At 40.9% G+C, this 71,796-nt stretch overlaps 1 protein-coding gene across 1 annotated transcript; it reads right to left on the reverse strand.

The window, feature by feature from the left end:
* Positions 1 to 10,960: 10,960 nt before the first annotated feature.
* Positions 10,961 to 41,437, reverse strand: LOC132405260 (uncharacterized). Its single transcript, XM_059989942.1, has 8 exons — positions 41,351 to 41,437; positions 27,204 to 27,513; positions 25,670 to 25,939; positions 22,190 to 22,528; positions 21,816 to 22,076; positions 19,104 to 19,207; positions 12,383 to 12,463; positions 10,961 to 12,140 (listed from the first exon to the last, which is right to left on the reverse strand). Exons 1-8 carry the CDS (start codon positions 41,435 to 41,437, stop codon positions 12,126 to 12,128), a joined length of 1,467 nt encoding a protein of 488 aa, XP_059845925.1. The 3' UTR covers positions 10,961 to 12,125.
* Positions 41,438 to 71,796: the final 30,359 nt, after the last annotated feature.

Here is a 71,796-nt window from a genome sequence, read left to right on the forward strand (position 1 = left end):
GTGTCATCTTGGCGAGGGTATTGGACCAGTGTAAATGTAAGCTAGTGATGTTACTTTCTTTCAGATGAATCCTGATAAGGGTTCTCTGGGAAATGTAGGAAGAAATGTGGCAAATGTTCAGGGGATATTTGTGTGGGGTTCTGCATAGGTACATTCCAATGTGGCAGGGAAAGGATGGTAGGGTACAGGAACCACTGTGTACAAAGGCTGTTGTAAACCTAGTCAAGAAGTAAAGAAGAGCATATAAAAGGTTCAATAAACAAGGCAATGATTGAGATCTATAAGATTGTAAGGCTCGCAGGAAGAAGCTTAAGAATGACATTAGGAGTCTCAAGATGGCGCTTATGAAGTGAAGCAGTTTTAGGCTTTGTTCCAATCCTTTTACTTTCTTTAACCTACAAACACCCCCTAATTGATCTTTTTATACCTATTCTAAAGGGGTTTAAACGTTTGAAATTTTCTGTTTGAATCATTTTCAACTCGCTGAAATGTCTAGACCAAAGGAATCGAAACAGACGAAAGACATTAACTTTAGAAGCAATTGCGAATCTTATGGACGACAGACTTGAAAAACTGGAGAGTAAATGAACCGCAAAGCTTTCTACGTTCGATGAAATGTTTAAAGACATTTGACACAAAACTTCAAGCACTTACACTGGATTCACAAAAACAACAAGCAAGTATTTTAGTTCTTGAAGAAGCCGCTCGCCAGAGAGATCGTATAATCGAAACTTTGCAACAACAGCAAGCTTCGACTTCTCAACAGATGGATCGTTATAAATCTAAAATCACTGATCTTGAAAACCGCTCTCGAAGACAAAATCTCCAGTTAATTGAGATTCGGGAAAAAATTGAGAACTGCGATGTCACTGGGTTTTTTTCCCAAATTTTTAATGGATCTCTTTGTCTCAGAAGTACTGGATTCCCCTCTAATAATCGACCGTGCACATCGCATTTCTCGTTTTCATTCAGATTCAAGTTTGAAACCACGACAGGTAATTCTCCGGATCCATTATCCTAATACCAAGGAGCGTTTGATTCGGGCTGCCCGGAAAAAGGGTATGATCAGCTTTCAAGATTTTAAATTCCGTATTCTGGAAGACTACATTCGCGAAGTTGTAAGGGCAAGAATGGCTTTTAAATCGGTTATGTCGGAAATTCATCAGGAAGGCTACAAGCAAGCGCTGTTATTTCCAGCACATTTGAGAGTTACTCTCAAAGATGGAACTTATCGGCTGTTCAAATCTCCAGCGGATGCTCAAAGATTCCTTGAAGAATGACATTTTATTGTTTCTACGGGTTGACTAATGTAATAATTAGTTTATAGATTTGGATCTTTTATAAAATGATGTTTTTTTACGTGATGGCTTACACGTATTTCTTATACACGGTAAAAGTCCGTTTTTGGTTTATTCTGAGTTTGGTTTTTTCATATTATTAAACTGTTAGTTTTGAAAGTAATTCATTAAGGTTTTCTTTTAAGTTCGTATACACTTTTTTAAATTTTTAACATTTAAATATTAAGATTTTTTAAAAATAAAATGCCGTTTCTTCTTCCCGAAAAACCTTAGTGCTTGGAAAGTCACATCCGTTTTGATGTGTCTGAATAAGTTTAAGGACTTTCTTTTAAAACACTAATACAATATTATCTATTTGTGGGATTTATTGTTTTAATTTTTTCAATCCTTTTGTTTTACATATATATAATACTAACTTTATATTTTATTTTTTGTTATACCAACCCTTTCTTATAATATGGGTGGTTTGTATCTTTTATTAACCTTTTTTTCTTTGAGTTGCCGTCTTGAGTCACGGGGGTAATTTTAGTGTTAGATTGCTTGCTTGCCTCTTTTTGGCATTTTTTCCTGGGGTTTTGAGGGTGGAGGGAGGGGGATTTTTTTCTTTTCTTTTTGCTTGCTTTTTATTAGTTTTACTTCATGGGCAAATATGAAACTACAAAAATGGTTGCAGTGTCAGGACTTCTGGTTCCTCCTTGAACTTACTTCCCTCTTCCGGATTCATGAGTTCATCTTTTTTTTTACCTTATGTGTTAATTGTAATAAATATTATCAATATGGATAAGATTACTAATTTTGTTTCTTGGAATATTAATGGTTTAAATCATCCGATCAAATGGAAAAAAATATTCACAGTATTCCATAGAATGATTGCTAATGTTATCTTTGTACAAGAGACTCATGTAAGGAAGGTGGATAGTCAACACTTATTTATGTTTTATATATCACTTGAATATCACTCGAATTCTCAAGCCAAAGTTGAGGCGTTTCCATTTTTATAGTTTCTTCAACCTCCTTTATACACCATGAAACAATTTCAGACCCACAAGGTAGATTTTTGCTTATTACTGATCTACTTTTTAATCAAAAAGTTGTTTTAGTTAATGTTTATACTCCAAACACTGATTGTCCTGAATTTTTTAAGTGTCTATTTACATCCCTTCCCAATTTGAATCAGTACAGGCTGATAATGGGTGGGGATTTTAACTGTTGTTTAAACCCTTCAATGGATAGATCTAAGCCCACCCAAGCTCTTCTGAATAAATCGGCCTCTCTTATTAATTTCTTTATGGTTGATTCAGCAATTTTCGAAATTTGGTGTTTTTTACACCCCAATGACAAAGAGTTTTCATACTTTTCTCATGTTTATCATAATTATTCAAGAATTGATTACTTTTTCATTGATCACCGTTTACTTACAGATGTCATCAATTGTAAATATGACTCTATTACCATTTCTGACCATGCACCTTTCAAGTTATCTGTTAAGATAATGGATTCATCTATTAATGCTAAATCTTGGAGGTTCAACTCTATTTTATTGCAGGACTTAGACTTTGTTAATTTTATTAAACAACAAATTGATTTGTTTTTCTCAACAAGTTCTACAGCAGAGATCTCTAGTGGAATTTTATGGGAAACTTTAAAGCATTTATTCGTGGACAGATTATTTCATACTCTGCTGGAGTTAGGAAACAACCTAATTCTAAAATATTAACAATGGTTGATAAAATCAAAGCAATTGATAAGATTTATTCAGTGACCCCCAGCAAAGAACTTTATAAAGAAGGAGGTGAACTTCAAATGGAGCATAGTTTGTTATTATCCTCTTCGACTGAAAATCAGTTAATTAAATCTAGAACCCAGTTTCATGTACATGGAGATAAGTCTGGCAAATTATTGGCTAATCAATTGAAAACTGCTTCGGTTAAACAACAGATTACTAGGATTCGTAAACAAGATGGCACTCTGGTGATCGGCCATAAAGAGATAAATAAAGCCTTTCAAGATTTTTATAATTCCTTATATCAATCAGAATTTGTTGAGGATTCTTCTATAATAGGTGATTTTTTAAGGAAATTGAATATTCCAAAATTAACAGTAGAGGATAGTGTATTCCTAGATACACCTATTACAGAAACTGAAATAAAAAAGGCTATTTTTTCAATGAATTCTGGTAAAGCTTTTGGTCCAGATGATTATATTGCAGAAATTTTTAAATCCTTTTCCTCTATACTTTCTCCTTGGCTTTGTAAAATTTTCAAAGATGCATTAATTATAGGCAAATTGCCACAATCTTTTTATGCAGCCTCTATTTTTTTAATTCTTTAAAAAGATAAAGACCCTATTGAATATGCATCCTATCGGCCTATATCCTTGCTGAATACGGATTTTAAGATTTTTAGTAAAATTTTGGCTACTAGATTAGAAAATATATTACCTCGAATTATTTCTGAATATCAGACTGGATTTATTAAAAACTGCTATTCATCTTTTAACTTTAGAAAATTAGTTAATATTATTTATACTCCTTCACCTAAAATACCAGAATGTGTCATTTCCTTAGATGCTGAAAAAGCATTTGATAGAGTTGAATGGCCATATTTATTTAATACATTTCAGCATTTTAATTTTAGTTCAAAATTTATTTCATGGATTAAATTAATATACTATAAATCTTTTTTTTAGTTATTCCATGATACAAGGCAAGGCTGTCCTTTAAGTCCTTTACTATTTGACATTGCTTTGGAACCTTTGGCTATTGCCATTCGTGAATCACCTAATATTTTGTGTATTACTAATGGGGAGGGGACGTATAACTTATCATTAAATGGTGATGATTTGTTACTATACATATGCGACCCTGAGAGATCTATTCCTGCTATTTCGTCCTTGCTTGCTCAGTTTAGTAACTTTTCTGGTTATAAATTGAATTTTAATAAGAGTGAATTATTTCCATTAAATATGCAAGTTCCAATTTATAAACATTTACCATTTAAAGTTGTTACAGATTATTTTACTTATTTGGGTATTAAAGTTACTAAAAAACATAAAGATTTATTTAAAGCTAATTTTTTACCTTTAATTGACCAATTTAAGCAACTTGCTACCAGGTGGTCTCCATTATCTTGGTCATTGTTTGGTCGAGTTAATACTATTAAGATGATGGTATTACCCAAATACTTATATTTATTTCAAGCATTACCAATTTTTATTCCTAAATCTTTTTTTGATATTATTGACTCCAAAATATCTTCTTATCTGTGGCAGAATAAAAATCCTAGACCAGGCAAAAAATATTTACAGAAGCCTAAGAAGGAGGGCGATTTGGCTTTGCCAAACTTGAGATGTTACTATTGGGCAGTTAATATACGATATTTAATATTTTGGACACAAGAATCGACTATGGCAGCTTGCCGACAATGTGTAAATTTGGAATGTAAATCTGTACAAGACTTTTCATTGTTTTCAATTTTAGGATCTTCACTTGCTTTGTCTTTATCTAAATTGAATAAACAAATAACTAATCCTATAGTCAAATATACATTGCAAATTTGGTTTCAAATCCATCAATTTTTTGATGTGAATAAGTTCATTTTATCATGCCCTATAATATCTAACTTTTTTTTTGGCCCTCTTTTATGGATCAAGCCTTTCTTTTATGGAAAACAAAAGATATAACATGTTTTCGTGATTTGTTTCTGAATGATAGCTTTATGTCCTTTGAACAGCTATCTAATAAATATAATTTACCTAAAACTTATTTTTTTATATATTTGCAAGTTAGAAATTTTTTGTATAATGAGTTACAGTCTTTTCCGAAACTATGTCCATTGGACATTACGGAAAGAATTTTAGCTCTGAATCCTTGTCAAAAGGGTTTATTAGCTGTCATTTATAATATGATCATGAAAATACAGCCAGAAGTATCAGAAAAAATTAAGAAGGAATGGGAAAAAGAACTTCATTGTCTTATATCCACTGAGCAGTGGGAGAAAATTTTACTATTAGTCAATTTGTCTTCTATTTGTGCTAAACATGCCCTAATACAATTTAAGGTTGTATATAGAGCTCATTTGTCTAAGCATAAACTTGCTCGATTTTATTCTTATGTTAATCCAAACTGTGACAGATGTCATTCTGATGTTGCTTCATTGACCCATATGTTTTGGTCTTGTCCTTGTTTTCAAAATTATTGGAAAGATATTTTCAGTATTATTTCAATAGTTCTGAATATCAATTTGCAACCGTATCCTATTACTGCAATTTTTGGTTTACCAATGGTGGATAATAGTTGTTTATCCTCCTCATCTTGACGAATGATTGCATTTGTTACATTAATGGCTAGAAGATCTATTTTATTGAATTGGAAAGAATTTAATCCTCCATCTATATTTCAGTGGTTTTCTCAAACTATCTCTTGTTTGAGCTTAGAAAAAATTACAAGTGTTGTTTTTGATCCTTCAGTTAAATTTGAAGAAACTTGGAGACCATTTATTCAACATTTTCATATGAGTTAAATTGTCTTTTCCTACACCTCACTTTTATTATCCTTAATTATTTGGATGGAGGTTCGGAGTTATTGGCACTGCTGTATATATCTGATATTATGCAATGGCCCATGTTGGTTAGTGTTTTTTTTTTCTTCTTTTTTTTTGGTTTTTTTTAAATTTCTTTTGTTCATAAATACTATGAGTTTGGGAGGATATATATATATATATATATATATATAGATTATTATATAGTTGAATGCCTACTTAAACTATTAACTATGTACTCTCAAACTCTTTGTATTCATGTTTTATTTATGCTTGCTTAAAAATTAATAAAAAGATTTAAAAAGAAAGAATGACATTAGGAAAGCCAGAAGGGTACAATGAGAAGGACTTGGTGAATAGGATTAAGGAGAACACCAAGGCATTCTACAAGTATGTGAAGAGCAAGAGTATCAGATGTGAGAGAATAGAACTAATTAAGTGTGACAGTGGAAAATTGTGTATGGAACCAGAGGAGATGGCAGAGTACTTAATGAATACTTTGCTTCAGTATTCACTATAGAAAAGGATCTTGGCAATTGTAGGAATGATTTACAAAGGATTGACAAGCTTAAGCATGTAGCGATTACGGAAATGTCATGGTCCGATCCGTGAAATCCATGTTCCGGTTCACGGTCTGGTCCATGTTCCTTATTCCTGGTTTTCTGGGTTTCCCAATTTTCTGTTGAGGCAGCTGACTGTCGTTGGCCTGGCTTCATAAATAGCTTCAGGGTTCAGCCTCTGGCTGCTAGATTGTTCCTGTTCTAACAATTTGTTTGTATCCTTCCTTCACCTTCCTCCTGGAGCTTTTCCTCTGTCTGGAGTCTTGCCTTATCCCGCCTTGGCCTGGAGCCTTACCTTGCCTCTCCTCACCTCTGCCTGGAGCGTTGCCTCGCCTCGCCTTGCCTTGCCTCGCCTCGGCCTGGAGCCTTGCCTCGCCTCGCCTCGCCTTGCCTCTGCCTGGAGCTTTGCTTCACCTCACCTTGCCTTGCCTCGCCTTGCCTGTGTCTGGAGCCTTGCCTTGCCTCGCCCTGTTGGTACTGTCTATCTGTGTCCACATCTTCGCTAGGAAGGTCCAGCTGATTGCAGCTTCGTAGCGTTGGGAACTGTTCATGTCCACGCCTTCACTAGGTTGGTCTGGCTGTCTTGCCGCTTCCTAGCATTGGGAACTGTCTTGTCGTGTTTGGTGTTCTGTTTAATGAGTCCCAGCCTTACATCCTGTATCCAAGGAGGGGTCCTGGCTCTGTGTTCTGTATTATGAATCCCAGCCCTATGTCCTGTACCCAAGGAGGGAGGGGTCCCGGCTCGGTGTTCCATGTCCCTGTCTCTCCATAGGCTCTGGGCTCTCAACAATTCCATGTGCCTCGCCCAGCACAGGAGTACCTTGTCCAGCCCAGTGCTGGGATTCCCTTGTCCTGTGCTGTGGTTCCCATGTCCCATCCAGGATTCTCATGTCCAGCCCTGTACCTCTCCTCATCCTGTAGCAACGTCTTGTCCTCGCCGGGTTCTGGAGTCCAAGCCCGAGTCAAGACCCAGGTTCTGGGTCCTTGTCCAGTCTCTGGCTTGGAGTCCAAGCCCAGGCTCCTAGTCCCCAGTTCCATATCCTGGTTCCCTATCCTAGTCAGGTCCTAGCCCAGGCCTGGAGTCCTTGTCTTGTCAGGGCCGGTGTCATGTCTTACGTCTTTTCTTCCTCTCTTCCCCTGCTTCTTTCGCATGCCTAGTCCTGTTCCTGGTAGCTCAATGTCTGTGTTTTGCATTTGGGTCCACTACTAGCGCCCCCTTATGACAGGAAGAGGATGTGCTGGAGCTTTTGGAAAGCATCAAGTTGGTTAAGTCACCGAGACCAGATTAGATGTATCCCAGCTACTGTTCAGGGAGGAGATTTCTGAGCCTCTGGTGATTATCTTTGCATCATCAATGGGGGCAGGAGAGGTTCCGGAGGATTGAAGGGTTGTGGATGTTGTTCCCTCTTTCAAGAAAGGAAGTAGAGATAGCCCAGGAAATTTTAGACCAGTGAGTCTTACGTCAGTGGTTGGTACGTAGATGGAGAAGATCCTGAGAGACAGGATTTATGAACATTTGGAGGGGCATAATATGATTAGGAATAGTCAGCATGGCTTTGTTAAAGGCAGGTCGTGCCTTAAAAGAATGATTGAATTTTTTGAGGATGTGACTAAACACATTGATGAAGGTAGAGCAGGAGATGTAGTGCATGTGGATTTCAGCAAGACATTTGATAAGGTACTCCATGCAGGGCTTATTGAGAAAGTAAGGAGGCATGAGATCCAAGGGGATATTGCTTTGTGGAGCCAGAACTGGCTTGCCCACAGAAGGCAAAGTGGTTGTTGATGGGTCAAATTCTGCATGGAGGTCGATGACCAGTGGTGTACCTCTGTGATCTGTTCTGGGACCCCTACTCTTTGTGACTTTTATAAATGACCGGGATGCAGAAGTGGAGGGATGGATTAGTAAATTTGCTGATGACATAAAGGTTAGAAGTTTGTGGATAATGTGGAGGGATGTCAGAAGTTACAGCAAGACATTGATGGGGTGCAACACTGTGCGGAGAAGTGGCAGATGGAGTTCAACACAGATAAGTGTGAAGTGGTTCATTTTGGTAGGTCAAATATGATGGCAGAATATAGTATTAATGGTGAGACTCTTGGCAGTGTGGAGGATCAGAGGGATCTTGGGGTCCAAGTCCATTGGACACTCAAAGCAGCTGCACATGTTGACTCTGTGGTTAAGAAGACATACGGCACTTTGACCTTCATCAATCGTGGGACTGAGTTTATGAGCCGAGAGGTAATGTTGTAGCTATATAAAACCCTGGTCAGAAGCTACTTAGAGTATTGTGTCAGTTCTGGCTGCCTCACTATAGGAAGGATGTGGAAACCATAGAAAGGGTGCAGAGGAGATTTACAAGAATGTTGCCTTGATTGGGGAGCATGCCTTATGAGAATAGGTTGAGAATAGCCTTTTCTCCTTGGAGGGACAGAGGATGAGACGTATAGAGGTGTACAAGATGATGAGAGGCATTGAACGTGTAGATAGTCAGAGGCTTTTTCCCAGGGCTGAAATGGCTAGCATAAAAGGGCATATTTTTAAGATGCTTGGAAGCATGTATAGAGGAGATATCAAGTTTTTTTTATGGAGAGTGGTGAGTGCGTGGAATGGGCTGCTGGTGACAGTAGTGGAGGCAGATACATAGGGTCTTTTCAGAAACTCAGAATCAGAATCCTTTATTATCGCCAAGTATGAGGACACATACAGGGAATTTGATGCTGGTCTCCCTGAGCTCTCTCTGTACAGAATTAAAAGCAAACAAAAAAAAACTCCCGGATAGGTACATGGAGGTTAGAAAAATAGAGGGCTATGGGCAACCTGAGACAATTTCTTTGTTAGGGACATGTTCAACACAGCTTTATGGGCAGAAAGGTCTGAATGGTGCTGTAGATTTTCAATATTTCTAAGTAGGCTTCAGAACATACTACTCCCCAAATGGTCAAAATGAAACCAAATAACGAGGTCTAAAATATTCTGCCCTGTTAGAATATATTAATCACTAGTGTCTTGAGCTGCCTGCAGTTCACTGCAACAGGTATCATAGAGAATGTAGACGAGCTCATGGCATGGATCAACACCTGGAATTATAACATTGTCACCATTAGGTGAGACTTGGTTGCAAGAGGGGCAAGACTGGCAGCTCAATATTCCAGAGTTCCATATATCTAGAAGTGACAGAGCTGGAGGAATTAAAAGAAGAGGCGTGTCGCTTTTAGTCAGTGAGAGTGTCACAGCAGTGCTTCATCAGGACAGACTAGAGAACCTGACTAGTGAGACATTGAGTGGAACTGAGAATTTAAAAAGGTACCACCGTTAATTGGGCAATATTACAGACCACTCGGGATTCTAAGGGACTTAGAAAAAAAAAATTCTGAAGAGATCAGAGACTATTGTAAGAAACATATGGTCATTTCAGTAGGTGATTTTAACTTTCCACATATTGACTGGGAATTCCATACTGTAAAAGGACTAGATGGGATAAGGTTTGTCAAATGTGTTCAGGAAAGTTGCCTTCATCAGAGCATAAAAGTCCCAATGAGTGTGGGTGAGATACCGGATCTGCTGTGAGGGAATCGGGTAGGGCAGGAGGTGACAGATGTTTGTGTTGGGCAACACCTTGATTTCAGGGAGCACGATACCATTAGTTTCAAAGTAAATCTGCTTAAAGGTAGGCCTGGTCTATGGGTTGAGGTTGTAAATTGTGGAAGGGCCAATTTTCATGATGTCAGACATTATCTGGTAAGTGTGGATTGGAACAGACTGCTTTCTGGCAAAGGTGTACTTGGAAGAGGGAGGCCTTCAGAAACAAAATTTTGAGGGTACAAAGCTTGTATGTGTTTTGTAAAAAGGTAAAGATAACAAATATAGGGAACCTTGGTTTTCAAGAGATATTGTGGCCCTGGTTAAGAGAGGAAGAAGGTGTACAGTAAGTGCAGGCAATCAGCAACAAGTTAGGTGCTCATGCAGTACTAGAAATGCAACAGAAAACTTAACAAAGAAACCAGGAAGGCTTAAAGAAAGCATAAGGTTCCTGTAGCAGACAAGCTGCAGGAGAATCAGAAGGGATTCTACAGATTCATCAAGAGCAAAATATTTGCAAGGGATGAAATTGGTTCTCTGGAATCCATGTGTGCTGCCAAAACAGATGGGGGTGGTCTTAAATGAATTCTTTGCATCTCCAGTGTGTCTACAAAAATAAGGCAAAGGTGCATCAACTCTCTTGACCCTGTGCAGGTTACCGAGGAGGAGAAGTTTGCTACCCTGAGGTAGTCTCCCAATCTTCATCAGGTCTCAACGATCTACAGGAGGCCAGTCTTGCAAACTGTGTGACTCTCACATCCTACCTATGTACATACCACCACATTTTGTCATCAATGTTTCACACATGAAATAAAATTCAAAGCAGAAACTTTTATGACAACAGATTATTGTAAGTTTTATTTTTAATTGCAGCCAAATTACAATGTAAGCTGTTTCTAGATTCAAAATGACATACTACTCAAGCAACAGAGAATTCAGTCTATGTTCAGAGTCTAATCATTATTGTTGTGATAGCTGTGTTGTACTGGCACTTGCCCTCTGATAGGAAATGGATTCTGGGTGGTGAGAATGGACACGGTGAGCTTCTGTGTTCTACAATCATATGAGTCTAATTCACAAACTACAGACTTATTATTTCATAAACCTTCCAAAGTCTTTCAGATTAGAGTTATTCATGACAGATAGTGCCATTAATTGTTACATTAGAGACATTGTCTATGTTGAAGAAACATATGATCTATTTTTTTAATTAGATGTAGGGCACAGTAAAAGGCAATATTGGCACAACTACACCATGTGACCAATTAACATATTAGCCCTTATGTCATTGGTTTATGGGAGGAAACCAGAGCAAACAGAGGAAACCCACGCAGTCACAGGGAGAACGTGCGTACTCCTTACAGACAGTAGCAGTATTGAAGCTGGTTTGCTGGCACTATAATGATGTTACAATTACCAAAATGCTGTGAGGTTACATTGAGTTATGGCTATAAAAGCTGAAGAAATATAATGTGAATGATAATAGAATGGGTAAATGGAAGTTGCAACTAGATCTTGGTGTCTTTGTACATCAAATACAGAAAGCAATACTTTATTCATGAGCAGTAAGCTATTAACAAGGCAAACAGTATATTGTTGGCACTGATTACAAGAATATTTAAATATTCAAGCAAGAATGCTTTGCTGCAGCTGTGCAGTAATTGATGAAATGCTATACAGAGATTTGTTTGCAAATTTCATCTCTTGACAAAGTTCTCACTGTGAACGAAGTGCGGCAAATTTTGTCTAAAATGATGCTGTGCTCTCCAGTCTGCCTGTGTTTGAGCTGCTTACAAAGGTACCTTCTCGAGTTTGGAAATTTATACAGTTGCCTGGAAAGAATATTCTTGCCAAGCACAGTTACCAGTACTGAGGTGAAAATTGCTTGCAATATTTTCTTTGGGGAATTAAGTTTCCATGCTGCATGCAATAAATCGAGAGTAAAATCAGAAGTCAAGTTCCAAAGTTTCCAGGCTGTATCAATCTGGATTCTTGAACCTGTGCATCTCTCTGGGGAATGTACATGATGGGCCGAGTAGACCCCTGCGGGCTGCAATGTTCATTCATGTATCTCAGATCAGTATCAGATTTCGAGGCCTGAAATGTGGCATCTTCCTGTGAAGCATCTGTTGCTCTTCCTCTCACTTCATCTGAATTCTGTCTGCGATGAATCAGACATGAAACATGAAATATGCACTGAAAATGATTGATATAAATCAATTAAAGAGAAGTGTAAGTTTACAGGATAAGGAACAGATCTCCACATGATCCAAACATCATTGGTGCAACATTAATCTGATACTGCCAACAATTAAAGACTGTAACGAATGGACCCATTTAACACTAAACCAACTCAACTTCCTGAGAGAAAATAGTGTGAAGATCTCCTTTGATTATACTTACCAACTTATAACTCTGATGTGACATTCCTCTCCTTCTGTGGCCTCTCACTTGTCCTCTTCTGTTACATCCCTGAGGCATGATCTGCTGGGATAGATTTTTATTTTTTAACTGATAGACTGTACATTCATGTCTTCCGTAAATTGTACTCTGTGGTTCATCACACATCTGTCCCCTGATAAGACCTGACCATGTTCATAGTACTAAGCGATAAAACAGATATGCTCTATTGGAAAATGTTCGGTGTTCAATGTTTCAAAGATTTAAAGATTCAAAGTGCATTTATTATTAAAGAATGTATGCAATATATAACCCTGAGATTTGTCTTCCCACAGACAGTCACAAAACATAGAAAATAATGGAACCCCTTCAAAGAAAAACATCAAACCACCCACCATCCCTGCCCCCAATGTACCCTGATGGTTGAGGGTTAGTAAATGCAGTTGAAGATGTTGGTGAGCCCTGTCACACTTGTACCTTCTACCTGATGGCAGTAGCGAGCCGAGAGCTTGACATGGGTGGTGGGAATCCCTGACGATGCATACTCACATTCCTACTTCAGCATTTCATTTAGATGTGCTCAATGGCTGGCAGCACTTTACCGTGATATACTGGGCCAAACGTGCTACTTTTTGGAGGATTTCCTGTTCAAAAGCTCTGGTGTTTCCATACCAGGCTGTGATGCAGCCACTAAATATACTCTTAAATACACATCTATAGAAGAGTGTCAAAGTTTTTGATGTCATGCTGAATCTCCACAAACTACTCAAGAAGTAGAGATGCTGCCGTATGTTCTTCACAATTGCATTTACGTGCTGGACCCAGGACATCTCCTCTGAAATAGTAACACTGAGGAATCCAACACTGATGACCCTATCCACATCTGATCCTTGGAAGAGTACTGTCTCATGGAGCATTGGTTTCTCTCTTCTGAAATCTATAATCAGTAACTTGGTCTTGTTGACATTAAGTTAGGGGGTGTTGTTGTGACACCACACAGGAAGATTTTCAATACACCTCCTTTATGCTGAAACACCCCACTACAATAATGACACCAGCAAACTTGAATATGGTATTGGAGCTTTGCTTAGCCACACTTTCAAATTGTAAAGTGTTACGAATGATGAACAACTCTGATGGGCAGAAGGGTGCAGTGTCGCCAATGCCCCCCCCCCCTCCATGGAGAATTGCAAATCGCTACTATTTCGATGCTGTTATCAAGGAAGTAAGAGAGACAAAAGGGACTCTGCCAGGGCAGTTGTTATTAATAACAGCTCATGAAAGTTAATGAGAGAGAGGCACAGCTAAGGTGGAATGTCTCCTCCTAACAAAACAGAACGGAACCATTGATTACTGTTATTGTCTTTTGGAGAAGGATTGTGTACTTGGAACTGTTCTATTCATTGAAACCCCTCAGGGGGCAACCAGAAAAGGCTGGTTTGATGGGTTACATCACCCTAACCTGATTGACACCTGAGACCCCGTGAGTGGGGATAAAAATAAGGTCTGGGGTAACACCCCTCAGACGCACCAAGAGAAACGCTAGTGACCATCAGAACCCCCATGAGACAGGGTGGGAGACTGGATTCCAAACGAAGGGTTGGTAAATTTTAACTCAGAGTTTTGTAGCAAGACAGGTGGGGGCGTGTGTGTGTGTGTCCACCCTTGCCTGGGTGAGGAGTCCACCATGGAAGAATGGTCTAGCTAAAGGACAAAGGGGTCATACATGAATGGTCACAACAACAACGCATCGATGGATCAAAATCGTAAAGGAAATTTGGCAAGATAATAGCTGTTATTGTTCACACATTTTCTCTCTCTCTCTCTCTCTCGCCAGCAATTGAAACACAGCGCCCAACAACTACCGCAGTCTGCATGAACTGAACTGAACTTCATATGTCCATCTGACAATTCATTATCCCCTAGACAATGATAGAGCTTGTTTTGTTAGTGATTATTATTATACCCTCACATTTAGGGTTAGTATTGCTAACATATATTCTCTGTATATTTGCATTGATCCTATTTTGTATATTTTTGCTAATAAATATTGTTGAAAATAGTATCACCAGACTCCAACGGACACTTCTATCTTTGTTGGTAAGACACCCAGTTACGGGGTTCGTAACAAAAGCAAGTAGAGCAGGGGATTATGCACACAGACTTGTGGTGCAACTGTGTTGATGCAGATCATGGAGAAGTTGTTGCCAATTTGAACTGATTGGGTTCTGCATGTGAGAAAATCCAGAATCCAATTGCACAAGGAGGTATTGATGCCAAGGTCTTGGAGCTTATTGATTAGCTTTCAGGGGATGATAGTTTTTCAAATGCTGAACTGTCGTCGATAAACGGAATCCTAATGTATGCATCTTTGCTGTCCAGCTGTTCTAGGATTGAGTGAAGAGCCAATGAGATGGCATCTGCTGTGGACTTCTTGCTCCGGTCAGCAAAATGGAGTGGATGCAAGTTGCCTGTCAGGCAGGAGCTGATATGTTTCATCACCAACCTCTCAAAACACAAAACAAAAACAGAACGTGTTAATCAACCCCCAAAGCCCTACCCTCCACACAAAAAATCTAACGAAACACAACAAGGCGTAGAGGTCTACCCTTCAACACAACAAGCAATGGAACCCATAGACTCCTTCTCTGGCATCAGGGAATTCCATCACATTGGTGATTCAATTAGACAGTCAGTCGGCACTGAATCATCACCTGCCTTCTGCATTCCCCTAGATGTTTCAATCTCCCTTGACATCTTAATACTGGATATATATTGGCCAGGATTACACAGGAGAACTCCAGAGGTAAGTAGAATGGACATCATTTGACTGCTAGGTGTCCTCAGTCAGGGAGACATGAGTTTGACAGAAACACCACATCAGAGTACCAGTGACAGTTAACTATAAAACACACACCTTCTCCTTCTGCCTTCCTCGAGTCAGCAGTTTGGTCCATTCTGTGAATTGTGAATCCAGAATCCATCTGGTCTGACTGCTACATCCAGCATTACCAAAGGGAGATGATTGGCAGGGGAGGAGACGAGAAGGGGTATAAGGGAATCCAGAATGGGGAATGTAAGAAGAGAGAAGGAGGATGGGAGAAAAAACACCAGTTAGGTATATCAATGTTCATGCTGTCAGGCTGGAGGCTACCTAGACAGATTATGAGGTGTTGCTTCTGCACACTGAGAGTGGCCTCATGAGGGAGTAGCAAACACCATTGACCGACATGTCAGAATGGGAATGGGGTGAGAAATGAAAAGAGTTTGCCTCCAGGAAATCCTGTGTGGTGCAGATGGAGTAAGCATGCTCAACAAAGAATTGTTCCATTTGGTATGGGACTCACTGCTGTAGAGGAGGCCATACTGGGAGCATTGGAATCTGTAGATGACCGGACTGACTTGCAGATGAAGTGTTGTCTCAACTGGAAGGGGTGTTTGTGGCCCAGAATAGGGGTGAGGAAGAAGGTGAAGCCAGGATGGTTTGTGGCCTTGATGTTGGATGCTGTTTTCTTGTTGCAGGACTCTATAAGACTCTAAGATATAGGAGCAGAAGTTGGACATTTGGCCCATCGAGTGTGCTCCGCCATTCAATCATGGCTGATGTAATTCTTCCAGTCATCCCCACTCCTGAAAACGAGGAGGCCAGTGACCACAGTACAAGGATGTTCTACGCTGGAGCCTCAAGAAAGCTGACATTGCCCCATCAGCATGGGAGGATCTGGCTCAAGATCACTCACAGTGGAGGGACACCATCAGAAAAGGTGTGGATGCTGCTAAGAGCAAGCTCATAGAGGCAACAAAGGAAAGGCATAGGAAGCACCACAGCAAAGCTTCTGCCCCTACTGCCCCTCCAGGCCTCACCTGTCAAGTATGTGGTAAACAGTGCCCGTCAAGGATTGGTCTGTACAGCCACTCCAGGATGCATGTATCAAACCTCACTAACTGACTGAAAGGAACCATCATCATCCCATGGGATGGATAGTCAGAGAGAAAGACAGAGAGAGTCTGCCCATTTATTTCTTCCAGCAAAGTGCATAACCATACATTTTCCAACATTGTATTTCATTTATCACTTCTTTGTCCAGTCCCCTAAAATATCTAAGTCTCCCTGCGGTCTCTCTGTTTCCTCAACACTACCTGCTCCTCCACCTATCTTTAGCCACAGATCCACTAATCCCATAGTCCAACTCATTGTCACACATCATAAAAAGCAGCGGTCCCAACACTGACCCCTGTGGAACGCACTGGTAACCAGCAACCAGCCAGAATAGGATCCCTTTATTCCCACTTCCTGCTTTCTGCCGATCAGCCAATAATTCACCCGTGCTGGTAACAAATGTGTTCATTGATGATGACAGCTTTGCCTGAGATGGACTGAGCTGGCTCCACCAGTTTTTTGAGTCTTTTCTTCTTCTGGGCATTCCTATTTCCATACCAGGCTGTGATACAAACTGTCAGGATACTTTCACCATCCAAGAAAAGAAAGACACTGCCATGTTTACTTCATAATGGCACTTACATGTTGGTATCAGATCCTCTAATTTCATTGTTAATAAATTTAAAGTTACTGATCCTTTCTTCTTTTTATTGATTTTTTATGCATTTCTACTATTGCTACAACAAAAACCCAACTACAAAATAAGAGATTAATACAGTGCAAGATAAACATACTGTAATAATATGGTTCAAAATAATGATGAAAAAGCAACCTAAATAAAATCATGTAGAGTTAGTATCCACCCCCACACAGAAAAAAAAACTCCAGACCAACTTTACAAGATGTAGGAAATATAAATCAGAGCATTCGAACCCGCAAAACTGTAAATGAAAATAAGAACAAAATATAATAATACCTACCACCAAGGAAAAAGAAAGCTGAAAGTAAGGGACTGAAAAAAAAACCCTAGTCTAAAGAGAAGTTATGAAGATATTCAAGAAAAGATCCCCACACCTTATGAAACTTTATGTCCAAATTGAGAAGTGAGTAGTGAATTTTTTCAAGATCTAAACAGGACATAATATCGTTAAGCCATTGAGTATGAATGGGTGGGGCAACATCTCTCCACCTAAGAAGAATTAAATGTCTAGCCAAAAGAGAAGCAAAAGATCATGTTCAATGTTTAGTTGAACGTATATCCGTCTCACCCAAGGAACCAAAAAGAAAAATCAGAGGGTTAGGTTCTAAATGGCAATTAAGGATATGATATAAGGTTAGAAAAACTTCTCTCCAAAATTTCTCTCCAAAACTTCTCTAGACTAGGACAGGCCCAGTATATATGAATAAGAGAAGTCTTGCCACTTTTCTTTACCAATCATGAAATGTTTAATTGTGCATTGAAGGTAAAAAAGATGATTATGCAAAATAGGACTAGAAAGCGAGAAACTATGAAGATCATTAAATTTTCTAAACTGGGCCCATATTCTCGGAGTATGTCTAACAAGAGGATTAAAAATTAGTCTAGGCAAGCGACTAGGGAGTGCAGATTCAAGAAGTGCAAAAATAGAGAGATCCTTAGTAGAGTTCAACTCCATTGCCTCCCATTTAGGGCAATCAGACTGGCTATGAAAAAATGACCAGAAGGTAATACAGTGAATACTAGCTGCCCAGTAATATAGATGTAAGTTAGGTAGAGCCATGCCACCTTTTTTGTCAGATTTTTGGAGGTAAGCTTTATTAAGTCTAGAATGCTTACCCTTCAATAGGTAGGACAAAATAATAGTCTAAGGAATCATAAAAGGTTTTAGAAATAAAAATTGTTATAGATTGAAATAAATATAAAAATTTAGGAAGGATATACATTTTAATAATATTAACATGAGCTACCAGAGACATAGATAAGGGTGACCATTGGTGCTTAGCTTTAGAGCATCTCAACTGATTAACTAGAAACTTGTCAGATTTATCACCATGGATATAAAAGTGAAATATGGATATAAAATTTCAAATAAGATCCGTAATTTTGAGAGAAAGTTTGCTGTTTTGCTCCGTCAGGTTGGAGCAGACGGCTTCCAGCTGCTGAACACGATGTTTTAAATCTTCGGAAGTTAAGTTGATGTGAGATAAATGTTCAGCATGTTCATCCACACTAGCATTAATCTGATCCAATTTTGACTCCAACTGACTGATAGAAGCTGTAAATTCAGTCTTAGAATCAGTTAGAATTTCTTGTCGATGCTGTTCCAGGACAGAGAGAATCTCTGCAGACAGAGACGTTGAGGCTTCTGTTTTCCCAGATTTAGGAACTTTTGTAGCCATTGTGAGATAGGCATATTCGCAGGCAGATGAGAAAGACAAAAAAATTAACAAACTGAAATAAAAAAAGGGAGATACATAGTGCGGAGGTAACAAATGTAACGGGGCAAAAGATTAAAGCGACTAAACAATCGCCACCTTACCGGAAGTACCCACTGATTCTTTCCACAACCAATCACCTAATGAGGACGGGCTCGTTGGTCTCCAGCTTCTCCCTCCAGCAGGAATGAGGTACTGAAGCCGATGATAGGTCGTGATTGGTTTGAAGGGAGCAACAGGCCAGAAGGGCCAATGAAACAGCTATTGCGGCTGTTTTCTGTAATCTGACAGGAGCCAGGAGCAACGTCAGTAAGAGCTTAAAGTTCAAAGTAAATTTACGAACCAAGGAGGTATACAGTATGCCATCATATACTACACAAGATTCATTCTCTTGCAGGCATTCATGACAAAATTAAGAAAAAAACTTACTCTGTTTTTCCTCGTCAAACTGTAGATGAGTCCAAGACCAACGACCAGTTTAACAAACAGGTATCCAGCAATTGTGGTGATCCAACGGTCCGGAAGAGATCTCACTGTAAAGGAGAAAGTTACAATTCTTCATCACATTTAATGCCCAAGTAGTTCTGTCAGACATTCAGCAGAAGACGTGATTGCGAAAACAGTCTGCAATAAAATAATGACAAATATTCATGGTCGGACACTTCAAGAATTACTTTTAATTATTTATGATCTTGTGTTTTATGATTTTTATCTGATCTTCGTGGACGCAGCAACTGTAACAAGATTAAGATGACTGGAAGAAATAGACCTGTTCATCATAATATTGAACATTTTCAAAGTGTATTCTGCTCTAGAAGTTTCAATGCAAATATCAACATAAACATTTGGACTGTTTTAAGTAGCACGGTGTTTCAAGAAGTAATTCAATTGTTTTACCGGTATTTTCACAATCCAGGTTTACCCACTTCATTCCGCATGTCAGGTGTGCGACAATAATTGTGAACATCTTTGGACCCGTTCTCTCTGAGAGGACGTGCCGGCATTGGGGAGGGTCCAGGGGAAGCTCACAAGAATGATCCCGGAATGAAATGCTTAATGTATGAGGAAAAGGTGACAGCTCTGTGCCTATTCTTGCCAGTGTTTCAAAGGACGAGAGGGGAACTAATTAAGATCTACTGAATATTGAATTCCTCAGACAGAGTGAACATGGAGTAGATATTTGCAACAGTGGGAGAGACTAGAACCAGAAAAGCAGAGCCTCAGAATAGGGCACCTCTTTAGAACAATTTGAAGAGACATTTATTTTGCCAGATGTTGGTGAATCTGAGGATTTCATTGCCACAGATGTCTACGGAGGCATCAAAGTTTATGGGCAGGAAGCAGGGTAAAGGGTTTGAGAGGGATCACATCTCAGCCAATGTCGAATGGCAGTGCAGACTCAAATGGCCAAGTGGCCCATTTCTGCTCCAATGTCTTATGGTCTTATACACAGACTCCTTTGCTCAGACACAGGAAATCAAACCATGCTGAGTTATAGATCTGAGCAGGAAAATTCAGATTTTCTGCACATGATCTAAAACCCTCTGTACCCTGCATTTCTCCTGTCTGTCTGGTTGCCTCTTCAACAATGTTGCTACCAAACCTCCATCAGTGGATTCCAGGCAAATTCCTCCCTGTGTCCATGAACTTTCCACCCAACTCACTTTGAGCTTTATTTTAATGAGCTCCAGCCAACCAGCCCCCCCACCCATTCAACCCAGCCTTGATGAACAGCACCCCACAAATTTAACCCTCGTCTCGATGCACAGCACCCCACCCACTTAACCCTAGTCTTGATGTGCAGCACCCCACAAATTTAACCCTTGTCTCGACGCACAGCACCCCACCTATTTAACCCAAGCCCAATCTCAGGGCAATTTACAATGACCAATAAACCTATTAACCAATATGTCTTTGGATAGCGGATGAAAATACATCACTCAGGAAACCCATGTGGTCATGGGGAGCTCGTATAAACTCCTTCTGTCGGTGCTGGAATTGAATTCCACTCTGAGGCTTTGAGTAGTAATACTGTTACACTATCTACTACACCATCAGTATCTTTAATATCTATGCTGGAAAAAAAACCACAACTCTCTGTGATACTCATAATTTTTATACATTTCTATCAGTTCACACTAGAAGCTCAGGGATTTTGCATCCCCCCCCCTCCTCCCCTTTCCCCCCAACTCCTCAGGAACTCTGACATGTCTATGCTTCCCTCAGACTCATTTGGTGGTTTCAGGAGCCAAGTTGTCTATAAACCCGTATACTTTTGTGCTCAAAAAGCGAGAAGGGTCTATTCTGCACTGTATCACAATAAATAAATAAAAGTATTTATGACACCATATCTGGAGTATTGTGAGGAGTGGAGTTCCCACTAACTGACCAAAAGGAGCCATCATCACCCTATGGGATGGATTGCAAAAGAGAGAGAGATTGTGAGGAGTATTGATCTCATTAACTTTCACGGGGCTGATATCTGGATACCTAGTTTGCATCAATGAGGAAAGACTGGGTAGGTTAGACATGTATCCACTAGAGTTTAGAAGACAGGGTGGTGATGAATTGATGACATAGGACATGCAAAATGACACAGATGAAGAAGAGGGTAATTTATTTGGAGTCAATACAATATGTTATGTTTTCTCAGAACACATAAGGTTTGAATTAACAGGATTTTCTGGGATAGATGTCTGGAAGAATATGGAACATATTGAAACAGACGTATGGGAGAATATAACAGTGATAATAAAACTGATTCTGATTCTGAATCATTAACTTGGATTCTTTAAGAGATGTTCCACATCTCCCACAACAGGAAGGAAGTCATTTAATCCCATGAATGTGTGGCAGCTCTCCGAGCAATCCCATTTCCCACTTATTCCCCAGTACCCGATCCTACTTCACCTGCCAACAAGCATGACCTGACAATACTCCCTACGGTCATCAGTAAAAATCGTCACTTCCAGAGGCAAATCAGCCTGACGTCTCGCATACCATTGTGATGCCAAAAGCCCTCACAATCACAGGGAGAACTTTAGGATTGATCCACAGCATGGAACTAAAATGTCGTTGCTGCAGAAAGAATGCAGCCACATCGTGAGATTCAGTACACCGGGAAAAACTCAAGATGCTTACCTCTGACTTCCAGATTATATGGTACTGAAAGTTGGAGTGTTTTCTGATCAAAAACACCACACGTCCATTTCCCTCTGCCTCTGCCAGCTTTCTGTACGATCAGACTCAGTGATTTCTCTTCCCCATTCAGTGTCTTTTCTCCAACAGTTTCACCGTCTCCATTGATCCAAACCAGTCTCATTGATGCACCGGCATCTGACACAGAGCAGTTCAGGGTAACGGTGTCTCCCTCAGTCACTGTATCAGACGGTTCAGCTGTGACTGTGGAAACAAGAAAAACATTACTGGTCTCCTTAAAAACAGGGGCAACATTCTGCACAGAAGCAAAATTTTGTGATTTTGGGAAATCTGTCGTCACACATTCTGTCTCCTACCTTTAACTGTGATTAGTTTGATAGTAACAAATACTTTTTGTCCCAGAGTACAGGTGTAATATCCTGCATCTTCAAACACCTCAGGAAAAAGCCTCATACTTAAATTCCAACCATTAAAAGTTGTCTTTGTGAACATCAGTCGATTCACAAAGTGGCTCTCACTGACATTCATGGGCTGAGATATCAATGCTGATGCAATTGTTTTCCTTCGACTTTGATGAAAATATGACTTCCAAGTCCAGGAAGCATTGTTGTAAACTTCATGACTGTAACAGATGAGGTCGAATTCACTGTGATCCGTAACTGAGCGATAAAGTGTGTAACTTTTATTATATAGACCTGCATGAAAGACACAACTCATTAAAATGTTACAATGTCAATCCCTCTCAACTCCATTCATCTGCCTTCTCCTGATAACCTTAGATGTCCTGACTAGTCTATAACATCAATCACGGTTTTAAATTAATTCCACAGATTCACCACTCTCTGACTGAAGGGGTTCCTCTTCATCTCTGTCCTGAATGGATGATCCTCTCTTCTGAGAATGCCTACTGGTCCTAGACTCCACTCTATAGGAAACATCCTCTGCACATCCCTAGCCCTTACAATCTTCAATAGGTTTCAATGAGACCCCACTTAGGACTCAAGCCATCAAATACTCCTCTTTCTTAACCCTTTCATTCCCAGAGTCATTCTCATGACAATCCTCTAGACCCTCTCCAATGCCAAAGCATCCTTTCTGAGATAAGAGTCCCAAAGCTGCTCACTGTTCCCCAAGTCCAGTCTGAATAATGAATTATAATGCCTTGCCATCCTTGATTTTATATCCTGATCCTCTCAAACTGAATGCTGATATTGCATTATCTTTCTTATCACTTAATCATCCTGCAAGTTAACCTTTAGGGAATCCTGTACGAGGGCTACTAGGCCTTTTTTCACTTCTGATTTTTGAGTTTTCTCCATGTTTAGAAAATAGCCCATTCTCCAAATTCGTTTAAGTCCCATACACAGCTGCTGTTTGTGGATGGGCCGGATGTGCTTCAACCTCTGTTTGGTTCACACATGGGACTTGATCCCCGCTGAAACCGAGTCTGCCATTGAAGCCGGAATCAACATCAAATACATAGAGATAATGGGTCAAAGAGAGAGAGAGAGATAATGGTTTGTTGTTCAGTGTTGCTGTGAGAACTGAGACCCATTGCTGAGAGTGTGTGTAGGAAGTGCTGCTGGATATCATGTGGACTGTAACACTTTGACATGAGTAACACTTCAATATCAACCACTGCAATTGAACAATTGGTTTTAGTCTCAGGGTTGGAGAATGTAGCATTGAATGACCCACTGGAGTGTTCTACCGTTCTGCATTCAACACCGTAATTCCCTCCAGCCTCAACAAGAAGCTCACAGATCTCAGCTTTCACCCTGCCTAGTGGAGCTGAATCCTGGGATTCCTGACAGTTCACCAGCAGGCTCCCTCATCTGTGCTCCTCTGACTCTCAACACAGGTGCCACACATGATTGTTTCCTAAGCCCTCTTCTTTACTCTCTGTGAAACAATGACTGTGTTGCCACCCACTGCTGCGAACTAAATTTGCTGAGAACACTACACTGGTTTGCTTAATCTCAAATAATAATGATGCAGCCTACAAAGAAAAAAAGTCATCACCCCGACAGGATGGTGTCAATAAAATAACTTCTCCCTCAAAGTTGCAAAAACAAAGGAGATAGTTGTGGACGACAGTAGGAATGGAGACAGGCTAATCCCTATTGACATCAATGGATCTGGGGGTGAGAGAGTAAGCCACTTTAAGTTTCCCGGCATAACATTACCAAGGATATCACGTGGTCTATACATACTGGCTGTGTGGCGAAAAAGGCACATCAGCACCTCTTTGAAATCAGACAGTTGAAGAAGTTTGGTAATAGACCCAAGATCATAAGAACTAAGAACTACAGGGAACTTACTAGCATGAGTGGAGCATTGGCTGGTTCAGTTTTGGGCTCCTTATTTTAGAAAGGATATACTGACATTGAAGCAGGTTTAGTGATGATTCACGAGAATGATTCCAGGAATGAAAAGGTTACTGTATGAGGAATGTCTGTTAGCTGTTGGGCTGTATTCCCTGGAGTTCAGGAGAATGAGGGGGGGATCTCATAGAAACATTCCGAATGTTAAAAGGCCTGAACAGATTTTATATGGCAAAGTTATTTCCCATGGTAGGGGATTCTAGGACAAGAGGGCATGACTTCAGGATTGAAGGATGTCCTTTTAGAACTGAGATGGGGAGAAATTACTTTTGTCAGAGGGTGGTAAATCTGTGGAATCTGTTGCCACATGCAGCTGTGGAGGCCAGGTTATTGGGTGTATTTAAGGCAGAGATTGATAGATTCTTGATTAGCCAGGGCATGAAAGGGTATGGGGTGAAAGCTGATGAGTGTGGATGACTGGAAGAATTGGATCAGGTCATGATTGAATGGCGGAGCAGACTTGATGGGCTGAATGTCCTACTTCTGCTCCTATATCTTGTGGTATTATGGTCTAATGTTCCACAGGGGCACAATTGAGAGCATCCTGACTGGATGTATCACTGAACTGTGCTTCCCTGAATTGCAGGACTCTGCAAAGGGTGGTGCAGACAGCCAGCACCTCTGTAGTTGTGAACTTCCCACTATTCAGGACATTTACAAAGACAGGTGTGTAAAAAGGGCTCAAAGGATCATTGGGGACCCGAGTCACCCCAACCACAAACTGGTCCAGCTACTACCATCTGGGAAACCTTACCGGAGCATAAAAGCCAGAACTAACAGGCTCCAGGACAGCTTCTTACACCAGGCCATCAGACTGATTATCATGCTGATACAACTGTATTTCAATGTTCTATTGACTGTCCTGTTTTACATACTATTCATTACAAATTACTGTAAATTGCACATTGCACTTTTAGTCAGAGGCATAATGTAAAGACTTTTAATACTCAAGTACATTAAGAACATAAGAAATAAAGTCAATTCAATTCAACTTGCAATGATGTAATTTGAAATTGCTCCCAGCACAGATTTGCTCCTCCTGATCTATGTATTATTTCCTCAATGCCCTATAAGCCCCAGATCTCCGTCATGGGTTTAAATGGTGGAGAAGTAGATCCTTCAGTTCAACTCTACCATGCTAAACAAGGCTTTTCACAAGTAAGACAAGCTTGGATTGGCATGGACCAGTTGTGCTGAAAAGCCTGTTGCCCTGAACTACGACCCCATGGTTTTCAGACTACCAATGTCTCTTCCTTCATACCGTTGATATGCATCAGGATATCACTGTTCTCCGGCCTGAATTCATTAATTTCCATGTCCTCTGCATTGTAAATACTGATGAAAAATATCCATTGAGACCTAGCCATGAACTTTTCCTGTACTATTTTTAGCAACCTCCTACCAGGCAGATATATCCCAGCCCAATACCTACAACGAAGTAACAGTACTTACTTGTCCCTACAACGAAAACTGGTTTGTTTGAGCCAACAACGTTTCCGCTTTCCTGCACTACACACTGATGAAACTTCTCATCCTTCACTGTAATGTGTGAGAGCATCAGATAGATGGTGTTATTCAGATGGATGAAATCAACTTTTCTCCTGTTGTACTGGGATGTGCCCGTTGCTTTCCAGCTGAGACTGACGGTATCTGGCAGTCTGGAGATGGTACAGCTGAGGGTGACATCACTGCCCTCCACAGGTGATTGCGGATTTGCTACAACTGTGAGAAATACAAACTTAACACAAAATGACATAGGAGCCAAATTAGACCATTTTGCCACTTGTGACTGCTCTGCCATTCCATTATGGTTGACTTATTTTCTTTCTCAACCCCTTTCATACATTTTCTCCCTGTAACCTTTCACACCTTTATTAATCAAGAACCTTTATTTAAACCTCTGCTTTAAATTGATCCAGTGACTTGGTCTCCACAGCCACCTGTGGCAATGAATTCCATAGATTCTGTGCCCTCTGGCTAAAGAAATTCTTCCTCATCTCTGTTCTGTTGGACATTCTTGCCGTCTGAGGCTTTGCCCTCTGGTCCTAGGCTCTCCCACTATCAGAAATGTCATCTGCATGACCAGAGTGAGCAGTAACATGTCCAATGATTGGGTTCAAACTGACCTCAGGATGTGACTGTGATCAGCCCTGCTACAGGACAGAGGGAGTGTTGGGTTTCAGACACAGAACAACACAGTGGGCACACAAACTTTCAGTCTGGTTACACCAAATTCAGTGAGACAGAGCAGAAGTAATTAACTCTTCCCCCCCCCCCCCCACCAAACCTGATGGAATGTAAGGGTTCAGTTTATGGTCACACAGTTTGGACACTACCTGTGGATGCCAGCTATGGGATGGTCCCCTGGCACAGAGACTAGTGTTGCTGTCTCACAGTGACCCTGGATTGATCTTAACCCTTGGTGCTGTCCAGAAAAGTCACCTTCTCCCTGAAATCCTGTGGCTTTCATTCAGGTGACCTTCCCATAACACGCAGGTTGGTTGGTTGAATGGGAAATCGACCAGTCTATCTTTGGATGGCTGTCACACTTCATTAAGACCCCCCATCATGTAGAATAATCCAGTGTGCACAAAACAAACATCATAGTGGTGACAATCTCAGAAATTATTTATATCTCTGAAGTCCCAAAATACACCTCCGCAGGGTTCCAATTACTGAGTCTCCATGAGGAACAGCTCTTTCAGAGAGACTGAGTCTCCAAATGCCTGCCCAGACTTTTCTGCCCTCCTAAAGATGATGTAATCAGACCATCAGAGGGTTTTTAAATTGCCCCCATACAAGGGTGAGTCACCTGTCAGTTTATGTTGCCAAGTGGCACCTAAATGGACAGAACTTTCTACCTGTGAGTGTAAGTGAGCAGAGAATACAAATCTCACATGATCCCTATAAAACTTTCAGTACAAGAAAGTAAACTGTTCATGAAAATAAACATTTTTTACTCTTTTCAAATCTTTGTCCCATTTACCTTTGATCCCAAAAATTTCATATTGTTTCAAGGTTTCATAACTGGGCTTTCTTTGCACCAAGATAATAGATCCTGCAAATTTAAATGTGGGACGAGTAATTCTCAGATCAACGGTACCAGGCGTATTGTTCGCAGCATGAAAGATGCCATTGTATATGAAGTTTATTTCCCAATGTGGGATCCACTCTCTGGATCCTTTTTTATTAAATGTCACAAGTCGCTGTGTGCCTTGAATGTAGCTTGGTTTCCAATCCCAGCCAACAGGGCCATTTCCAGGAATGTCTGGTCCAGTGAACACAATATAATCTGCCTTATTAAAAATATAAATATATTTGGGGTTTTCTGTTAAAAAAAAGAGAAACAATGCAAATGTTACAGCATGAAATCACAAATGTTTCATTGTACTTCACTCAATAGCAGTGTTCCATTGATGCAAGATTACTATTTTATCAGTTGATCACAGCATAACTACTAACACAATTAAAAAGTTAAGATGGTTCATTACTGTCATATGTACCAAGGTACATGAGGGAACTCTGTACTGTGGGAGGTGTGGTGTGGGAACTCCACATTGTGGGAGGGGCGTTGAAGGAACTCTGCAATATGAGATGTAGCGGTATGAGAACTCTAAGCTGTCGGAGTGGTGGTGAGGGTACTCCACACTTTCTGAATAGTGGTGAGCTCTCAGGGCCCTTCTGATGGATGAGAGTTGGCACAATCATCTTCTGTGGATCCTCCTGTTATTCAGAACAGCTCTAACAAAGGACTTTAAGCAGCTGAGTTGGTTTATCTGCACTGGCTTCGTCTGCCAAGTGATTTTTTTTCAGATGTCACAACTGCCTGGTCAGCTTCCCAGCAGCAATCTGCCCTCCTCAGTAAACTCAGTTCCTTTCCTCCTTTTCCTATCTCACACCATGCCATACAGCTTTCTTGGGTTCCATTTGACCTATGTTCCAGCTCAGTCCTTTTTGGTTGAAATGACGCACATCGATTCCCCCTTAAAACATCTTACAATCGCCTGCTCCGCATTTTTAAATGGGGCAAAAATACTTTTATTGTAGTCCACTGTTCTCTGATAGATTAGTAAAGAAAGCTCACAGGACACTTGCCTTCAATGGTCAGGGTGCTGAGTATAAAACTCAGCAGGTTGTGTTGAAGCTGTATAAATATTGGTTACACCATATTTGGAGTGTTGTGTGCTGTTCCAGTTGTAGTGAGACAGAAAGCATGGAGAATGTAGAGGTTTTGGAGAGCTGGGAAAGAGTTTCACCAGGATGTAGCTTGAATGAAAGAGTATTAGCTATAAGGAGAGGTTAGACAAATGTAAACGCGAGAAAATCTGCAGATGCTGGAAATTCAAGCAACACACACAAAGTGCTGGTGTCTTGGCCCAAAACGTAGACTTTACTTCTTCCTATAGATGCTGCCTGGCCCGCTGGGTTCCACCAGAATTTTATGTGTGTTGCTTCGACAAATGTTTTTTTCTATATTGCCCAACACCAAGAGGAGAACTCAGAGATGTTTATAAAGTTATGAGAGACATAACTGAGATAATTGTTCTCCCAGTGTGTAACTGTAAAACATGTGATGGCATAGCTTTATTGTGAGAGCAGGAATGTTTAAATGAAATTTATGAGACAAGTTTTTATAAGGAGAGGTTAGAGGGAGCCTGGAATTTGTTGCCAGGGAAGGTGGTAAAAGCGGATACAGGAGTAACATTGAAGAGGTGTTTAAACAAGATTGAGCTGAGTCAGAGGCTGAGAGCAATGTAAACAATGTGCAGACAGTTGTACAGTTTAAATTGGCATCATGGTTGGCATTGACACTGGGACAAAGAGACCGTTGCTGAGCTGTTCACTTTCTGAGGACACAGGTATCCCATCTAAAAATTATTTATAATATTAACCAATGTGATGGCTTCTCCAAACTTAACTTTTTTCAGAGATTAAACTTTCTTTGCCAATTTCAAACACACCAAGTGAACTTCATCAGGAACCTGTCCTGATCCAACCTCAAATTCCACAGGAAGTAAGAGAAATTTCGCACATCCCCATCAACCTTTACCAACTTTTATTGATGCACCATTGGAATCATCCTATCCGGATGTACCACACCTTGGTATGGCAACTGCACATTGTGAAAACCAGCATCACCTGATGGACAATACACACAAAATGCTGGTGGAACACAGCAGGCCAGGCAGCATTGATAGGGAGAAGCGCTGTTGACGTTTTGGGCCAAGACCCTTCGTCAGGTCTAACCGAAAGGATTTACACCTCGTGTTTGCACCTGACTGACGCCTGCACTGCACTTTCTCTGCTGCTGGACACTTTATTCTGCATTCTGTTTCTGTTTCTCCAGGTACCACCTCGACACACAGTATAATGAATCGCATACAATTGCATGAATTGTATGAATAGCATGCAAGACAAGATTACCACTCCACATGTGACAATGATGAAACAGTACCAATAAAAAGCACAACTGACTGAAGAGAATCTTCAGTAATTAACACTGAATCTGAAAACAGTAACTGCAAAAATTCCATATTTTTGACACTTTCAGATATGTGTCACATGTCAAATTATTCAGTCTTTGAAATAGGTGAATCATTAAAGTTATGGAGTACAGAGACATAACAAGACTGGAAAACAAGTTGGACAACTGTAGAATTCCTGGGAAAGTTGTTGAGATACTGCTTTTGTTGTGGAAGCTGGAAGCATATTTACACAAATTGTAAGGTGTGGTGTTGCAGACAAAAAAAAACACATTTGTTTTCTGAATAAACAGTGCATGACTTCAAGAAAATCAAAGCTCAAAGTGAAATATATTATCAGAGTACATACATGTCACCACATGCAGCACAGAGATTCTTTTTCTGTGCGTATTCATAGCAAATCTATAGAACAGTAACTGGAAGCAGGATCAATGGACGACAAACTGTGCAAATGAAGTTATAAATAAATAGCAATAAATAATGAGCATGAAGTAACAAGGCAAAAGAGTACTTGCGAGGGCTGATTGATAAGTTCGTGGCCTAAGGTGGAAAGAGTCAATTTTAGAAAACCTAGCACATTTATTTTTCCTACATTTACACAATTAGTCCAGTGATCATGGAGCAAATGGATCCCTTCTTCGCAGAAGTCAGCGAGAGCTGTATAACTCATCTCCTTCTACCTTAGGCCACAAACTTATCAGTCACCCCTGCTATGGAGCACTTCTACAAAGAAGGGATCTGTATGCTCCACGACCACTGGACTAAGTCTATACATGTAGAAGGGGACTATGTTGAAAAATAAAAGTGCCAGGTTTTCTAAAATTGACGCCTACCATAGGCCACAAACTTATCAATCACCCCTCATAATTGCGTGCAGTTATCCCATTTTGGTCAAGAGCCTTTTTGCACAGTATATAATAATATAAGGAATTGAAGCTTCAGTAGGCCATTCAGCCCATCATTCCTGCTAAATCATTCAACAAGATCATGTCTGAACTGATCTTCAGCACCACTTTCTTTTACTGACCCCATATTCCATAATTCCTTGAACATCCAGAATGCTATTGATCCCTGTACTTGTTCTGACACAGTGTACACAGCTCCATACAACTGAAAATCCTGAACAATCACTAGTATACGAAAAAGATCTTTTTTTTTTACTTTTCTTGGTCTGACTCTAGACACCCCAGAATTTTGTATGTTTTGGTAAGATCATCTTGCACTCTTTTAACCACTGAATAATTCCAATCCAGTCTGTTTCACCTGTTTTGTTGAACAATATACACACAGCAGCTCAATTGTTGGAATATCCTTGGTGCACATCTCCATGTTACACCCAATACCATCTGAATTGTTTTCTTTTAACTTCTTGTATACATCTTTACTGAAGGAACAGCTAAAAGTCCAGACAGACCACATCCACAGTCCCACCTGATATGTACAAGCACTGAAAATGCAGATAACAACAGTGACTAATCAGTGAGCTAAAGTACTTACTTTGGGTGAAACCAGACTGAGGGAGCGAAACAAATAAACTGAATATCAGAAGAGAAGACATTTTGCTGCAGCTAATTTGAAACTTCATTTCACAGGTTCCATCCCTTTCCCTGTCAAGAGTGAAACAAATTCTGAAACATGTAGATCGAGACTCCTGAAATGACCTGAAGTAAATCTAGAGTGGATTTAGTCAATGTTTTAACACCTCTGAGTCTGAAGGAAAGAAAAACTGAGTATTTTGCTCAGTCCAGTTGTAAACTGTAACTGTTCAGAGACACACCTTCTTCCTGTCATAATATAGATGAAGATTACACATTTCATTTCCAAAGAAAGTTACAGCATTGTTTTGGTTCTTCTTTCAGTTGTGAGAGTAGTAAAGAACAGCACATGTGTTTAAATTGTCCCAAAATGTTATAACTTGCATTGGTCAGGAACTAATCAAATTGATGTAACTAAGGATATGAAGTCAGAGAAATTATTATATTCTTGAGTCTGCCCATGTGTTGATCACATCTACACGGTAACATCATGTACTGGAATGAGCTGCAGTAAATCCCAACAAACACCCACTGACAGTCGACATGATCAGAAAATCTAATGAACCAGCCAAATGGCAAACGGACCAGATCAGAGCAGGAAGTTGTGAGGATGTGGGCAGTGGGGTCGCATGCTTCTCTTATTATCTAACATTGACAGTGTACTTGAGAGATATAAAGTAATTTTTTCTAATTCAATGAAAATGTGAGGCTCTAACAACAAAAGACACTTACTGATATCCAGAATAGATTGGCTGTAGTGAAGAGATGCCTGTTGATGCTCTCAGATACTGACGCCTTTCTCTGCTGGTTCACTGTAGACTCATGGTCCCACCATAAATAAGATGATATGGCAACAGTGTCACCTGGTTTCTGCAACAGCTAACTGGAATCCTGCATTCTCCATTGACATGAAAGCAATAAGAAAAGCAAAGAACAGCAAGATCTTCATATCATTCATGGGCTAGATGGGCTGAAGGGCCTGTTTCTCTGCTATACTCTCACGGCTCTGTGATTCTGTCCATGCTTACATGGACATCCATTATTTGTCTTTCATCATTGTTGACATGAATTTCAAAACCTTTTACTCAACAACTCTTGTGCAATCCTCATTTCAAACCTCTCCGGGAGATCTGATGATGGTTAAAGCACATAAGCCTTACCAACAGTCTGCCCGGTGCCTAATGTCAGTTTTGCCTTTTGAAATGAATTTAGCAGCTGATTTACATCCAGTTAATGAATATACAAGTTTTCATCCTGCAAGCTTGTGACCACATGCAATAAAATGACAAGTGTAGACCTGGGCTCTGGACAGATCAGTGCCAGCTCCAGCAGTACTAGTCTCATCTAACAGTTAATTGGCCCTTTCTGAAAACAATGGGAGAGTATGTGAAGAAGGAGGACATCTTTGATATCCGGAAAGGAAAGCCTCCCCCTGGGAACAGATGGAGTCAAAGGAACTGAGAAAAGGGAATAGCATTTTTATAGGAGATAGGGCGGGAAGAGATGTACACAAGTTAACCGTGGGTATTGGGAGGTTTATAAAGGTGTCAGTTGACAGTTTGTTTCCAGCGATGCAGACAGATTGTGAAAGTAGAGGAATGTCAGAAATGGACCAAGTGAATTATAGAGCAGGGAAGCTCGGCATGGGTGCATGAAGCAGCAGCATTACAGTGGTCAGTGTAGCAGAAGGAGAAGTGGAGAGCATTACCAGGGAAGGCTTGGATCGTGGACTCTTCGACTTAGTCAACGAAAAGTCTGGCATAGCTGGGCCTTATGTGTGTGCCCATGGCTTACCCTCGAGCCTGCAGAAAATGATGGAGCTGAAGGAAAATTGTCATGGGTGAGGATCAGTTCTAACAGTCAGAGTAGTGTGGTGGTGGAAGGGAAATGTTCAGTTGTTTTATTAAGACAGAGGTGAAAAGCTTTAAGATCTCCTTGATGGGACATGGAAGTCTATAGGGATTGGACATCCATGGTGCAAATGAGGTTGTCAGGACCCAGGAATTCAAAGTTAATGAGGAGAGTGAGAGAATGGAAAGAGTCATGGAGCTAGGTGAAGGGAGTGAACCGGGGGGATAAAATGGAGTTGGAATATGAGGACACATATTCAGTGGGGCAGGAGCAAGCAGGGACAAGGGCCTACCTGTATCATTGGGTTTGTGGATTTAGGGTAGTAGGTAGAAGCGAGCAGTGTGGGGTAAGTAAGCAATGAGTTTGGTGGCAGTGGATGTGAGTTCTACAGAGTTGATGGAGTCACTTTTCCAGAATGGGGTCCTCTTCAAGGGTAGGTAAGAAGAAGTGTCTGATAGTTGTAACCTGGCTTCAGAATGTAGACTCGGTTTGCCAAGCCACAACAGTACCCCCTCTGTCGATTGGTTTTATAGTACATTTGGGATTGGTGTGCAGTGCGTTCTAAGGTAAAGTGTTGGATGAGGAGAGAGGAGTGTTGAATTTGAATTGGTTGATGTCTCATCGGCAAATCAAAATTAAATGAACCAGGGCAGTTAGAGAAAAAGAGCGGGGTATCCAAGAACAGGATTAGGATTGTAGTTAGGTGAAGGGTTCATCCATTTGGGATGGGGAACTCTTGACGAAGAGATAGAGGAGGCGGAAGAAGAGCTCAGTATTGCGGCAACACCAGCGTCATTGAGTGGGGTGAAGGGGGACAAAGGAAAGGCCTTTGCTGAGGTCAGAACATCTTATCTCAGAGAGAGGAAGGTCAGGAGGAATGGTGGAGGCGCAACATGTTACATTCCATCTGGATAGTCTCCAATATGATGGCGCGAATATCAATTTCTCCATCCAGTTAAAAAAAATTCCCTCCTTCTCCCCTCTTCATCCATTTCCCACTCTGGCCTCTTGCCTCTTCTCACCTGCCAGTCACTTCCCCTTGGTTCCCCTTCTACTTCCCTTTTCCTGTGGTCCACTCTACTCTCCTATCACATTCCTTTCTCTCCAGCCTTTTACCTTCCCTATCTTCCTGATTTCACCTTCCTGCTACCCTCCTTCCCTCCCCCCCCCCACCACACATCAGTTTATTCTACAAGCTTTCCCATTCCTTTCCAGTCCTAATGGCCTTGGCCTGAAACGTTGACTGTTTGTTCATTTCCTTGGATGCTGCCTGACCTGCTGAGTCCCTCTGGCATTTTGTTTGTGTTGCTTTGGATTTCCAGCATCTGTAGAATTTCTTGTGTTGAAACTTATCACGCAAATCTACCCTCATTCTCCAAATGAAAGCTTTTGCTTTGGAGCTCACATGGAGTCAAGCTCTTTCTGTCTATTTCTGGAAAACAGTACTGTCAAATCCTTACACACCAATTGGTATGGTAAATTGACCTAAGGATTAAACGTTATACTGTATTTATCAATGTTGAGAGGAGAATGACAGTGTAAATCTGACAAGAGCAAACAATAATGGAAGTGGCGAGGGTGTGGGACAGATGGCACAGATGCAGACACTCCATAGTTTCCACCATAGTTTTATTAAGTTTTGGCAAGGGACTTAACTGGAAGTTTATTCTTCTCCATTCTCCATTCCTCATTTCTTGGTAAATAGTTAGAGCATTGAAGATGGCCCTAGGGGCTGTGTTGTGTTCTTTTTGAGAAATATGGGAATGTGGGAATTCCATCATCCTGGATAATCACATCTGCACCAGGTGCATCGAACTTCAGATCCTCAGAGAACTTGTTTAAGAAACTGGAGCAGCAAATTGATGATCTTTGTCTCATACAGGAAACTGAGGAGGTAATTGATAGGAGCCTCAGAGAGATAGTCACCCCTAATTTGCAGGAGTCAGGTACCTGGGTGACTGTCAGGAAAGTAAACAGGCAGCCAATATTGCAAATGAGCCAGCAGGTTTATAAGTTGATGATGGGTGTAAAACGAATGTTAGGAAGGACAAGCCAAAGATTGGGTACAAATACAGACAGACCAAAGAGTTAAGTTGTATAACAAATTTAGCGAAATTCAAAAGAGCAAAGAATACAGGATTGAAGATTCTGTATTTAAATACATATAGCATCCGGAATAAGGTGGATGAAATCTTGGCACAATTAGAGATTGGTTGGTATGACATTGTGTGACAGATTAGGAGAATAGGCTAAGAAGTGTCAAATGGAATACAGCTTCAGGAGGTGTATGGCCATGCATGTGGTCAGAAGGAATTAAAACAGAGTATTTTCTGAATGGGAAGAAAATTCAAAATTATGAGGTGCAAAGGGACTTGGGAGTCTTCCTGCAGGATTCCCTAAAAGTTAACTTGCAATTTGAGCTGTTGGTAAGGAAGGCAAATCAAAAGTTAGTATTAGTTTTGAGAAGACTGGAATATAAACACAATGATGTAATGCTGAAGCTATATAAGGCACTGGTGAGGCTTCACTTTGAGTATTGTGAAGAGCTGTGGGTCTTTTATCTATGATAGGATTTGTGACTTTGGAGAATGGACAAAAGAGGTTCACAAACATGATTCCAGAGTGTTGGACAGTGCTGGGCTTGCACCTCCTAGAACTTTGAAGACTGAGGAGTATCTCATTGAAACTTATCAAATGTTAAAAAGTCTAGACAGAGTGGATATGGATTGGATGAATCCTATTGTGAGGGAGTCTAGGACTAGAAGGCCCAATCTCCGAATAAAGAGATATTGATTTAGAATGGAGATGAGGAGGAATTTCTTTTTGCAGGAGAATGTGGTTGACAGGGAAAATACATCAGCCAAGATGATATGGCAGAGCAGACCCGATGGGCCAAATGGCCTAATTCTACTCCCATGTCTAATGGTCTTATGGCCTAAAACTGTTTCATTGTAAGTGGCAGTTGCTAAAGTTATTGATGCACTCAAGAAAAGCAGATAAAGCAATATAGCAAACTAATGTAAAAACAGAAAATATTTACAATGTTCTGAAAGTCAAGAAAGAGAAACAATTGATATTTTAGGACAAAGGTTTACTGTCACAACCTACTGTCTTCTTCTTTCCACAGATGCTGAGTGTTTACAGTAAGTTCTGCTTTTATATGTTCATTGCTTAATTTAAAGCATTTCGAATTGCTCAGAAGAACTACTCAACTAAAAGATCAAAAGATATGAGCGACCAGTTTTTACGTTCTCTTTAAACCAATCTTTTCACTGAAGTGAGTCTGCCTATATTGTGGGAAGAGAGATGTGGTGAACCACGGAGATTTAGCAGCAAAGGTCCAAGTACAGAGACACACAATAAGCTGTGGTCCCTGGTCTCACTCTGCACAGGCACTGATGCTATCTCTTGTGAAACAACATAGCAGTGAACTTCCTCTTCCCTTCTAGTTTAGGACGTGGATATCACTGTTGCTCAATGCTGCTCAGCTTTGATATAAAATGAAAAGAAAGCAGGGCTCAAATATGGGAAGTTAAAGAGCACAAAATAATTTTAGATGCTATTTGCCTCAAACCCCACCATCTAGACCATGCTCTCTATTCACGACTGCCATTGGAATGGAGAGACTGTAGTCTTAGGTTGTACATCATCAGGTTTAGGAACTTTTAAATACCCACGAACATCATGGTCTTGTACAGTGAATGATGAACTCTCTTATCTCAACTCTGAATTAATTCTACAACTTACTTTCTAGGCCTCGACAACTCATTTTTTCATTATTAATTTATTGGTTAGTTTTTTTTTGTTTTCTCTTTGTATTGACACAGTTGTCACCTTTTGCACTTCAGTTGTTCGTCATTCTGTGCTTGTGTGTAGTTCACCATTGATTCTGTTGTGTTTCTTGTGTCTACGGTGAATGGTCACAAGGAATTGAATGTCAGTTAATATATAGGGACATATACAGTACATACATTGGTTATCAATTTGCTTTGAAGTTTGACCCTTGCTACATTAAATTTTGCAGGGAGATCTCAAATGAGTGAGTTGGTAAATCAGAGAAAATGTTTCCTCAGGAAATGCATGATTCCATAAAGGAATGAAATTGATATTTGCGAGTTCAAGTTTATCTCTTCCCTGAATTATCCACACTTGAGGAACAAAAGATGCATTTATTAGTATCTTCATCCACTTTAAAGATAACTTCTGATATTCCCAATCCATCCTGAGACTGAGTTTTGGAAGGCAACTGGTCCTGACAAGAAAAGTGAGAAACAATGTAACCAGATGCAGGGTAGGATCTGGATCCTACCCATCCAGACATATAGGTTTGTATCTTAACTTATCTGGAGCAAACTGCGGAAAACTGAGTCAAACCTCTGTTGCAGTGTTAAGCACAACTTTGGTCATAGCATATAGGAGAAGGAGTCTGCTATGAAAGGTCATATTTGTGTTGTTTCTATCCCACTAGCACACAACACACCACCCACAGGTTCTCCTCAGTCAGGAACAGGAATGGACATGAAGGCAAGATGAAATGGCAGAGCGGACTCGATGGTCTGAATGGCTTAGTTATGCTCCTTTGTCTTATGGTCTTATTAGATCATACATTGGAGAAAATCTACTGAATCTATTTCCATTCCCTGATCCAGGTCTGCATGTTTTGATGGTGAAAAGATCGATGACCAGGAATCAAACTGGGCTTGATCCAACAAAAGCTGGTGCAAACGTCCTCACTGCCTTGTACAGACAATGAGATTTGTTGATAACGGGAGGCTATTGACTTGCTGCTCTCAATCAGAATCTGTTGCCTCAGAATCAGAATCAGAATCAGAATCTCAGGATCGGAATCTGTTGCCTCTTTCTGCCATCAGCCCAAAGTTCATCTTTGGCAGAAAGGGTTGTTTTTGCATTTTCCAATCACCAAGAAAATAATGAAGACGGGGAGGAAGTGATTCATCCCCATTCAGGGAGATTGTAACTGCTCAACAATGTAAATACAAGGAAAACCATTATATCTCTATTCTGTACACATTTCAAGGACCATACAATTCATGTTCTCAGCATTTGTTTGTTTGCTTGCTTGCTTGCTTATTTATCTATCTATCTATCTATCTATCTATCTATCTATCTATCTATCTATCTATCTATCTGTCTATCTATCTATCTATCTATCTATCTATCTATCTATCTAACTATTTTTATATTTTTGTTGGAAAGTGCATGGTCATTCACTTTGGTACATCTATAGAAGTTTTTGAGTGTATTTGTTGACATACCAAATCTCTTCAAACTCCTAATAAAGTGTAGTCACTGTCTTGCCTTCTTTATAATAGCATCGATATGTTGGGACCAGAGATCTTGACACACAGGAACTTGACTCTGTTCACTTTCTCCACTTCTGATCCCTCTATGAGGATAGGCATGTGATCCTGTGTCTTACCCTTCTTGAAGTCAACAGTCAGTTATTTTGTCTTACTGATATTGAGTGCCAGGTTGTTGCTGTGGCACCATTCCATTAGTTGGCATATCTCACCCCTGTACACTTTCTTGTCACCACCTGAGATTGTACCAACAACGGTTGTATCATCAACAAATTTATAGATGGCATTTGTGCTATGCCTAAGCACACAGTCATGGGTATAGAGAGCGTAGAGCAGTGGGTTAAGCACACACCCGTGAGGTGCGCCAGTGTTGATCATTAGCGAGGAGGATATGTTATCACCAATCCGCACAGATTGTACTCTTCCGGTTAGGAAGTTGAGGATAAAATCGCAAACAGAGGCTCAGCTTCTGTCATTTCTGAATCAGGATTGTAGGAATTATGGCATTATATGCAGAGCTATAGTCGATAAGCAGCATCCTGACATATGAGTTTGTGTTGTCCAGGCGGACTAAAGCCGTGTGAAGAGCCATTGAGATTGCATCTGCTGTTGACCTATTGTGGTTATAGGCAAATTGCAATGGGTCCATATCCTTGCTGAGGTGGGAGTTCAGTCTAGTCATAACCAACCTCTCAAATCATTTCATCACTGTAAATGTGAGTGCTACCAGGTGATAGTCATTAAGGTAGCTCTCATTATTGCCTTTTTGAAGCAAGTGAAAACATCTGCCCATAGCAGTGAGAGGTTGAAAATGTCCTTGAATATTCCTGCCAGTTGGTTGGCAGAGTTTTTCAGTGCCTTACCAGGTACTCCATTGGGACCTTCTGCCTTACAAGGGTTCACTCTCTTTAAAGATAGCTCTTTAAAAACATCCGCCTCTGCAACAGTGATCAATGGGTCATAAGTTGCAGCAGGTTTCTCTACAGCTGTTGTTATATTTTCCTGTTCAAAGACAGCATAGAAGGCCTTGAGTTCATCCCGTAGTGAGGCATTGCTGCCATTCATGCTATTGGGTTTCACTTTATAGGAAGTGATTTCTTGCACACCCTGCCAGAGTTGCCTACATCCAATGTCACATCCAACATTGTTTGAAATTGTATTTTCATCCTTGAAATAGCCCTTCACAAGTCACACCTGGTTTTCTGTTACAGACCCGGGACAAGGTCCTTGAATGCCACAGATCTAGCCTTCAGCAGACAACGTGCCTCCTGATTCATCCACAGCTTTTTGTTTGGGAATGTACAGTAGGTCTGTACATCCACACCAGTTTAAATGAAGTTAGTAAGAACTACAACATACTCATCCAGATTTGAAGATGAATCCCTGAATATGGTCCAGACCACTGATTCAAAGCAATCCTGGAAGCACTCTTGTGCTTACCTTGTCCATTCCTTCTTGGTCCTCACTACTGTTGCTGGAGTCTGCAGTCACTCCCTTTACTCAGAGAGAAGAAGTACAGCCAGGTGATCAGACTTCCCAAAGTGAGGGCATGGAATAGTATGGTAGGCATTCTTGGTAGTGGAGAAACGAAGGTCCAGTGTGTTGTTTCCTCTGGTATTGCAAGTGATCTTTTGATTATGATGGCTTAGTGATTTTTTTCAGACTGGACTAGTGAAGATTCCATAAAATGATGGTGAATGTGTTAGGATTCACTGTTTTGTGCGTGTTGATCCCAAAGGTCAGATCATCCAAAGGTTGATTGACATTGGCCTGAGGTGGAATGCATATAGCTGCTAAAATGATTCTGGAAATTCCCATGATTGGCAAAATGAACAGCACGTAGCTGCAAGATATTCCAGGTCTGCTGAGCAGAATTAGGACAGCACTGGTATATTTGTGCACCAAGAGGAGTTGATCATAAGACCATGACATAGGAGCATATTTAGGCCATATGGCCCATCAAGCCTGCTCTGCCATTCAATCATGGCTGAATCTTTTTTCTATCTCCTCCTCAATGCCAGTTCCCAGCCTTCTGCCCATAACCTTTGATGTCATGTCCAATCAAGAACCTATCAATCTCTGCCTTAAATACACCCAACCACCTGGCCTCCACAGCTGCATGTGGCTACACATTCACCACCACTTGGCTGAAGAAATTTCTCATCTAGAAATAGAAAACACACAGTGCATTACAGGCCCTTCGGCCCACAATGCTGTGCTGAACATGTACTTACTTTAGAAATTACCTAGGGTTCCCCACAGCCTCCTATTTTTCTAATTGTTTTGAGTTCTAAATATCTCTGCTTTGAAAGGACGCCCTTCTATCTTGAGGCTGTGCTCTCTTGTCCTGGAATCTCCGTCTATGGGAAACATCCTTACCACATCTACTCTGTCTAGGCCTTTTAACATTCAAAAGGTTTCAATGAGATACCCCCTCATCCTTCTGAACTCCAGTGAGTACAAACCATGAGCCATCAAATGTTCCTCATATGATAACCCTTTCATTCCTGGAATCATCCTTGTGAACCCCCTCTGGACCCTCTCCAATGCCAGCAAATCTTTTCTAACATGAGGGGCCCAAAACTGTTCACAATACACAAGGTGAGGTCTCACTAGTGCCTTATAAAGCCTCAGCATTACATCCTTGTATTCTATTATTATTATGTTGTATTGCATTCTTGTATAGTCTTTTATTCTAGACCTCTTGAAATGAATGCTAAAATGGCATTTTCCTTCCTCACTACCAACTGAACCTGCAACTTAATCTTCAGGGTGTTCTGCACAAGGACTCCCAAGTCCCTCTGCATTTCAGATTCCTGAGACTTTTCCCAGTTCAGAAAATAGTTTGCACATTTATTTCTACAACCAAAGTGTATGCCCGTGGATGTTCCAACTTTGTATTTCTTTTGCCACTTTCTTGTCCATTCTCCTAATCTATCTTACCTGCTCCATCCTACCTGATTCCTTAACACAACCTGCTCCTCCACCAATCTTCGTACCATCTGCAAAGTTGGCGGCAAAGCCATCCATTCCATCTTCTAAATCATTTATATACAGCATAAAATGAAGTGATCCCAAAACTGACCCTGTGGAACACCACTAGTCACTGGGCATACTCCTCCGCCTCAGATTTTGAGAGACTTGGTGTGTAGTAACCCCGCTGATCTGAACTGTTGTATCCGGAAAGGAAGGGTTCATCATTATTTTGTGAAGTAAAAGACACACGCGGTCCTAATGCCCCTCTGATTTCGCACCCTGGCTCCGAAATAATTGATTTTATTCACCAGAAACTGCACATTTGCCAGCAAGATAGTCGGTACTGGGAATTTAATACCTTGTTTCCTTAAGTGCACTTGTTTCCCTGACCAGCAGCCATATTTCCTATGTAGAATTCGCAATAAGTATATCCATAATTGGTATTTGGACTACATTCAGTCAGTCATAAGCAGCGATAATTCATTTAATTGCATTAAGACATCTTTGTTAATGTACTGTTCTTTGAAGAAGTTGTGGTTTTAGCTGTATCTGGCTGAAACTAGAATATTTAATCATATCTATTGAGAGTTGCTATTCGAGGTGTCCCAAAATTATCTACATTCTGCATTTATCGTCTGGAATTTGTTGGACCATTTATATGCATTGTTGATAATTATTTTTGTGTTAACCACCTGGTCCTGGATTGCCACAAGGAGACCTTCTGTTTCTGGGAAAGTGTCTGCAACGCTGCACCAGCATTCAACGCTTCCTTGTCAACATCTAGTTTGCTCAGATCATGAGGCTGTCTTCCATAGGTTGTTAAGCTCTTCCTTTGTTGAACTTCTTCTGTCATGATAATTTTTTCATTTTTCGGGGTTGTCCTCTCACTTAAGTTTAGCGGTGTGTACTTCTTATCAGATTTGCATATTCCTGCTGTTACATGGAGTGACTGGGGGGGTGATCCCAAGTGCTGGACACAGACACAGAAATAGTGTTGATAGGTGCTTGCACAGTCATGAATATGGAACAGATAACCAAGGGAATCTTAACCTGGACACGAGGTTTTTGTAGAATATCTAGAGACTGGAGCTGAACTTAGAACTAATGGTCTTAGGTGATTGGGAAACGAGATCAACACATGAGAATTGACCAATAAACTACAAACCCCTGGTTATGACACCAGAGTCCTTATCCTGCAGTATCTGATGGAAAGCAGGTGTGCTGTAATTAAGTGAAAACTAGCAACAATTAGATATCTAATAACTGGAATTGACATAATCAAGGAGATAGGAGTGAGATGGGGGACAGCCAGATGGGACCATGACAATATCCCCCCTCTCAATGGGAGCCTCCAGGTGAGCACCCAGGCTTGTCTGGATGGTTCTGATGGAAGTCACGGATGAGGGAAAGGTCCAGGATGAAGGAGCGGGAAATCCAGGAACACTCCTCAGGGTGTATCCTTCCCACTCAACCAGGTACCGGAGGCCCCTGCCCCAACAGTGCACATCCAGTAACCAATGGACAGTGTACACTGAGTGGTCGTCGATCATCCGGGCGGGAGGAGGGGACAAGGGACTGACGGAAGCCAGTTCTAATTGGGAAACGTGAAATGTAGGATGGATGTACATAGATTTAGGCAGTTTGAGTCAAACCGCCGTGGGTTTGATAATACTCTCAATCTCAAAAGATCCCAGGATGCAAGGGGCGAGCTTCTTGGGCTCGTTCTTGAGAGGAACATCTGTAGACGAGAGCCACACCTTCCGCCCAGATCGATATTCAGGTGCAGGAGTCCGATGGCGATCGACAGTCCTCCAGTTGCTGTCAGCTGAGCTGATCGGAGCAGGGCCGTATGTGTGTCTTCCCAGACCTGACGGCACTGGCGGATATGGGCCTAAACAGAAGGCACCGCAATATCCTCTTCCTGATCGGGAAACAGCAGGAGTTGGCAACCGAGAGCATTCAAAAGGAGATCTTCCGGTGGAGGTGCTCACCAGTGTTGTGGGCGTATTCTACCCACGCGAGGTGGTTGCTCCAGGTAGATGGGTTGTTGGCTGTTATGCAACGTAGTGCCGCCTCCAAATCCCGGTTCATGCGTTCCGTTTGCCCATTTGTCTGTGGATGAAAGCCGGACGACAGATTAACTGAGGCACCCAAGGCTCGGCACAAGGATCTCCAGACTTGCGATATGAATTGGGGGCCCCGGTCGGAGATAATGTCCGAAAGAATTCCATGAATGCGGAAGACGTGGTGGACGAGGAGGTCTGTGGTCTCCCGAGCTGGGGGGAGTTAGGGAGGGCTACTAAGTGCACAGTCTTGGAAAAACGGTCCACCACAGTGAGTACAGCAGTGGTCCCATGTGAAAGGGGTAATCCCGTGACAAAATCCAGTACTATGTGAGATCAAGAACAACTAGGGACAGGTAGGGGACAAAGTAATCCAGCAGGTGGCCGGTGGGAGGCTTTTCCAAGGGCACAGACGGAACATGCAGAGACAAAGAAACGGGTAACAGTGTCCATGGAAGGCCACCAAAAGTGTCTTTTCAGAACAGACAGTGTCTGATCACTCCCAGGATGGCAGGCGAAATGAGACATGTTTCTCTGGAGAACCTGAGATGGAATGGAATTGGACCCGAAAAGGCAATTGGCAGGTTCGTTGCCAGGGTTAGATTCAGCCCATCGAGCCTCTTTCACTATGGCCTCAATTTCCCAGGTGAGTGCAGCCACTAGACAGGATGGTTGGAGGATGGTCTCCAGGCTGGAAAGGTCTTCCAAGGAATTGTATTGATGGGAGAGTGGCTGGCAGCCGGACCAGCTAAAAATTCAGGCCCTGGTCCAGTACAGTGACAAGCTGGACACAAGGCTTGGGGACAGGGATCAGGTCAAGTCAAGTAAAAATGAGACAACTTTTTTCAGGACCATGCTGTTACATGAAAGAGTAGAAAAACTAGACTGACCTATGTAAAAAAACAACTACACTAGATGACAGACCTACCCAGGACTAGATAAAGTGCACAAAACAGTGCAGGCATTACAATAAATAATAAACAGGACAATAGGGCAGTAAGCTGTCAGTCCAGGCTCTGGGTATTGAGGAGTCTGATAGCTTGGGGGAAGAAGCTGTTACATAGTCTGGTCGTGAGAGCCCGAATGCTTCGGATCCTTTTCCCAGACGGCAGGAGGGAGAAGAGTTTGTATGAGGGGTGTGTGGGGTCCTTCATAATGCTGTTTGCTTTGCGGATGCAGCGTGTGGTGTAAATGTCTGTAATGACGGGAAGAGAGACCCTGATGATCTTCTCATCTGACCTCACTATCTGCTGCAGGGTCTTGTGATTCAAGATGGTGCAATTTCCAATGCAGCTGGTCAGGATGCTTTCAATACAACCCCTGTAGAGTATGATGAGGATGAGGTGTGTGAGATGGACTCCTTTCAACCTTCACAGAAAGTAGAGACGCTGCTGGGCTTTTTTTTGCTATGGAGCTGGTGCTGAGGGATCAGGTGAGATTCTCCTCCAAGTGAAAACCAAGAACCAAGAAATTTGTTTTGAAGTCAACAGCCATCTCTTTTGTTTTGTTCACATTCAGCGACAGGTTCCTGGCTCTGCATCAGTCTGTTGTAAGCTATATGTTGACTCTTTGTCTGCTGACTCATCATTCTTGCTGATGAGACCCACCACGGTCATGTCATCAGCGAACTTGATGATGTGGTTCGAGCTGTGTGTTGCAGCACAGTCGTGGGCCAGCAGAGTGAACAGCAGTGGACTGATCACAGAGCCCTGGGGGACCCCCGTGCTCAGTGTGATGGTGTTGGAGATGCTGCTCCTGATCCAGACTGACTGAGGTCTCCCAGACAGGAAGTCTAGGATCCAGTTGTAGAGGGGGGTGTTCAGGCCCAGTAGGCTCAGCTTTCCAATCAGTTTCTGGGGGATGATTGTGTTGAATGCTGAACTGAAGTCTATGAACAGCACTCGAACATGCGTGTCTTTTTTCTCCAGGTGGGTTAGGGCCAGGTGGAGGGTAATGGCAATGGTGTTGCCTGTTGAGCGGTTGGGATGATACACAAACTGCAGGGGGTCCAGTGGGGGGGGCAGCAGGGTCTTGATGTGCTTCATGATGAGCCTCTCGAAACAGTTAATGATGATGGATGTGAATGCAATGGGTTGGTTGTCATTTAGGCAGGATATATGGCCGAACAGTGACGAGGACGGGGTGCCTGAGGAGCCTAGGTCCCACAACTGCCCTCCCCCCTATGCACCCGAACCCCTGCACACTCGACCTGTCACCACACAGTCCCAGGTCCACTGCAGAGAGGGTGGGAATGAGGGTAACCAAGCTACAGAGAGGCATGGCCATGGTCCCCTCGAGACCACTGAGCCCTGAGATTTCTCCCCAACGTAGCTGACCCAACTGGCAGATTGGTACCACCAACGGGGGTGAGCACCTGCTGTGGGATGAGGGGGCCCCCAACTTGAGCCTCTTTCATCAAGAGGCAAGTGCGCTGGGGAGCCTCTCTCACCAACAAAGCATTGACAATGCCAGGCGACACCCGCTGGGTCACGATTCCGGGTAAAACAGACCTGTCTTTTCTACATACCTGACACCTAACCCAACAAGAATGAGGCTGTTCCTCCCCCCACCACCCCCTACAGGACCATGCTGTTATTCCAGTCATCCCTCCTGGTCACTGCGATGATCAGCTTCGGGACAGCTGCCAACACCTTCCTCAGGGTCGCTTACGAGTTTGCCAGCAGCACCAACAGATCGGACTGCTGGATTTGCATGCTAACACCAGCACTCGCCAATGATGCCCTGTCACTCACGCCAATCTGCTGGACAACTCTGAGATGAACTGTTTACACAGACTGTTTGCTCCTGTGAGTTTTGGTATGTCTGTTTGGGAGGGCGCTAATGGCAGTCTCCCACCACTCCCCTCACCACTACATAACATCGCTTCAAGGATTCTCTTAAGGGGTGGGTGCTTCAGGAACTGTTATTTCCTTCCCTACAATTTGACCTCCAACTGAGTCCCGACCCTCGGGGTTATCCCTCGTCCGGTGAGCAGACCCAGAGAATATTGGTGCAGGCTCCGAGATGAGCACAATTTCAACCTTTCAGTTGGCCACAGCGACTGTGAGCGAGACTGGTATCCGGGTGCTCCAGTGGCCACTGGCGATGGTGCCGCTAAGCTGGGGGTTCCCTGGACTTTGAATGGGACACACTGGATTTGCGGACACCGCGCCTACCCGTGGCTCCCCGCGAGCTGGTACAGTTGTTGCTCTCCAGCATATGTGGTGCCCTTCATACACTCTCTTTACGATCTGGGGGAGCACCTGGCATACAGTGTCCACCGGGACAAGAGGGCCATTAGGGAGGCAGAGAGGTTCTGGATGATAGCCTTTCCCAGATATGGCATCCCATCAGGTGATTCAGATGACCAGTGTTCTCGAGGTGCTGGCCAACAAAATGGCCGTGGCACTGCAACTGCTTTCACTCGAACAGCGGCCGAGCTGGTGGCCATCAGGATGATTGCCCTGCAGAATCGACTGGGCCTGGATTGCCTGCTCGCGGTTGATGGTGGTACCTGTGCAGTGATTGTTAAGGAGTGCTGCACCTTTAACCCTGATGAATTCTATGCTTTACGAATGTCCATACTGGACTTGGCTGATTTGTTTTTTTTCTCTTTTTTGTTAATAATTGGTATATATTTATAGTTGCTTTGAAGAAAACCTGTTTCACATTTTATAAATGTCCATACAGGATCTGGTTTGATTTTTTTTTCTTATTTTAATATTAATATAGCTTTGGGTTTGATATATTATTTTTTCACCTTTTTTGTATGATCGGTAAGTTTTAAAAAAAAACTTCAGTCATAATATTATTTGCTTGGATTTATTTTTTTTTATACATGAATAACGTACTTTAGATGAATTTAAGATGGCCATTGCCAGTTATGTTTTAACTATTGCTAGTGTTATGTACACCTAGAGTTCATATTTTCTGTGGACAACCACTTTAAAATGTCGGGGGAATGAGTCTGGCTTTTGGACACTGTTTGTGCTGCTAATGAGAGAGAGAGAGAGAGAGAGAGAGAGAAGAAGGGAGGCAGCACCCAGAGCAGATGTGAGAGAGAGAGAGAGAGAGAGAGAGAGAGAGAGAGAGAGAGAGAGAGAGAGAGAGAGAGAGAGACAAAGATTTAAAGTTATGGCTCCGTGGATGGTTGTTTACTTTACTTCCAAGGACTTTGCCTGCTTGTGTGAATCCCAGCAAGTCGGTGCCAGGTGCTTGCTGAGACAGCAAGGAGTGGCCCAGTTTGATCGACATGGACATGGTCAGTTGATGGATGGCTGGTATCCCGGCAGGAGAGATAAAAGGCAGGTCTGCTGAAACACCAGACACGCCACGGGACACAAAGAGTGTTGTGCACCCACAGGAAGGTGGGGGCTTGGAGGATCAATTCGGGGGAATCAATCAGAGGCTCACAGTGTGTGAAGGCAGACTGGTGGGGGCTCGTGTATGTGTCCACCCTCGCCTGGGTGACAGGCTCACCACTGAAGAACGGTCTGGTCGGGAACAGAGGGGTCACAGTCGGTGACCACATCAGCACAACAGGACAAGAAGACAACGGAAGGTTTGCCTGCTGCAACTGCTCACCTCTCGCTCGCTCTCTCTCTCTCTCTCTCTCTCTCTCTCTCCAACGGTACCACAGCAACTACCTCGATTTAAACTGAACTGAACTCTGCACCATCTTAAGACTATTCATTTACCCCTAGACTTTGAAAGAGCTTGGTTTTGATTTGTTCTTCCACACTTCTGTATATATCATTGCTAACCTATTTTATATGTATACTTGCATTTTATTGTACTGTATTACTTAGTTTACTAATAAACACTGTTAGTTACAGTACCACCAGACTCCAATGTATTATTCCATTTCTGCTGGTTTGGTCCATGATGCTAAACATAACATTACATTATTTGAAATTTGTTCATTTCTTTTATTATGTCTAAAATCTGTGGGGTAAACATAAAACTTTGTTATTGCAGCTGCAAAATGGATGTTGGGGTTAAGGGTAATTAGATTTAGCATGCATCCTTCCTATTGGGTCACTACTATTTGGGCGTTGGGGGGTGAGGGGTGGTGCTATGAGAATAGTTCTTTTTCCCGACTGGGTAATTCTGAGAGGTTACATTTTCTATCAATTATCTCGTCACTTCTGGTCAAGTCAGTGCTGTTTTTTTTTTTCCTTTGGATCTAGTTTGCACCTGCGCAGTAGTTTTCTTTATAAAACTTTAAATTAAATCTCAAACATGGATGTTAATAAAATTAATATAATTTCTTGGAATTTGAATGTCATGACTCATCCTATTAAGCGTAAAAAGATTTTTAAGAAATTTAAAACACTTCATGCGAATATTATTTTTGCACAAAAAACTTGTGTATGGATACAGGATGAGGATCGCTTTTTTAAATTTTGGAAGGGACCTTTATAAAACTCTTTATTGACAAATAAAGTTAGAGGGATATCTACTTATGTTAACTCTAAAATCTCTTGACATTTTAATACTGTTACTGATTTGATTCGAAGATATTTAATTATCACTGGTCTATTATGTGGTCAAAAGGTTGCTTTGGTGTGTGTTTATACACCTAATTCAGACAATCCTGGATTTTTTAAGAAGCTTTTTTCTGAGCTCCCGAATCTAATTGAATATAAGTTGATTATGGGCGGTGACTTTAACTGTTGTCTTAATCCGGTGATTGGTAGGTCATCGACCAATCCATTGCTTCCTAATAAAGTGGAAACCTGTATTAATTATTTTCTATTAGAACGTGGCCTGATCGATATCTGGAGATATAAACACATGAATAATTTTTCTTTCTTTTCACATGTTCATCATAAATAGTCAAGAATTGATTTTATTTCTAAATACCCGGCTGTTGTATTCCACTGCTGAGTGTGCATATAACATCATTGCATTGTCGGATCATGTGCCTATAAATTTAACTTTGAAACTCTCTGATAATATTTTCAAAATGTCACATTGGAGATTGAATCCCGTATTGTTACAAGATCCAGCTTTTGTTAGTTCTATTAAGGAGCAAATGTCTTTATTTTTTGAACTTAATACAACTGAAGGTATGTCAAATTTGGTTATATGGGATACGATGAAATCCTTTCTTAAGGGACAGATAATTTCATATTCAGCAGGTTTAAGAAGGAAAACCAAAGAGAAACTTTTAGTGATTACTAATAAAATTAGAGAGATAGATAAAGCATATTCAGTAAGACCTAGTGAAGAACTATATAAGGAAAGTGTTGAACTCCAAACACAATATGATCTGCTTTTGACCTTCCCTATTGAGCAGCAAATTTTAAAATCTAAATCTAAAAGTTATTTTTATATTTATGGTGATAAATCAGGTAAATTGCTGGGTGGTCAGTTAAAGGCAAATATGGCCAGAAGACAGATTTTGAAAATACTTAGACCAGATAGAACTGAAACATTAGACCCTTATGAAATTAATAAGATATTTATGAATTTCTATTCTAATCTTTATAAATCTGAATTCTCTGATAATTGCTATTATTATGAATATATTTTTGCAAAAGTTAAATATACCTAACATATTCTATTCAAGATATTAATGCACTAGGTGCACCTATTAAACAAGAGGAAACACCTAAGCCTATATCCTCTATGCAATTAGGGAAAGCTCTGGGACCAGATGAATGTACAGTGGAATTTTTTAAGACCTTTAATGAAATGCTTACATCACATCTTTGTCAAACTTTCACTGATTCTATATCTTCTTGGAATCTTCTGAAAACTTTTTACGAGGCATCAATTTCATTGATTCCTAAAAAAGGAAAAAGATCTATCTGAATGTGCCTCTTATAGACCAATCTCCTTATTGAATGTGGAATTTAAAATTTTTTTAAGACTTTAGCCAATAGGCTTGAGAATATTTTGCCTACTGTTATCTCAAATAATCAAACTGGATTTATTAAAAATAGGTATTTATATTTTAATATTTGAAGATTGTTAAGTATTATTTATTCTCCCTCAGTTAAAGAATCTGAATATATTGTGTCTCTCGATGCAGAGAAAGCTTTTGACAGGGTGGAATGGCCTTATTTATTTCAGGTTTTGGAGAGGTTTAATTTTTGTCTGGGATTTATCTCCTGAATCAAGCTGATCTATCAAGCCCTGATGGCTGCAGTTGTAACTAACAATCAAAAATCTCCTTATTTTAGATTAGATGGAGGAACACATCAGGGTTGTCCTCTTAGTCCTTTTTTATTTAAATTGGTTTTAGAACCACTTGCTATCGCTCTTAGGGATTCCAGTTCTGTTCAAGGTATTAAGAGAGTGGATAGAATACATAAGGTTTTGTTATATGCAGATTTATTAGTTTACATTTCAGACCCTAGGAAATCTTTTCTCTCTATGATATCCATATTTATTGAATTTAGTACTTTCTCTGGATATAAATTAAATTTACATAAAAGTGAATTATTTCCTACTAATAACTATTGTAATTATTATGATTAAATACCTTTTAATATTGCTAATAATTGTTTTACCTATTTTGGTATTATATTTACTAACAATTTTAAAGATTTATATAAATATAATTTTCTTCCTTTAATTGAATATACACAGCAAATGCTTTCCAAATAGTCACCTATGACGATGACATTAATTGGTTGAATACATGCTATAAAAACAGCAATTTTACCGAATTTTTCTTTAAAAAATTTTTTTTAGGTTATCCTTTTTTTTTCTTCTTTGCAAAGTGTTAGATTTGTCCTGAAGGATTTTTCCTTTTCCCTTTTTTTAAAATTACATCCTCAAAATGGACCACCCAGTCCTTTTTTTGTTGTTTTAGGTTAGTTTAGTAGGTTTTTTTCTTACTTTATAATAGAGTAATTGAGTCTTTTCTTTTGTATAAAATGTTAAGAGGAGTTGTGGTTCTTTTTTATATTAGCTCAATATTATATTATACATGATTTTGACAGTGTATGTTCTTTTTGTTTGTACTTCTATTGAAATATGTATTTGAGGTAACTAGTCCCCTGACTTGTATTTAGCCTTATTCTTTTATATCAATAAAAAAGATTGAAATGGAGCGCTACAACACAGAAAAACATATATATTTATAATCTTAAGCAACACAGTAGCAGATCCTCCAAACCTTACAATTTGTTGTTGATTTTCAAGCTCATCAAGCGAACTTCACCAAGACCCTGGTCTGATCCAACTTTGAAGATGCAAGAACAGGAAATCACACTAACTCCTCTATTTCCTCTGGAAATGAGAGAAATTTGACATGTCCTCATCAACACCTAGCAAAATTTAAAACCAATGCATCTGATAGGAGTATGTGAGTTGTGTATAGAGCTCAGCAGATTGCTGAAACCAGCATCACCTCCGGGGACTCCATCTATACTTCTTGCGGCCGCAGTAAAGCAGCCAACATCATCAACAAGCCCACCCTCTCCAGGCATTGTCCATTGTCCCTTTCCCATTGGACAGAAAATACATTTACCGAACATATGGATCACCCAGCTCCAGGGTGGCTTCTATTTCACTGTTTTAGGAATGTTCAACAGCTCCCTAGAATGATTAGATGGACACTTTATCTGACATTCCAACTTGTTCTGATATTGCACCTATATGCCTCCCTGTACTGCACTTTCTCTGCCACTGCTGCACTTTATTCTGCATTCTGTTTCTATATCCCCAGGTACTACCTCAACACACAGTATAATCAATTGATCTGAATGAATAGCATGCAAGACAAGATTTCCACTGCACATACGACAATGGTAAACCAACAATAAAAAGCATATTGACAGAAGTGTATCTTCAGGAATTAACTCTGAATCAGAAAACAGTAACTTTGCAAAAATTCTTTATGTTTTGACACTTTAAGATATTTCACACTTTTCAAATCATTCTGCGCAACAGTCAGTCTTTGACAGTTGAATGATAAATTTTATGGGATACAGAGACATCACATGACTAGAAAACAAGTTGGACAATTGAATAAATCCTGGTAAAGTAGGTGGGGCTGAAAACATATTTACGCAGATTATAAGAGGAAAAAAGTCATTTGCTTTCTGAATAACAAGTGTATGACTTCAAGAAATAGGTCATAATATGATTTGAAACAGCAGTAGGCCATTCAGCCCATCATGTCTGCTCTATTATTCAATAAGAACATGGCTGATCTGCTCATCAGCAGCATTTTCCTCCATTGAGCCCATGTCCCATGATTGCTTGAACATCCAAAATGTAAATGATCCTTGTACTGGGTACTATAGTGCGCACCCAGTTTTGTACAGCTGAAAATCCTGAACAATCTCAGGTAACAGAAAAAAAGTCTCTCATCTTAGCTTGGCTCTTGCCACCCCAGAGTTTTATATGTTTAAGTAGGATTACCTTGCTCTCTTTTAAGCTCTGAAAAATTCAGGTCCTGTTCGCTTCACCTGTTCTTGTTGAACAATATCCACAGCGCTTCAATTGTTGGAATATCCTTGGTGCACATCTCCATGTTACACCCAATACCATCTGCATTATTTTGTTTTAACTTATTGTCTGCAACTTTACTGAAGGAACAACAAAAAGTCAGTCACAGCAGATTCACAGTCCCACCTGATACGTCCAAGCATTGAATATGCAGAAAGCAACAGTGACTAATTGATGAGCTAAAGTACTTACTTCAGGTGAAACCTGACTGAAGAAAATAAAAAAAATACTCTGAATATCAGAAGAGAAGACATTTTGCTGCAGGCAATTTGAAGCCTCATTTCACTGATTCCATCCCTTTCCCTGTCAGAGTGAAACAAATATTAAAACATGTAGATCCAGTCTGCTGAAATGACCCAAAGTAAATCTGATTTGGATTTAGTCAATGTTTTTAACACCTCAGAGTTTGAAAGAAATGAAGGCTGCAGATTTGCTCAATCAAGTTGTAAACTGTAACTGCTCACAAACATGCCCTCTTCCTGTCATGATTTGGATGAAAGTTACAACATTTGCATGTGATGCACCATCAATAACTCACTCTGAGACGTAAAGGTGAGATATCGGCTTTTATTGACTGGAAGAAGGAACAAGCAGTGGTTGACCACCATACTACATCCTGGAGACTGAGAGGCCGGGCTCAGGCCTCAATCGCCTTTATACAGGGGTCTGTGGGAGGAGCCACAGGAGCAATCAGCAGGGGGCGTGTCCAGACAGGTATATGTAGTTCACCACAGCATGGTTCCTCTTTCAGTTGTGAGAGTCGTAAAAAAACACACACTTATTAAAATTGTCCCATATGTTATAATTTGCACTGATCAGGAACTAATCAAAAAGACGTAACTGAGGATATGAAATCAGACAAATTATTATATTCTTATGTCTGCCCAAGTGTTGATCATGTTCTCATGGTAACATCATGTAGTGGAATGAAGAACAGCAAATCCCAACATACACCTGCTGACTGTCAACATGATCAGAAAATCTAATGAACCAGCCAAATAGCAAATGGACCAGATCAGAGTAGCATAACGGACCATAATGGACAAGGTCTCACCATAAATAAGATGATATGGCAACAGTGTCACCTGGTTTCTCCAACAGCATCCTGGAATCCTGCATTCTCCACTGACATGAAAGCAATTTGGAAAGCAAGGAAAAGCAAGATCTTCATCTCTTTCATCCATGCTTACATGAGCATACAATATTCATCTGATATCATTGTTGACATGAATTTCAAAGACTGTTACTCAACAACACTAGTGCAATCCTCACTTCAAACCTCTCCAGGAGATCCAGCAATGGTCAAAGCACATAAGTCTTACCAACAGTCTGATTAGTGCACAATGTCAGCTGTGCCTTTACCAGCTGATTTACATCTAGTTAATGAATATATACAATTCCATCCTCCAACCTGATGACGATGTACAATGAACTGACCAGCACAGACCTGGGCTCTAGACAGATTGGAGCCATCTCCAGCAGTGCAATTGGCCCTTTCTGAAAACAATGGTGGAGGAAGGGGAACACCATTATGTGAAGAAGGAGGACATCTCTAATATCCAGAAAGGAAAGCCTCATCTTGGGGACAGTTGTGGAGACAAAGCAACAGAGAAAAGGGAATTGTATTTTTTGCAGGAGACAACAGACACAGTCAGACATACTTTATTGATCCCAAGGAAAATTGGGTTTTGTTACAGTCACACCAACCAAGAACAGTGTAGAAATATAGCAATATAAAACCATAAATTATTAAATAATAATCAGTAAATTATGCCAAGGGGAAACCAGACCAGGACCAACCTATTGGCTCAGAGTGTCTGACACTCTGAGGGAGGAGTTGTAAAGTTTAATGGCCACAGGAAGGAATGACTTCCTATGATGCTCAGTATTGTATCTCGGTGGAATGAGTCTCTGGCTAAATGTACTCCTGTGCCCAGCCAGTACATCATGGAGTGGATTGGAGACATTGTCCAAGATTGCATGCAACTTGGACAGCATCCTCTTTTCAGACACCACCGTCAAAGAGTCCAGTTCCACCCCCACAACCTCACTGGCCTTACGAATGAGTTTGTTGATTCTGTTGGTGTCTGCTACCCTCAGCCTGCTGCCCCAGCACACAACAGCAAACATGATAGCACTGGCCAGCACAGACTCATAGAACATCTTCAGCATCGTCCGGCAGATGTTAAAGGACCTCAGTCACCTCAGGAAGAAGAGACGGCTCTGACCCTTCTTGTAGACAGCCTCAGTGTTCTTTGACCAGTCCAGTTTATTGTCAATTTTTATCCCCAGGTATTTGTAATCCTCCACCATGTCCACACTGACCCCTTGGGTGGAAACAGGGGTCATAGACAAGATGGGCAGAAGGGCCTGTTTCTGTGTGGTGCTGCCTTGTGATTCTACAATACTACAGTACCTCAATTACTAAATTAACTGGCGCAAAATTGAAAAGAGTGATGAAATTGTTATATTTGAATACACACTGTATATGGGACAAGTTGGATGATGTTGTACCACAATTAGTGATTAGTAGGTATGATAAACACCAGAAACTCTGCAGATGCTGGAAATCCAAGTAACACACATGAAATGCTGGAGAATCTCAGTAGGTCAGGCAGCATTTATGGAAAAAAGTACAGTTGACGTTTTGACTCGAAACTCTTTGGCGAGACTGGAGAAAAAAAGCTGAGGAATGATTTTAAAAGGTGGGAGAGGGGAGAGAGAAACCCCAGGTGATAGGTGAAACTTGGAAGGGGAGGAATGAAGTAAAGAGGAGGGAAGCTGATTGTTGAAAGAGACAGAAGGCCATGGAAGAAACAATAGGGAGAGGAACACTAGAGGAGGCAAAGGGTGGGAAAGGAGATAAGGTAAGGAACAAACAATAAACAGACACAGCATCGATCCCTACAGCACACCACTAGTCAAAGTCCTCTAATCAGAGAGACAACCATTTGTAAATGTAAACCCATTCTCTACCCAACCATGGGGATATCTTATTCAGAAAATACCAGTGCTTTACCATTGTCACTGTTAGGAGAGGTTGATGAGCAAATGCAGCCAGTTGGGAGGAGAGAAAGGTGGTGGTAGAGACAGAGGCTGGGAGGTGATAAGTGAACAGAACAAAGGGCTTCCAGGTACTGGAATATGAGCAATAAAGAGAATGATAAGTGGAAGCAAATAAGGAAGGAATGATGATCTTTGCTAAATCTTCCATTATCAATATTCTTGGAATTTTGATATCCCAAAAAATTAACTGATCTTTGGATTCCCTTGAAAAATACACACCTAACAACTCATCAGTGTATAGTGCCATTCACAAAAGAGCTTAGCTCACTTGCTTCACTGTGTAAATGCCATAGTTAGTTTGGATTTGACTCTCAGAGATGGCAACTAAGTCAATTTGTGCCTTTGTTGACCTACTGTCTATATAAGGCCAAGGTAACACAAAATGGATAGTTGTATTTTATAAATGATACTAATTAATATTATCTTTAATTGTGGTGTTTGCAATTATCACAGGTAGCAGACATGACATGCAGGGCAAATCAACAATTGTAAGTAAATCAATTCCTATTGAACAAATACTGAACCATTTTTTACTTGATGCTGGAAATTTATAAATTGCTTTTTAATGAAAAATGTCTAAAGATAGATCACCTTTACAAGTGTTTATTCTGTCTTCTCTTTCAGAATGTTGGTGATTCAAAGGATGGTAAACATAGTGTCTATGCAGAAATAGCACAAGTAACATGAATAAACTCATAAACACAAGAAATTCTGCACATGCTGGAAATCTAAAGCAATATAAACAAAATGCTGGAGGAACTCAGCAGATTGAGCAGCATCCATGGGAAATGAACATCAATATTTTGGGCCAAGACCCTTCTTCAGGACTGGAAAGGACCCTTCTTCAGGACTGGAAAGGATAGATTTCAATTCCCCAAAGCAAATAACTAAACAATTTTATTTTATATTCTGACCAGTTCACCCATAAGGGCCAGAATAAAAAGGTAGGAGGAGGGAAAGAATGCTGGCTGGAAGGTGATAGATGAAGCCAGGTGGGTGGGAAAGGTAAAGGACCGGAGATGGAGGAATCTGATAGGAGAGGAGAGTCGAACACAGGAGAAAAGGAAAGAGAAGGGGCACCAATGGAAAGTGATAAAAAGGTGAGATGTTACAGGTGAGATAGGTGAATAGAAGGAGTGAGAGGGGGAGGGATATTTTTCACCACTCCTCTCTCCTATCAGATTCCTTCATCTCCAGTCCTTTACCTTTCCCACCCACCTGGCCTCACCTATCACTTTCTAGCTATCCTCCTTCCCCTCCCTCTACTTCTTTATTCTGGTGTTTTCCCTCTTCCTTTCCAGTCCTGAAGAAAGGTCTTGGCTTGAAACGCTCATTGTTCATTTCCATAGATGCTGCCTGATCTGCTGAGTTCATCCAACATTTTGTTTATGGTGATATGAGTGAACTGGTCAGAATATAAAATAAAATTGTTTAGTTATTTGCTTTGGGGAATTGAAATCTATCCCTTGGAACTGTTCTATGACATGTTTTTCGTGGAAACCTGTACTGATTTTACATAATTCTGCAGTAGGCTTACCAAGCCTCAACTTATGACAGATTTCTTGGAAGCAAGAATTTTTTTTTGTATTTGAAAATGTTCTCATAATTTCTGAAAATGCTATGTAGAAATGCAACTCCATTATGCAAGCTATATTGAACATTAGTGGTAACTTTCCAATTGACTCAACAAGTTTTTCAGAATTCTAACATTTGATAACTTAATCTGAGCACAAAAAACACAAGTTGTCAGTTATAAGGGAGTGCAGTACATTCTGAGACACCATGCTATTTATTTTGTCCACACTGGAGTGTCAAAAATGTCAAATCACCTGCAGATTATTCCTCTGACCTGCCTTCAAAGTGGCTCTAATTGCAAAGTACAAAAAAAAAACAAGGAAATAGCACTGCTGCCCAAGAATGATCAACTATTTGCACAGTTCAGGTAGTTGCTGCTACCTAAAAGGCCAGAGCTATTTTTACATTTCTATGGGTACCAACTGAAAAGGGCAACAGACAGAAGCTGAAAGGCAACCAGATATTCAAGTGTCAGTCCCTGAAACAAAAATGGTCACATATTGCCACTAATTATATGTAAATAAAACAATTTCCATTTTATTCCAAGCACAGGCTTTAAGCACCCTGGGGCTGACACCATCCGGGCCTGCAGCCTTGCTTGGGTGGAGACATTCCAGCTGTTTTCTCACCTGTTCAGCTGTGAAGCCACCGTGGTGGTTTCAGGTGCGGGAGGGGTGTAGTCATGAGAGCAAGGGGGCTGTGAGGAGGGGTAGGAGGGGAGAGTGGAATACGTGGTGGTTGGGGGCCGACAACAGATGTATCATGTGGGGGATGGGCAGGAGCACCATGTCGAATCCGTGGGTATCATTAAGTTTATAAAAGATGTCACTGACAGTTTCTTTCCAGCAGTGCAGACAGATGGTGAAAGGGGATGCACGTCAGAAATGGACCAAGTGAATTTAAGGGCAGGGCGGAAGTTGGTGGCAAAATTGATGAAATTAATGAGCTCTGCATGGGCTATGAAGCAACACAAATGCAGTCGTCAGTATAGCTTGAGGATGAATTAGGGGGCATTAGCAGGGAAGGCTTGAATCATGGACTCTTCTGCTTAGCCAATGACAGTTGAGGCATAGCTGGGGTAGATATGGGTGTCCATGACTTACCCTTGAGACTGCAGAAAGAGTAGTTGGCCATGACTAGACTGAACTCCTGCCTCAGCAAGGATCTGGACCCATTGCAACTTGACTACACCACAATAGGTCATGACAGATGGAAGCTCAATGGCTCTTCACACGGCTTTAGACCACCTGGACAACACAAAGCCAACACCTATGACAGGATGCTGTATATCGACTATCACTCAGAATTTAATACCATCATTTCCACAATCCTGACTGAGAAGTTACAGAACCTGGGTCTCTGCTATTGGATTCTCGACATCCTAACTGAAAGACCACAATCTGTGCCAATTGATGATAACATCTCCTCCTCGCTGACAATCAACACTGGTGCACCCTAGGGTTGTGTGCTTAGCCCACTGTTCTACTCTCTCTATACCCATGATTGTGTGGCTAGGCATAGCTCAAATACCATCTGTAAATTTGCTGATGATACAACCATTGTAGGTCGAATCTCAGATGGTGATGAGAGGGCATACAGGAGTGAGATATGCCATCTAGTAGAGTGGTGTTGTAGCAACAACATGGCACAACATGGCACTCAACGTCAGTAAGATGAAAGAACTGATTGTGGACTTCAGGAAGAGTAAGATGAAGGAACACATACAAATCCTCATAGAGGGATGAGAAGTGGAGAGAGTGAGCAGTTTCAAGTGACTGGGTGTCAAGATCTCTGAGGACCTAACCTGGTCCCAACATATCAATGCAGTTATAAAGAAGGCAAGAGAGCAAATATACTTCATTAGGAGTTTGAAGAAATTTGGTATGTCAACAAATACACTCACAAATTTCTATATATGTACTGTGGAGAACATTCTGACAGGCTTTCTCTCTGTCTGGTATGGGCGAGCTACCGCACAAGACTGAAAGAAGCTCAAAGGTTCAAAGGTCCAATTTAATGTCAGAGAAGTGTATACAACATACATTCTGAAATGCTTTTTCTTCGCAACCATTCACAAAAACAGTGGAGTGCCCCAAAGAATGAACAACAGTTAAATGTTGGAACATCAAAGTCCCCACACCCCTGAACCCCTCCCTCCCATGCATAAGCAGTATCAAGCAACAATCCCCCCGACTGGCAGAAAAAACACACCGGCACCTGCCACCAAGCACTCAAGTGCAAGCAAAGCAATTGCAAAGACACAGACTTGAAGTTACCCCAAAGACTTTGCATTTCACGCAGTATACAACATATCACAGGCTCTCTCTCTCCCTCCCTATTAAGGGAGATGGATATGTATCCGTTTTCTGCAGAGGGTTGTAAATTTAGTCAACTCCTTCTTGGGTACTAGCCTACAAATTACCCGGTATATTTTCAAGGAGCAGTGTCTCAGAAAGGAAACATCCATTACTAAGCACATCCGGCACACAGTGCATGCCCTTTTCCCACTGTTATCATCAGGTAGGAGATACAAAAGCCTGAAGGCACACACTCAGCGATTCAGAAACAGCTTCTTCCCCTCAACCACCAATTCCTAAAACAACTTTGAACCCTTGAACACTCCCTCACTTTTTAAATATATATTATTTCTGTTTTTTGCATGATTTTTAATCTATTGAATACTGTAATTCTCTTCTTTATTATTATTGTTATTATTCAATATTATGTATTGCATTGAACAGCTGCTACTAAATTAACAAATTTCATAACACATGCCAGTTGTAATAAACCTGATTCTGATATTATTTTAGTATTTTTCTGATATTATTTTAGTTTTCCCTGTGGTTGTGGGGGCAGATTTAGTGGGTAAACTTTCTTTCTGTATTCCACACTACAACTCAGTAGATGGCAGTAATGCACCATATGTTGGTCAGCCTCCTGCCATTAAACTTTAGAAGAAGAAGAAAATGTCAGCTTGTTATTCCTTTCCATAGATGTTACCTGACCTGCTGAGTTCCTCCAGCATGTTGTGTGTGTTACAATGGCCTTTGAGATTCACGGCCTGCAAGGTTACTGCATTCGAAGAGGGGTCACACAGAAAGAGAACGTTGTATGGCGTTTGAAGTGTGGCTATGGAGCTGGGCTAAGGGCCCATCTCAGCAGATCTACTCAGTATCTGCTTGAACTCATCACTTCAAAGTGAAAGGAAGAGCCCCAGATGTGAGACCCCACTCTGTTCATCGATATGGTGACTTTTAGTGATGGGCTAATTACTCCTATCCCATTGTCCCATTGTTGTGCGATAATAAGTTCTTCCCCTCCACCCATCGGATCCAATCTCAAACTCTGCAGATTTCCAAGGATCTATTTGTTAATCCAATGTAATGTGCTCCTTCGAATCCATCGAGTGTTACATATTTGAGTAATCAATCATGTTGGATTGTGTGTTAAAACCCACATGGATTACATCAAAGGTGCTATGTTCAACAGTGCTGGAAAAACAATCTGGATGGGGGTGGACGGGCATTGACATAGAAGGTGGGCTGGTAGCTGGCTAAATGTTTAAGGCTAATTGTGTTTAAGCCTTGGTGATCTTGAAAAAAGAAAGAAGGCAGTGGAACAAATATTGCAGTCACTGGAACGATTCCAAATATAGAAGATAAGGATGTTAAAACATCACATCCACAAAAGAGGTTGTGGCTAGGATGAGTCTGGGAATCATCAAGTTCATGATTGGACTGGTGGTCCAAAGAGGAATCAATACGCTGGTTAACGTTGAATTCCAGACAAAGGCACAAGGACATACAGGAAAAGAAATGAGATACTTGACCCACTAAGTCTTCGCCAAACTTCAAGCACTCTGCTGAAATAATGAAGATTAATCTGAGCAGACATACAGGAGGATTGCTTCATTATCTCATCCATCTGAAGGCTCATGATAATTCAGCACTGTCCATAATGTACTGGTTAGGCACAGGAGTACATTCAGCCAGAGACTCATTCCACCGAGATGCAACACTGAGCATCGTAGGAAGTCATTCCTACCTGTGGCCATCAAACTTTACAACTCCTCCCTCGGAGTATCAGACACCCTGAGCCAATAGGCTGGTCCTGGACTAATTTCCACTTGGCATAATTTACTTATTATTATTTAATTATTTATAGGTTTATATTACTATATTTCTACACTATTCTTTGTTGGTGCAACTGTAATGAAACCAAATTTCCCTCATGATCAATGAAGTATGTCTGTCTGTCTGTCTGTCATTGCATTAAATGGTTAGCCCAGTTTATGTGCTCAAGTCTAACGAGTGGGCCTCTTGCATAAGATGACTTGGCAAACACTCTTTAAAACAAAACTTCACCTAACATAATGTCAGCCTCTGCACTACTCAAAGGAGTCAACTTTCCCTACTTTGGTCAATACCAGCATTTTGATCTGTGTAAAACAAGGGTCCCCAACAATTTTTATCACATGGACCCCTACAATTACCAAGGGGTGTACGGACCCCAGGTTGGGAACCAAGGTGTCGAGGAATTTACCTTTTTAAGATAATGATCAGATGAAACATTCAATGTCTTAAGGGAAACACAAGGAAATCTGCAGATGCTGGAAATTCAAACAACAACACACACAAAATGCTGGTGGAACACAGCAGGCCAGGCAGCACCTATAGGGAGAAGTACAGTCGACATTTCGGGCCGAGACTAACTGAAAGAAAAGATAGTAAGAGATATGAAAATGGGAGGGGGAGGGGGAAATCCAAAATGGTAGGAGAAGACAGGAGGGAGAGGGATAAAGCTAAGAGCTGGGAAGTTGTTTGGCAAAAGGAATACACAGCTGGAGAAGGGAAAGGATCATTGGACGGGAGGCCTAGAGAGAAATAAAAGAGGGAGGGAAGCACCAGAGGGAGATGGAGAACAGGAACAGGCAAGGAGTGATTGTGAGAGGGACAGAGAGAGAAAAAAAAGGAGAGAGAAAAAAATGGGGAATAATGAATAAATAAATAAGGAATGGGGTAAGAAGGGGAGGTGGGGCATTAACAGAAGTTAGAGAAATCAATGTTCATGCCATCAGTTTGGAGACTACCCAGACAGAATATCAGGTGTTGTTCCTCCAACCTGAGTGTGGCTTCATCTTGACAGTAGAGGAGGCCATGGATAGACATATCAGAATGGGAATGGGATGCGGAATTAAAATGTGTGGCCACTGCAAGGTCCTGCTTTCTCTGGCAGACAGAACATAGGTGTTCAGCGAAATGGTCTCCCAGTCTGCATCAGATCTCACCAATATATAAAAATCACACCGGGAGCGCCGGACGCAGTATACCACACCAGCCGACTCATTGGTGAAGTGTCGCCTCACCTGGAAGGACTGTCTGGGGCCCTGAATGGTGGTGAGGGAGGAAGTGTAAGGCAGGTGTAACACTTGTTCCAATTACAAGGATAAGTGCCCGGATGGAGATAGGTGGGAAGGGATGGGGGGGACGAATGAACAAGGTGGTCGCATAGAGAGTGATCTCTGCGGAAAACAGAAAGGGAGGGGAGGGAAGGATGTGCTTGGTAGTGGGAGTAACCTCCAACTCCAGCGGGATCCCACTACCAAGCATATCTTTCCCTCCCCCCCCATCCTTGTAAGCCGAACAAGTACTACACCTGCCCTTACACTTCCTCTCTCACCACCATTCAGGGCCCTAGACAGTCCTTCCAGGTGAGGCGACACTTCACCTGTGAATTAGCTGGCGTGGTATACTGCGTCCGGTGCTCCTGGTGTGACCTTATATATATTGGTGAGACCTGACGCAGACTGGGAGATCATTTCGCTGAACACCTACACTCTGTCCGCCAGAGAAAGCAGGATCTCCCATTGGCCACACATTTTAATTCACGTCCCATTCCCATTCTGATATGTCTATCCATGGCCTCCTCTACTGTCAAGATGAAGCCACACTCAGGTTCGAGGAACAACATCTTATATTCCATCTAGGTAGCCTCCAACATGATGACTTGAACGTAGATTTTTTCTAAGTTCCGTTAATGCCCCTCCTCCCCTTCTTATCCCTTTTTTATCTATCTATCTATCTATCTATCTATTTGTTTGTTTATTTATTTGTTTATCTATCTATCTATCTCTCTCCCACTTTTTTTCTCTCTCCTTTTTTTCTTTCCCTGCCCCTTTCACAATCATTCCTTGCCTGTTCTCCATCCAATCAACTTTCCAGCTCTTAGCTGTATCCCTTTCCCTCCTGTCTTCTCCTATCATTTTGGATTTCCCCCTCCCCCTCCCACTTTCAAATCTCCTACTATCTTTTCTTTCAGTTAGTCCTGACGAAGGGTCTCGGCCCGAAACTTTGACTGTACTTCTTCCTGTGGATGCTGCCTGGCCTGCTACATTCCACCAGCATTTTATGTGTGTTGCTTGAATATCCTGAGGGAGTTTGACAAGGTGACAAAATCCTCTTATGGAAGAAACATAGAAACCACTTTCTTAAGATAAGGGTTCATCTATTTTCCCTTCTGATGGTCATGAGCTTTTGGAACTCTCCCTTAAAGGCTGGTAAAAGCAAAATTATCTGAGACATATACGATGAATATGGAGGTGAAAATTTACCTTTAGTGATGATGAACTGAGCATGGTTTTTGATATCTCTACCATGAGTAAAAAGATTCTACATTCAAAGTAAATTTCTGAGCCATAAACATTATATTAAAATGTTTCAGTGCGATTGGACCTTCTGCTATTCTCTAACAGCAGACTGTAAATGCTAGCCATATGACAGAATTTTCACCTCCAAATCATAGTGTGTCTTCGGTTCAATGATAACAGTAGCATATTTTTGACTGGATACTCAAGAAGAACACCAGAATCTACAACTTGCACTGGATTTGAAGTTCATAATTTAATATATACTGGGGCAGCCTACAGTATCGATACACCTCCATTTGATAAGGTACCCCATGCAAGGCTTATTGAGAAAGTAAGGAGGCAGGGATTCAAAGGGACATTGTTTTGTGGATCCAGAACTAGCTTGCCTACAGAAGGCAAAGAGTGGTTGTATATGGGTCTTATTCTGCACGGATGTTGGTGACCTGTGGTGTCCCTCAGGGATCTGTTCTGGGACCCTTACTCTTCGTGATTTTTATAAATGACCTGGATGAGGAAGTGGAGTGTTGGGTTAATAAGTTTGCTGATGACACAAAGGTTGGAGGTGTTGTGGATAGTGTGGAGGGTTGTCAGAGGTTACAGCAGGACTTTGATAGGATGCAAAACTGGGCTGCGAACTGGCTGATGGAGCTCAACCCAAGTATGTGAAGTGGTTCATTTTGGTAGGTCAAATATGATGGCAGAATATAGTATTAATGGTAAGACTCCTGGCCGTGTGGAGGATCAGAGGGATCTTGGGGTCTGAATCCATAGGATACTCAAAGCTGCTGCGCAGGTTGATTCATAAGAAGGCATAAGGTGTATTGGCCTTCATTAATTGTGGAATTGAATTTAGGAGCCGAGAGGTAATGTTGCGGCTGTATAGGACCCTGGTCAGACCCCGCTTGGAAGACTGTGCTCAGTTCTGGTCGCCTCACTACAAGAAGGATGTGGAAGCCATAGAAAGGGTGCAGAGGAGATTTACAAGGATGTTGCCTGGATTGGGGAGCATGCCTTATGAGAATAGGTTGAGTGAACTCGGCCTTTTCTCCTTGGAGCGATGGAGGATGAGAGGTGACCTGATAGATGTGTATAAGATGATGAGAGGCATTGGTCATGTGGATAGTCAGAGGCTTTTTCCCAGGGCTGAAATGGTTGCCACAAGGAGACACAAGTTTAAGGTGCTGTGGAGTAGATACAGAGGAGATGTCAGGGGTAAGTTTTTTACTCAGAGAGTGGTAAATACGTGGAATGGGCTGCTGGCAACGGTGGTGGAGGCGGATATAATAAGGTATTTTATGAGACTTTTAGATAGGTACATGGAGGTTAGAAAAATAGAGGGCTCTGGGGAAGTCTAGTACTTTCTAAGGTAAGGACATGTTCGGCACAACTTTGTGGGCCGAAGGGCCTGTATTGTGCTGCAAATTTTCTATGTTCTATGTTCTATGTCAACGTAAAATGTCCACAGTTTACTAACACTAACCTGTATGTCTTTGGAATGTGTGAGGGATATATTGTTCCCCTTTCAGATTTTTCTAATCCAGAGCCAATTCAGAATATTTATATTGATAAAATCAACAAGCCACTCAGTCAGTAGGGGAGACTCAATATAGCAAAATCTCAATAATTAAAGATTGTATTAACAATTAATATTCTTACTACTTTGTAATTATTTTATTACATATTCAGTCAATTTGAAATGTGCCTCTGCTCTGTGTGGTGGAACTCCACCATCAACGACAGCGAATGGATAAATCAACGTGTCAAGATGTGCTCAATTGTATCTATCCCTCTTATAATTTTATATAACCATAAGATCACTCCTTTGCTCCAGGGAAAGTAAACAAGACCAACCTACCCAATTCCTTCCCATAATTATTTTAATTCAGGCAACATCTCAGTGAATTTTTTCTGCAACCTCTCCAGTATGGAGTAAAGGAATTGCTCGAGGAATATAAAGAATGTAAAAGGAATCTTAAGAAAGAGATTAGAAAAGCTAAAAGAAGATACGAGGTTGGTTTGGCAAATCAGGTGAAAGTAAATCCGAAAGGTTTCTACAGTTATATTAAAAGCAAGAGGATAGTGAGGGATAAAATTGGCCCCTTAGAGAATCAGAGTGGTCAGCTATGTGTGGAACCGAAGGAGATGGGAGAGATTTTGAATGATTTCTTCTCTTCGGTATTCACTAAGGAGAAGGATATTGAATTGTGTAAGGTGTGGGAAACAAGTAAGGAAGTTATGGAACCTATGACAATTAAAGAGGTGGAAGTACTGGCGCTTTTAAGAAATTTAAAAGTGGATAAATCTCCGGATCCTGACAGGATATTCCCCAGGACCTTGAGGGAATTTTGTGTAGAAATAGCAGGAGCTCTGACGGAGATCTTTAATATGTCATTAGAAACGGGGATTGTGCTGGAGGATTGGCGTATTGCTCATGTGGTTCCATTGTTTAAAAAGGGTTCTAGAAGCAATTATAGACCTATCAGTTTGACATCAGTGGTGGGTAAATTAATGGAAAGTATTCTTAGAGATAGTATTTATAATAATCTGGATAGATGGGATCTGATTAGAAGTAGCCAGCATGGATTTATGCGTGGAAGGTCATGTTTGACAAACCTTATTGAATTTTTTGAAGAAGTTACGAGGAATGTTGACGAGGGTAAGGCAGTGGATGTAGTCTATATGGACTTCAGCAAAGCCTTTGACAAAGTTCCACATGGAAGGTTAGTTAAGAAGGTTCAGTCGTTAGGTATTAATGCTGGAGTAATAAAATGGATTCAACAGTGGCTAGATGGGAGATGCCAGAGAGTAGTGGTGGATAATTGTTTATCGGGATGGAGGCCAGTGACTAGCGGGGTGCCTCAGGGATCTGTTTTGGGCCCAATGTTGTTTGTAATATACATAAATGATCTGGATGATGGGGTGGTAAATTGGATTAGTAAGTATGCCGATGATACTAAGGTAGGAGGTGTTGTGGATAATGAGGTGGATTTTCAAAGCTTGCAGGGAGATTTATGCCGGTTAGAAGAATGGGCTGAATGTTGGCAGATGGAGTTTAATGCTGAGAAGTGTGAGGTTCTACATTTTGGCAGGAATAATCCAAATAGAACATACAGAGTAAATGGTAGGGCATTGAGGAATGCAGAGGAACAGAGAGATCTAGGAATAACTGTTCATAGTTCCCTGAAAGTGGAGTCTCATGTAGATAGGGTGGTGAAGAGGGCTTTTGGAATGCTGGCCTTTATAAATCAAAGCATTGAGTACAGAAGTTGGGACGTAATGCTAAAGTTGTACAAGGCATTGGTAAGGCCAAATTTGGAATATTGTGTGCAGTTCTGGTCACCGAATTATAGGAAAGATATCAATAAATTAGAGAGAGTGCAGAGACGATTTACTAGGATGTTACCTGGGTTTCAGCAATTAAGTTACAGAGAAAGGTTGAACAAGTTAGGTCTCTATTCATTGGAGCGTAGAAGGTTGAGGGGGGATTTGATCGAGGTATTTAAAATTTTGAGAGGGATAGATAGAGTTGACGTGAACAGGGTGTTTCCATTGAGAGTAGGGGAGATTCAAACTAGAGGACATGATTTGAGAGTTAGGGGGCAGAAGTTTAAGGGAAGCACGAAGGGGTATTTCTTTAGAGTGATAGCTGTGTGGAATGAGCTTCCTGTAGAAGTAGTAGAGGCCAGTTCAGTTGTGTCATTTAAGGTAAAATTGGATAGGTATATGGACAGGAAAGGAGTGGAGGGTTATGGGCTGAGTGCGGGTAGGTGGGACTAGGTGAGATTAAGGGTTCGGCACGGACTAGGAGGGCCAAGATGGCCTGTTTCTGTGCTGTGATTGTTATATGGTTATATGGTTACAACTACAGCCACCCAGTGGTTTCAAGAGCTCAAAGCCAGCTAGCAGAAGACACTATCAACAAATATGCAGGCATTAAACTGGGAAGCTCATAAAGCCAAAATTGAAGGAACAGAAAAATCTTATGACCGTTGCAAATCTGGATGATTTTTCGACAACAGGGAGAGTTTACTCCTTGGAAGGATTTAGAACAAGGAAGGGATCCAATGTAAAATTGTGACGTTGCTTACCGGGAAGCCATCATACATTGACACACTTTGGAGTGATGTGTGAAAGTGAATGGGGTTTACTTACAACACAAGCAACAAAGTTTTGGTAGACCTCATTTATCGAGGTAAAAACAAGAGTGGCCAGCATTGTTTTACAGCAGCTGAGTGAGGACATCAGCTGGTGAGGCTGTCCCAACAGCTAAAAAATTCCTCCAGCTGTTCATGAGACAAAGGAAATCTGCCTTTAGCAGATTGGTTATGAACTGTATTGGTGAGTTGGCCATTGTTACTCATCAATATCAAAACAGCCAGAGTTCAAGAACCGTAATCCAACAATACTTCAAGTGAAAAAGAAAACAGAAAACTCCAAGACACCAGGATTTTCCAACACTGAAATCACACAATTTTGTTTAACTGTTGACAGAATTCCCTGAGAATTTTAAAGTCAGAGTTGAACTTCTGTTTGAATCAAGGAGAGTACAAATCTGTATGGCAGTGATTCACTATCATTGAAAGATCATTGTTGCTAACATCCATCATGCACAAATACCCTGCACTGTCCCCTTGATCTCCAGTTGTGACATGGGCATTCAGATTTGTTCAAGGATGACAGTATTTCAGGGGCCGTAATGTTGGCTCAATGTAGAAGGTCCCGAGCTTTCATCTTCCACTTCCTTGGTATTGCGTCCTGCCAAACCAAATACAAATATCTGGCATCAGCATTTACGTAAGTGTAAAGTTTGGCAGCAAATTATTCATATGGAAATCAGTATGAGGTTTTGTTTTGCTGACGTGTGTCATGAAATTTGTTGTATTGCAGCAGGTTTCACATGAGCTATAAATGTTATATTTAAAAGTTTCAGTGCAATTCAAGCTTCCGCTTTGCTCTGTGTCTCATTCAGAAGCTGAAACAAAAGGAGCACTTATTATAAGACAATATTACAGACATCTGATCAGCTCTATTTATAATGATTATCACTTAATATCGGTTTTTGATTTACCCCTTCCTCCTATTTCCTGAAGAACATTGTTTAGTGTCCCTATTTTCTGTAACGTTTGAGTTTCTTCCTATTTGCCTTCCAGGCAGTCTGTCTGTCTAGCCAACTGCAGAGGTGGGAGGTCCAAGTACAATAGGTTCATGAGGTCCCACTGCTAACATCAGCAAACGTTGGTGATTGAAGCTTTACCATGTTCTTGGCCCATTCCTATCCTCATTTGCTCCTTCCCACTCATAGCAAGAGACCCACTGCCTCTCACTAAGGTGCTCATCAGCCTTTGGATATTAGCTTACAGCAAACCTGAAACATACTTCTGTTAATAGACAACTGCCTCATCCCAGATTCTAAATGCACAATAAACATTAACAGTGCCTGCAAATAATTTCAACATCTTCAATGTTCACACCCTCTTCAGAAATGCATTATAACACATTTTGTCTTGTTTTATACAATACTCTTTCAAATATTTTATGGCAGTAGGTGTACTGGAGTATAATTACTGGAATTCAGTTTAAGATGTAATCTGAAAGCTCAGATCCCAAAACCTTGTACTAAAATAGGAATTTAACAGACTAAGTTATAATTAATGGAATTGATCATTTTGCTTGGGGCTATTTATTAATATTCCACTATTTTTATGAGTTCTCAGCTTCCCCAACATTCTGTCAGATTTTCAGAAACTTCCTGTTAACTTAATCAGATTTTCTAGTTTACCATGTGTGAATTGAGAAAGAAATACTGTTGTATCCTATAGAAATCAGGGAAAAAAATAGTCAAATTGCTAAGAATCAACATTAACCTTTGACATTACTTAGAAATGAACACACTGGCTAAATAGTTGCACAACATGGATGAGGAACAATCATCTTTATTAACTTCCTCATTTACATTAACAGACTGGCAGTTTGAAATGGAAATAATTTGTCAAGTTGCTAAATATGGAAGCAAATGTATAACTAGATGAAAATTACAGAGTTCTTACCACTGTTGCCACTTTGACACATGAATCTTAGTTGTTTAAGGAGTCAGCTCACCTGTTAGTAGACAATAACTATTGGCTTTGCCAATGATAACAGTATACTGTGCCCAAAGAAAATAAAATGCCTCTCACTCAGTAGCAACACATTTTATCACAATTTCTAGTAGAGAACACAGGGATAGATATATTTTAAGTTAAAGCTTGCTATGGTCTCACATTTTATTGATACAAGACCAAAAAAAAAATTATCAGTATGAACTGAGTTGTTCTGAATGGATCAATTTTGTATGTTTCTGTGTATCTTTAAAAGTATCAGCTGTTCATTCTTGGATGAAATATTAATGTTGATTGTTTTTCAGATATGAATAAGGTCAGCATTTAAAATCAGGAACTTGTTCTTTCGTAATCTGACTTGATCGGTGGTTCATGCATTTCCCACTTTACTCAACCATCGGTTTATAACAGTTGTGTAATCCCCTGTTCTGTGATGGGATGTTTTTCTTCTATTTGAACACTGCCTATCGCCATTCTTTAGGTTTGCAGTACACTGCACCTTAAAAACAAAGCAACTGGCTGCTTTCAACCAAAACCACTGAAGTTTAAAGTACAACATAAATTTATAATCAACGTATGCATTCCATACACAACCTTGAGATTCATTGTCTTGTAGACACCCACAGCAAAACAAAACAATAAAATAGAATCCTCAAAAACACACACATAATGGCGAGCAATTCACATCCAATGTACAACAGAGGACAAGTTGTGCATATAATAAAAAAAACAAATACTGTAATGCATAGGATACCAGTTGCAGAGTCCCTGAAAGTGAGCCCATAGAGGCCACGCCACCCTTCAGATCTTAACTGATTTTTATAGGAGCGCCATTGAGAGCATCCTAACAAGTTGCATCTCCATCTGATATGGGAGCTGCCGAGCATCAGACTGGAAGTTGCTACAAAGTACTCTGAGGATCATAGGGGTCTCTCTACCATTCATCAGGGACATTTAACAGGAGTGCTGCATTCCCAGGGCTCTTAGTATTATCAGGGATCTCACCCATCCATCCAACACCTTCTTTGACTTTGTACCATCAGGCAGGAGACTTTGATATATAAAATTAAGAATGGTCAGTATGGGGAACACTTCCTTTCCTTGGGCCATTGAGCTTCTGAACTCCCTGCTGCATCACATTCAAAATATCACAAAACCTGTTTAGGTGTCAGATCTCTCAGTGGGAGAGCATTTTGGAGATAGTGATTATAATTCTATCTCCTTTACAATAGCATTGGGGAGCAATAGGAACAGACAAGTTAGAAAAGTGTTTAATTGGAGTAAGAGAAATTATGAGGCTATCAGGCAGGAAATTGGAAGCTTAAATTGAGAACAGATGTTCTCAGGGAAAAGTACGGAAGAAATGTGGCAAATGTTCAGGGGATATTTGTCTAGAGTTCTGCATAGGTATGTTCCAATGAGACAGGGAAATTATGGTAGGGTACAGGAAACATGGTGCACAAAGGCTGTAATAAATCTAGTCAAGAAGTAAAAAGC

This window comes from Hypanus sabinus, chromosome 15 (genome assembly GCF_030144855.1).
Source record: "Hypanus sabinus isolate sHypSab1 chromosome 15, sHypSab1.hap1, whole genome shotgun sequence".
Taxonomy (NCBI): Eukaryota; Metazoa; Chordata; class Chondrichthyes; order Myliobatiformes; family Dasyatidae; genus Hypanus; species Hypanus sabinus.

Excerpts from the sequence above, each read along its gene's own strand:
- LOC132405260 (XM_059989942.1), bottom strand. The coding sequence starts at position 41,437 with ATGGATGGCTTTGCCGCCAACTTTGCAGATGGTACGAAGATTGGTGGA. Across the intron at positions 25,940-27,203 it reads TGAAATTTTTGGGATCAAAG|TTGTAGCAAATCCGCAATCA; the intron begins GTAAATGGGACA and ends TATTTCTCACAG. Across the intron at positions 19,208-21,815 it reads ATATAATCTGGAAGTCAGAG|TGAGATCTCTTCCGGACCGT; the intron begins GTAAGCATCTTG and ends TCTCCTTTACAG.